At 44.6% G+C, this 51706-nt stretch overlaps 1 protein-coding gene and 1 long non-coding RNA gene across 3 annotated transcripts; both read right to left on the minus strand.

Moving 5' to 3' along the window:
* Nucleotides 1-12627: 12627 nt before the first annotated feature.
* On the minus strand, nucleotides 12628-47208 carry FBXO32 (F-box protein 32). 2 transcript variants are annotated; one of them, XM_059042802.2, is made up of 9 exons: nucleotides 45182-47208; nucleotides 39191-39303; nucleotides 38286-38335; nucleotides 37034-37126; nucleotides 24913-25006; nucleotides 23877-24061; nucleotides 17843-18025; nucleotides 16758-16901; nucleotides 12628-16325 (listed from the first exon to the last, which is right to left on the minus strand). In XM_059042802.2, the coding sequence occupies exons 1-9, from the start codon at nucleotides 45295-45297 to the stop codon at nucleotides 16236-16238; spliced, it is 1068 nt and encodes a 355-aa protein (XP_058898785.1). In that variant the 5' UTR covers nucleotides 45298-47208; the 3' UTR covers nucleotides 12628-16235. The 2 variants fall into 2 exon arrangements, with proteins under 2 accessions (XP_058898785.1, XP_066873552.1); XM_067017451.1 differs by lacking the exons at nucleotides 23877-24061; nucleotides 24913-25006.
* LOC136792899 (uncharacterized) lies at nucleotides 42235-45175 on the minus strand. Its single transcript, XR_010837491.1, has 2 exons — nucleotides 44486-45175; nucleotides 42235-43593 (listed from the first exon to the last, which is right to left on the minus strand). It is a non-coding gene; the product is annotated as an uncharacterized lncRNA (long non-coding RNA).
* Nucleotides 47209-51706: the final 4498 nt, after the last annotated feature.

A 51706-nucleotide genomic window follows, 5' to 3' on the forward strand; every position in this document is an offset into this window, starting at 1 on the left:
TTGGCCAGTCTTAACTCCTATGTTACACAGTGAGTGCGGGTTCTGGATTTAGACAGCCTAAGTTTGAATTCCAGCTCCACTGTGTGTCCTTGGGCAAGCTGCTCATCCTCCTTTGCCACCGTTCTCTCTATAAAATGGGAATAATAAGTAGTACCTGTTTCATAGAATTGTTGAGATTAATCAACCATTTAGCACGCTTAGAACAGGGCCTTGCTGTTCAGTATAAAAGTAACAATAATAACTACAATATTGACCACTAACAAGTGTTCAACTTACTCTGTGCCAGGCACTTTTCTACATACAATAGCTCGTTTAATCCAACCAACCATCCTATGAGGTAGGTGCTGTCACTGTTCCTGTTTTATAGATGAGGAAATTGAAACACAGAAAAGTCTATTCAATATAAATATTCTTGTGTCTCTGCTGAACCTCATGTATACCTGGTTGTAGAATATTTAAACTATTGGTTTATGTGCTGGCTCTCCCCCATAAGTATGTGGGCTCCTCAAGTACGATGACTCTAGCTGTCTTTTTTTTTTTTTTTTGTGGTACGCGGGCCTCTCACTGTTGTGGCCTCTCCCGCTGCGGAGCACAGGCTCCGGACGCGCAGGCTCAGCGGCCATGGCTCATGGGCCCAGCCACTCCACGGCATGTGGGATCTTCCCGGACCGGGGCACGAACCTGTGTCCCCTGCATCGGCAGGCGGATTCTCAACCACTGCGCCACCAGGGAAGCCCTAGCTGTCTTTTTTGACTCAATAGTACCAGGTATACAGTAGGCGATAATATTGAATACATTGAAAGTAGCTTAATGGGAAGTGTTACTTTGGGCCATCAACATGAAAATACATATTTTTTCAGTATTGGCTCCCAACTGTTTTATATGGCTATTTCTGAGGCTTCATGGGAACAGCTTCCTTGATGACCTTTAGGCCAAATTCTGCAGCTTTTCAGTTCCTGCTGGTTATTAGCAGTTTCAGTCCAGTCCTGAGCCTCAGCCTGGTGTATTTGATAACGTCTCTCTCAGACTCCCTCCGTAGCTCCCCTCCCCTCCCCGCCAGTGCAGGGGAGGCTGTGGCTGCAGTGGCTGCTTGTTTCCTCGTGGCTGTTTCTCCTCCTGGAGCTTAGGTGGCGGGTAGGAGGGTGGCAATGGGGAGTAGGCAGAGATTTCGCCTTACTTAGCGGTCCAAGATGAGGTTTCCATCCTCTCTACACGGGTTGTTGCTGTATCTCCAGCTGATTTGCGGCCGGTCCCCTCTGAGGCAGGTGCCCAAAGCTGGGGCTCCCGTGGCTTGTGAGAGCCAGTCCTTTGGAATTCCATTTGGGAGTCTGTTGCCCCACACTTCCCGGCATGGAGCGCTGCCTCCTGTGCAACCTCTTCCCCTGACCCCGCTTCCCACCCCGCCTCAGTGGCTGCTGCAGGCACTGACGTGGGAGACCCCCTCTTAACGAGATGCAGGGGAGATGGCTCAAGCCCAGCTACCTTCTTAGTGTCCACTCCACCCAGGGGAAGCTTGCACACCCTTGTATGCTGCTGGGGACATGGCAAGGTGCCTCGCTGCCCTTTCATCTCCCAGGCCAGTGTCCTCTCCAAGTCTCTCTTCCCCTTCCCAGTTAACAGTTGCAAGCCTGTTGCCCAAGCAGCCATCTGTAGGGGAATGAAATGCCAGTCTTCCAGATCACTGGAACTCCTGGGCTTTATGAATGATTCTCCTGGAGTCCCTGCTGTGATGTAGGGGAGGGGATAGGCTCTTTCCATGAACACTGTCCTCCCTTCTCTTTACTCCTCCTATTACACTGATTCAGAGGATGGAGGGAGTCAAGGTGATTTTGGCCTCTCCATAAGCCCTTCAGGTTGGTGGCTGGCTCCTGCTCTTGAACTTAGAATGTCAGGATACTCGGCACCATTTGTCCTCTGCGCTGGGTTTTATCCCAAGTTCTGGGACTTCATTGCAGGATTGTTCACAATAGCCAAGACACGGAAGCAGACTAAGTGTCCATCAACATATGAATGGATAAAGAATATGTGATGTATAAATATATACATATACACTACATATATTACATGTGAAATATACATTTTAATATATATTTTAAAATATGTAATGGAATATTATTCAGCCACAAAAAAGAAGGAAATCTTGCCATTGGTGACAACGTGGATGGACCTTGAGGGCGTTACGCTAAGTAAAATAAGTAGACAGAGAAAGACAAATGCTATGTGATCTCACTTATGTGGAATCTAAAAAAGCCAAACTCATAGAAACAGACAGGGGCTGGGAGGTGGAGGAAATGGGGAGCTGTTGGTCAAAGGGTACAAACTTTCAGTCATAAGATGAATAAGTTCTGGGGATCTAATGTACAGCCTGGTGACTCTAGTTAACAATGTATTATATACTTGAAGGTTGCTCGGAGAGTAGATCTTAAATGTTTTCACCACAGGCACCAAAAAATGGTAATTGAGTGAGATGATTAACTTAATTGTGGTATCATTTAGCAATATATGTGTGTATCAATTCATCATGTTGTTTTACCTTAACCTTACATGATGTTATATGTTAATTATATCTCAAAAGAGCTGGGAAAAAAAAACAAAACAAAAGTAGGGGCATTTCCAACTTAAAAAACATCTTCCAGGGATAATATAGGAGACACAACACTTTATGTCATAAGTGATTCTGTGAAATAGACCACAAAGTTTAATGTGTTTCTTTAACGTATGTCCCTTCACACCTGTATCTATGACTCTGTGAACTGTGTTCAGAAATTAGAGTGACTGGAGTTTTTTCCTCAATTATATGCCCAGGCAACTGCTCTTTGAGTTAAGGAATGTGGCCCCTGTGAGAAGTACTTGAAAAAAACAGTTGTCCCCTGAACTAGGAAGTGAGGTAATGTGATAGTTAAACTAGTTCAAATTAACTCATAATGGGAACAAAAAACCCACAACAAAGTTCTGGGACAAGAGATACTCAACATCCTGTTACTATAATTAGCAAATTACAGAGTAGGGTCCTGTTTTCAGCAGATAATTAGCATTTCTAACCCTTAATTGTCTCGTCTGTAAATGGGGGGATATGCCTTGGTAGAAGCAGGACCAGATCACATCTTGAGATCTCTGTTAGGTTTAATGTCCTTAAATCTATGAGGTTCATGCTTTTAGGGTTGCCTGAATTCAGAGTTTCTCTCGTCTTTGTTTTTTTCAAGTTAAAATTATATTAATTAGGCACAAAAAATAATGAAATATTGCCATTTACAGCAACACGGATGGACCTAGAGATTATCATACTAAGTGAAGTAAGTCAGAAAGAGAAAGACAAATATCATATAATATCACTTTTGATAATACAACTTAACTTATTTACAAAACAGAAGCAGACTCACAGACATAGAAAATAAGCTTATGGTTACCAAAGAAAAAGCAATGGGGAAGTATAAATTAGGAGTATGGGATTAACAGACGCACATCACTATACATAAAATAGATAAACCACAAGGATTTACTGTACAGCAGAGGGAACTATATATTCAATATCTTGTAATAACCTATAATAGAAAAGAACCTGAAAAAGAATATATATCTATTTATATGCATAACTGAATCACTTTGCTGTACACCTGAAACTAACACAATATTGTAAATCAATTATAGTTCAAAAATATTGCACTCATGTCGAAGCACTTCAGAGTTGTGAAATGCCTGACCTAGAAAGGGGTGCACCCTAACTGGGAGAGGGGAAGAGGGGCTGTGTTCGTATGTAGGAGGGAAATGGCTGCAGGGCTGTGCTCTGTATATAATCTCTTCCCGTCTGCTAGGGGCAGGGCTGTGAACACAAGCCAAGAAGTCTTTCAGTTATTTGCTGGCAAGTCTTCCTCTAAAAGAAAGACCATTTGGATGGCAAGGCTAATGAGGGTTTAGCCTGGACCCCCCGGGGCACCTGGTGCAGGAAATATGTATTTCACAATGACTCTTCACAAAATATCGTACTAGATGCTGTGTGGGAAAGACAGCTGCAGAGTCATAAAAGGACGCCAGGTTTAGGATCAGATCTGAGCTTAAAACCTACCTCTGTGGTTTAGTAACTGTGTGTAGAGAGTGTGTGATAGTAAATGTTTAAAAAATCAGCTCTCTCTCTCAAAAAAAAAAAAAGCTCTGATTTGTAGCTCTTGTTGATTTCTGAGGTAGAAATATCCCCACTATGGCTGATTTTAAGTTACCAATATGCCAGTGAACGTGAGGTTGGAAAAAGATGAATCCATTCAGCTCAGCTCTCACGAGCCAGCTCCAGCCTGCCGCACCGTGTGATATTGAACACATCATATAATTTCTCTGAGCATCCCCAGTTTCCACATTTGTAAAGTGAGGATAATACTCGTATCTACCTTACAGGGTTGCTATGGCAGTTAAAAATGTATTTGAAAGCATTTGGGAAAGAGTAGGATTCAATTTATTATTGATGCTGCATCTGGGCTTCCTTTATTTCTCATCACCTTGGAGTTTATAAAATTTAAAGGACTTTCACCCAAGAAAAATTCTAACCGATGGAGAGTGTATATGTGCCTGTTGTGGGAGTTGGGACGGGATGGAGAGAGTGTTGAAGAAAAAAAAAAAAACAAGAAATAAAACAAAAAGACAAAATAACATAGTTTCCTCTGAACTATTATATGATTTCCTAAAATCACAAAAGGCTATAGGAGCTAAAAGGAACCTAGAGACTAGCTAATCCAACCCACCTGCCCGTTAAAGATGAGGAAACTGAGTCAGAGAACAGAAGTGACTTCCCTGAGGTTCAGCCCTGCTGTGTCAGTCCTGAGCAGAAGCTGAGTCTGCTGACCAGCTGTCCGGGGCTCATCCTGTGAGCCCGCCTCTTTTCAGCCCACATTTGTTGGCTTGAGCAAAGAGTGATGGGAATCTAAGGCTTCCATTCACACTGGTCAGGAAAAGTGATTTGGCTCAATCATCAGAATAGCTCTTTAAACCAGTGGTCTCCAAAGTGAGCTGCTGGAAGGAAAAAAAAAAAAAGAAAACTTCCATTGATTTCTCTATTAAAGAGTAAGAAGTAAAGAAATTATCTGTGAGGCTTCTGGCAGGAAATAATCTTGTGTAGTTCCATTGAAGGGACTACCCAGACAGGTGTGGGCAGGGTTAAGGGAACACAAAAGGTGCTGAGGCCCCCCAGAGAAGAGCAACAAGGAAAATCACTTCTCCCGGGTTTGGGGAGGAGCCTCGTGATGGCTGGAGCCATCAGGAGGGTTTATGTGGAGGAGGGCTGCAGCTTCTGCCAGAGACCAGGGGCCAGTCAGGAGAGAGCAGGCAAGAAGGACCCTGAACTCTTTCTCTTTCTGCTCTGGTCTCGGCCAGCACCTGCCATTGGACAAACCCAAGCAGATGCCAATTGGCAAGAGAGTCTGGGGGCCGCAGACCTTTGTGGTCAGCCTGCTAGGGCGCTGAGCTAGGCAGCGGAGCGGAGAATGGATCTTCGGGGCCAAGCAGAGAACAACCAGCACAAAAGCTTTACAAGTGTTTAATGTCTGGATTGACAGTGGTCCTTTCTGTCCATCCATCAGCTGTCCGTCAGTACCCAAGGCACCTGGGCCTCAGTGGGGAGTGGAGGCCAGTGGTACGCAAAGTTGATCGTTTGTTTGCAGTGTACTGTGACATAGTGTAACTTCTGTATGCCTGACTAAATGGATTTATGGATTACAGTACCTAGTTTTAAATAAACAAAATCTCACAAAATGGACAGATGCTTTAAGAAGTTTCCTAGTTCCTCTCAAAGAAACAGCGGAATGACGATACTACTATTGCAGATGCAAAGGGACAGAAGAATGTGAGCCACGAATATGGCTCTTCACTGGCTGCATTAGCTTAATGATAAGCTAATGAGATCTGACTAAAAATTGGCCACAAAGTTCATAATGATCACAACTATTTGAAATATCGATTTATGTCCATTATTACTAATGATGACTGTCCTCCTATGTGTGCATTATGCTTTGAAATATTAGTTCATGATAGTAGTGCCTGCCAATACTTCATAGATAGATAAATAAATACACATATATTGGGTTTATGCTTAAAAAATGTTTATTGATGGGATGGTTGGAGACCACTGGTTTTAAACGATAAGCAAAGGCTAGAATTGTGGGGGTCATTGATTTAGTTATTATGTTTCTCTTTAGAGACAGTGAAGGCTACATGGTTTTTCTGCCTAGAGCACATAATGCAAAAAAAAAAAAAAAGATAGTGGGCTTGTGAATAATAATAACAAACGTTTATGTAAAGCTTATTATGTGTTAAGCATGGCTCTAACCACACAAAAAGTATTAATCGTGTAAAATGCAGCAACTCAATTACTCCTCAAAACAATTCCATGATGTAGGTACTGTCATTATCCCCATTTTACAGATAAGGAGACTGAGGCAGGTCAAGGTTTAGTACAGCCAGGAAGAAGCAGGGCAGGGTTCATACTCAGGCAGGTTGGCTTCAGATTCTTTGCTCGCTATGCCTTGCTGCCTCTCTGAAGGAAGTAGGGGCTCCTTGGAGTAATTTTGAAATTAAGAAAAAACGAAATTGCAAAGTAAAATTAAAACAATTGAATACAAGTTTAAAAAGTACAAAGAAAGGGGAGTCACTCAAGTACTCTTATGTGGGTTAAGAGTGACTGTTTCCTTGCACTCCTTGGCATCTGCCGAATGTTATTTCTCAGGATGTGGTAGCTGGCTAACTGCCTCTTGTAGCCACTAGATTCCACTCTTCCTCTGGTTTTTCTCCCTTGCCCTCTGAAGCCTTCTTCTAGACTTTTCTCGCCTTTGTTCTCTTTCTAGGAGCTTGTATTTATTAGTCAGGGTTCTCCAGAGGCATAGAACCAATAGGATGTCTCTCCCTCTCTCTCTCCATCTCTGTATAGATAAATATAGTACCCCCTCCCCCAGATATAGATATATAGATGTTGCAGGAAAGGGGACCCCTTCCAGGCCCCGAGAGTGGGCTCTTGTCTAACACTCAGAAATGAATTGTCCGAGGAGACACGTGTGCTGACAAAGCAAGAGACTTGATTGGGAAGGGGCGCCCGGGTGGAGAGCAGAGGGGTGAGGGAACCCAGGAGAACTGCTCTGCCATGTGGCGCGCAGTCTCGGGTTTTATGGGAATGGGGTTCGATTCTGGGTTGTCTCTGGCCAGTCATTCTGACTCAGGGTCCTTCCTGGTGGTGCGCGCAACCTCTCAGCCAAGATGGATTCCAGCGAGGAGGATTCTGGGAGGTTGGTAGGACATGTGGACTGGCGTCTCCTCTCTCCTTGAGACCTTTTCCATATTCTTCTGGTTGATGGTAGCTTGTTAGTTCTGCGTTCCTTACCAGGACCTCCTGTTGTAAAATGACTCACGCAAGTGGCTACTATCTTGCCTGGCCTGGGCGGGCGGCTTCGGTCAGTGTTTCCCCTAACATAGAGATAGATTTTATTCTTTAAAATAAAATACTTTGTTCTTTAAAATCTGTCTATCTATAGAATTTATGTATTTTAAGGAATTGGCTCATGCAATCGTGGTGGTGTTGGCAAGTCCACAGTCTGCAGGGCAGGCTGGGCGGCTGGAGACAGAGCGAAGAGCTGATGCTGCAGTTTCAAGTCTGGAGGCAGGATTCCTTCCTTGGGGGCGGAGGGGTGGGTGGGCGCAGGCTTTTCCTCTTGAGGCCTTCAGCTGATTGGATGAGGCCCATCCACATGGTGGAGTGTAATTTTCTTTACTCAGGGTCTACTGATTTAAATGTTAATCACATCTAAAAATTACCTTCACAGCAATATCTAGGTTGGTGTTTGACCAAACAAATGAGTACCATGGCCTTGCCAGGTGGACACATGAAATTCCCAGTACAGGGCTCCTTGAAGAGATCTGGGGTTCATTTGGGCTTCTGTTAGTTTTCTAGAACGCTGGTGAGGCTCAGGCACTGGGACCGCAGGGAATACAGAGAGCTTTAGTTGTCTCCAGAAGGGAAATCTGCCCAAACTTCAGTGTTTTGTTTTTTGTTTTCAAGAAGCCATTTGAAACCACCAAATGGGCTTGGGTGGTAAGTCTTGGTCTCTGGTTCTTAAGCCACGGTCCCTGGCTCCCAGATTTCAAATGAGGAGCCGCTGTTCATACTGATTCAGGAAGAGCATATAGTAGGCTTGTGTCTGATGCTGCACTGCTCTCTTTCTCGGAAGCACGAACTCAGTTCTCCCTCTCTGAATTCCTCTGGTACTTTGTCCCTCACTAGGGCGCTCGGAACTTTGGATCGTATGTTGTGGTTGGTGTCCACTCTCTTGCCCACCTGGGGACCAGCTCGGTAAAGTTCTCTGAGAGCAAGTGCTGAGTTCACACTTCTGAATGGCTGTTCCGGTGCCCAGGACATTGCTGCTTCATAAACATGGCTTAAACATTGGCGACAATTTGAAATGCTGCTTCTCTGTGATGCTTCTTGGGTACAAACCTGATTGGCGTCAGCCTCAATGAAGCCCATGTAGAATTGGGAGGGAGGCAGCTTTACCCCTGTCCCCGACAGGCAGAGCCCTCCTGTCCAGTTTTTTGCGGGTCCGCATATCAGGGCGGCCAAGATCACTGCTGCTGATTTAGGCTGTGCCTTTTATTTGCAGACACTCCTCACTCAGCGTGGGATGGGGGACATGCAGAGGAGGGATCGGTGGGCATTTCCCTGAAGGGGCGGAGCTAGAGGGTCTGCCTGATGCGCTCTCCCGGCCTCCTGTGTGGCCGTAACACATCCCCACAAACCTAGTGGCTGAATACAAATTCATTAGAAGGTCAGAAGTCTGGCATAGGTCTCACCGGGCCAAGGTCAGGCAGGGTGTCAGCAGGGCAGGGTTCCCTTCTGTAGGCTCTAGGGGCTGATGGTTTCCTTGCCTTTTCCAGATTATAGACTTGGATATCATTCCTCGTCTCTTCGGGGAAACATTATTCTACCCATCATAGCAGCCTTATGATTCCCATTGTAAAATAAGCTATTAGTGTAAGATATGATTTTTAATGGAAAGGTATAAAAATTTCACTAACTTTAATAATGCTAGATTTTTTAAGAGAATTTGAGATATGTTTACTAAATTTATAAGTTATTAATTTACTTGGGAATGCTTTGCTTATTAGGGTTGAAGCTTTGAGCAGGTATTTGAAGTGCTTATTTTTTTAAAAAAGCAAATGCATTAGAGTTACAATTGCAGTTTTAAAATGTTTAAAGGAATATTTATTGTTTGTAAAAGGGACTTGTTTAGTCTGTCCAATGTGACTTTATCAAGCAGTAATAAAAGGCCCTCTTATTTCCTATGAAAACTTACTAGACTTGTAAACGTTTAGTTGAACTTAAAAGAAAGTTTAATGAACACTAGGGTTCCACATTTGTTACTTTTTCAACTACCATTAATTTTTAACCAAGACACTATAAATAGTTGTATGCACGGAAGCTCACGCTGATTCTTACTCTAGTCCAGGGTAAGTTTGTGGTCCTGAGACTTTCAAAAGCATTTTATGAATCTGTGCATGGGTTTATTCATTGATTCAGCCCAGGCATTGTGCTAGGTACAAATAAGATTACAGTGTAACAAAGTCCATATGCAAAAAAGTGATACAGAAGGTGAGATTTTCTCAGTTGGAGGAAGCTTCAGCCAGGAGGTGGTCCTAAGGAGCAATAGATGCTTATCAGACAGAGGGGCTGGGAAAAGCATTCTAGGCAGGTGGAATGGCCTGAGCAAAGAATGCATGGGATATGTAGGGAATGGTGAGATTTTGTGATCCTGTTGGGAGTTAAAAAAAAAAAAATCTCCAATTATCCTCAGTTGCCTTTTTTTTTTTTTTTTTGTGGTACGCGGGCCTCTCACTGTTGTGGCCTCTCCCGTTGCGGAGCACAGGCTCCGGACGCGCAGGCTCAGTGGCCGTGGCTCACGGGCCCAGCCGCTCCGCGGCATGTGGGATCTTCCCGGACCGGGGCATGAACCCGTGTCCCCTGCATCGGTAAGCAGATTCTCAACCACTGCGCCACCAGGGAAGCCCCCTCAGGTGCCTTTTATGTCATTTTCTGATGGAGTGTTAGTGGCAGGATCAGGGCAGGTTCCAGAGTAAATGTGTCGAGGAAGTCTGTCATCCATGGGTTAGTCACTTGAGCATATTATACCCAACTAGGAATGCAGTGCAATTCCTAACCCGATTCTCTGGCTGCTCAGGACATCATAATTATTAACATTTACTGAGCTCATATTTTATGTGCCCGGCTCCTAGCACTTTACCTGTATTAGCTCACTTAACCCTCACAGCCATAGCAATAGATTTATTATCAACAGAGTTGAGGAAACTGACACAGAGAAGGGTGTTAAGGTGACAAAAGTCACACTGCAGGTAAGTGACAGGACCATGATCTGAACCTTGCACAAGCTGTTTCCTCTTTCTGGAATGCTCATGCCCTCATCTTCTGAGGCTGGCTCCTGCTCACCTTTCAACATCACTTCCTCAGAGAGCTCCCCCTGCCCCCAACTCACCTGGTTATTCTACATCTCAGTGCCTTGTTTATTCCCTTCATAGCACTTATTACAAATTAAATTCATCCCCTACTTGTATTTTTGTTTCCCACTAGAATCTAAATTCCATTAGGATAGAGACCCCATCTGTCTTGTTCACCATCCTATACCCAGTGCCTTGCACAGTGTAGCATATAGTAGCTGTTCAATAAATGTCTGTTGCTGAGTAAATTAATACTGACTTTAAAGTTCATTATTCCCAAAACATTCTATTATATGAAAAGTAAGTGGAAATACCCCCATTTGAGCATAATACTGTATTTCTGATTCAGGTTGGTACTCAGCAGCAAGCTTAGTTTTCTATGTATTCCTAGAAAATTTTACAACAATGATAAGTTTCTGGGAGAAGGAGTACAACTTTCACTCAGCAAAAGATAAACATACTCAGTTCGATAAAAAACCAACTTGAAGTGACATGCACCAAAAATGCACCAGTGTGTGTTGTTGGAAAAACCTTTATTGCAATTCAGTGTCAAAAAATTTTTACAAAAATACGCCACCGTCTGGTACAAACAACTATAAAAAAAGAAATCAGTTCATCATGCAAGAAAAGAGTGCAAATAATTTATACAGAAGGACTCAGCTCACACAATATTAAATAAACATCTTCGCATGTAATTGGTCTAACCTTAAACTTTTAGTTAAAATGTTCAATACCCTATTGTATTTTTAATTTAAAAAGTACTTTAAAGCTTCTAAAGCTTAGGATATGGACTTTAATATACACCCCCTCTGGCTAGGGTGATTGGCACTTGGTAGAATAAAGATGGCGCCAAGTGTTCTCAAGTGTAGAGCACTGCTTGGAGCCTTCTGTTTAACAGACTTGTGTATCATAATTAAACAAACATTTCTATACTCAAAGACAGAAAAAGTCATGTTCAAACTCCAGAAGTAATGTTGTAGCAGATGGAGTTTCAAGAAGTTCAGAGTTTTGAAGCAGCCATCCATTTTTGGCCAGACGGAGCAGGGCCTGAGTTTTGAGAGATCTCTCAGAAGGCTTTGTTTGCTGAGTTCAAGGACACTTTGAAAAATGTCTAGCAGACAAAGTCATGAATATCGTGGTCCCCTGCTCCTTGCTGCCTCATGGAACAACCCCCCTTCACTTGTGAGGTTTAGCAGAGAGTGATCTTCCACTGGGTAGAAGCTTATTGGATCTCACAGCAGGTACCAAGGAGATGGAAGGGATGGATTAAATGCACCTTTTAGTCTAAGGGGAGAGGAAATACCTGCTTGGTTACCATCAGAACCTCAGTTTCTAGAAAGCAAGCCAGCTGCTCAGCCATTATCTGTCTCAGGGGCCACCTTTATAATTAAAATCTAATTATCCAGGGAAAAATAAATTTGTCAAAATAGGCTGCTTACTTTGTGGCAAGCAGGTTGTACTCACTAGTGTGCGGTACTCACAGCAGAGTCAGAGGTCTGTAACGATGTTAAGCAACTCCTGAACTTCTCCAGGAAGAATCAGGGACTTAAAATGTCTTTAAAAGTTAACGGCCAGACACCGAACACTGGACATGAACTGCCTTCTGCAGCGAAGGTCTTGAGAAGAATCAGCTCAGGTGTCACATGTGTCCAGCTACAACAAAAGGTGCTGGGGCAGGGGTTACGAAGTTAAGGCCTCTGAAAGTCCCAAGTTTACGCTCAGGCCCACTGCTGAGTGCCAGGTGGGTCGAGGCATGTCACCTGAATATTCTGGACCCACTACCTCATTTCAAAAGGCAGAAGGAATGCCAGACCCCAGCGTTTCTAGCCTCCCTCCCAGCACTCAAGTCTGGGGCAGGAGTTTCCTTCCTTTGGAAAACCATGAGGGTTAACTCTCCTTAACAAAACCGAGAAGAAAGCGTCTACAGAAAACATTGAGTTTAAAGGAATTACGATCTTGTTTGTTGAAGACATCGAGGGCCCGAGATATATCAAAGAGCCCCATCTCTGCGTTTGCCTAGAGGTTCAGGGTGTTTCTGAGGTCTGTTTAAACACTAATAGGATTTTAGGCCAGCATCCAGTCAGAGGATGGTTCACAGACTCGGAGAGTTGGAAACAGATTAAAACAAAAAAACACAAAAAACAACAGATGTCGACATAGAAAATGATGATAGAGTTTAGTTTTAAAAAAAATTCACACATAAAATTATTACAGTTTAAAAAATTCACACATAAAATAGCGTGTTTGCATAGCAAGACATAATTGCCCTTCAGCCTGGCAGGAATATATAAACGCAGGTGCCTATTTTATGATAAACATTGTATTGAACACTAAGAATGATATACTTTTGAAATGATTGAACTTCTTGTAAATCTCACCACTTGCTTAGACAAATGAAATTCCAAGCCCTTTCTCTTCTCCCACATAAAAACAGCAGAAACAAGGAGCCTCTGTTAATTGCAAGCTCCCAAACAGTTTTTGGAGAGAGAACTGTGGCAATAAGGGAATACACACTCATTACCTTCCTTCACCATTGCCAAGTAAAGCCTGTTCTTTCCTTGACAGTTTTGCAGCCCATCTAAAATATCAATATCTCCGCTGAGCCACTTCAATATAAAATGGATCATCACTAAACACAGGTCATCTTACAGCTGACCCCTTTGATCTCAAAATTGGGGATGTTTTCACATTGTAGTTTCTGCCACAATCCTCCCACGTGACTGGTCCATCCACTAAAAGTAACAGTGTTGAGTAGTAACACCATCTAGTTTAAAATGTCTGGATCTTGTTATAAGTTGAGCCCTCCTAAGCTTCGCATAGTCTCCTTTCCTCAAATGCTGTGCCGTCTTCTCAAGAAACTCTAGGATCCTTGCTCAGAAACCTGTGTGTTGAACCAAAGCATAACATCCCTGTGGCTCGGCTTCCACTGTCCTGGACAAAACTCTTTCCTTCTCTGCAAGTCCAGATTGCTTTCATGTTTGACATCAATTTTAAATTCTCCTTTACAGAGTTGGGGTGGGGGTAGGTAGGTACAGCAAAGACAGTAGAGCATTCTATCTCTTCCAGCACTTTCCATTGTCATGTCCCTTCTGGCTTTTAGAACAGCAGTTCCGAGACAGAGATTCTTTGTTTTTGTTTTTTAGGTCACTTTGTCCTGGGAGGGTTTGCCAATAGAAATTCTATAGACGATCAGTGCCCAGGGAACAAGCATTTTCTTTTCAACTCGCTTTACTTATACGTGAGGCTCTGGCCATCCTTCACAGCCACCCAGTGGCACCAACACAGATGCTCACACTCGCTGGGCTTTTTTCCCCACTGCCCTCCCACAAACCACAGCATCAAAGACATGCCACTTCTCTTCCTTCCCCTCTCCCTCTCCACCTGCCATTTCCTTCCTTATTCTCCTCTTCCAATGAAAGGGAACCACAAATGTTGGTTTCTTCTTCTCTTTTCCTTGACTCTGTCACACACCACCTCCAATTATGCCAGAGGAGATGGGGAGAGCCCCGAGTCACCATCTGAGTAGACGTTTCAGAAAACCGCGAAGCCTGTCCCCTGTGGTAGGGCTGTTTTGCACAGATGCTCCTGCTGCCTGGGGCACGCTGTGCGGTCATGAGCGCCACGGACAGTCCAAGTGACACTGGTTCGCCAGTTTCGTGCGGACAGTCAAAGCAGGCGACATTTCTGGGTCTGCAAACCTGAAGGTGCCGAGGAGTCTCCATCTGCTCCATCAGCACGGAGGGGGTGGAGGTCATGAGTTGGGGGGAAGCTGTGGGAGGCCATGAACGCCAAAAAATGCCAGAGTCAAAGGTTCCAGAGCCCTCACAGCAACGACAGTCCAGCTCCACTCACATCTTTAAGGAAGCTGAGACCTTTGCGAGAACCTGCCTGAATTATGGAAGACAGAGCTTGACCTTGACTGAGGGGGAGAAGAAGTGTTAACAGTAGTTTGTGGCCCTCCAAAGCTCAATCATACCCAACAAGATCTTATGCTTCAGTATTTACTTTTGCTCAGAACTGAAATAAACAAGTTACTTTTTTCTTCTTTGGGGAGTGGTGATGAAAAAAGATATTAAGAAATCCTGGTGTAGGCACAGACCTTGCAAAGTGAGGAACATCAACTAGTGGTCAAGTTCCCTTCCGGATGCTGGTACTTGGGTTGTGCTTTGAGGGAAGGGCATGAAGGGGTCCTACATCACTAGTTGGTCCCTTGGCTTGTCTCTGTACATTCTTAACCATCTCTCCCCATTTCAGGTCACCCCAAATTCAACCCCTAAGAATACACCACTCCTCAACGTAAATGTGAACCAAGGTCCCATTTCTGCTTCACTCATGTGCCAGGGTCATGCTGGGTGGCCACTCCATTTACCCAAAAAACAAGGAAAGCAAATAAAATTGCAAAAATATGTACATTGTTGTAGAAAAGCAAAGTTCTATAAAAAGTAAAAAACAAAAACATCCCCCATTCCCTCCCAGGAATATTGACTCCTTAAGTCCTGAGATTTCCTCCGTCCACATGGTTACCTGCTGGTACTGGCCTAGCAAGTTCCCCTGGGGTTTGGAGCAAGTTTAGGATGAACTCATAGTACCTCTGCTCCCTATCTGGCTGGAACGCCAGGCTTTACTTTATCATCCTTACAAGAAGCCCTACCTCAGGTTGACTAAATTTTGGTGCTGCATGTAAAGAAAACTCCTCAACTATCAGCCACCAAGAAGAACAGCAGCGGATATGTAAAACCTCTTTTACAAGCCTTTATCAGTACTCTGGCTCCAAACAGCCCCCAGGGATAGGCTTATCCGTGAAGATACCCCAGGAAGCCCAGACAAGCCAAGAAGTTAAACAGGAATAAGAAAGTCTTCACAGCTATTGGGTGACTAATTCTATCTTTTCTGTGGCAGGATTTCCTCTTGAACTGTTTTTAATTGGCCTTATGATGTTGTCCCGAATGAGCTACAACATGGAAGGAAAAAAGGCATAGAATGCTTTGGGGTTGTTCTAGAAAAGAGGCAACCCCAAAGAGTGTCCCATTCGTCTAAAAAGGAAGCCTGAAGCATGATGAGGATTGCCTCCAATCTCTCTTCCTGTTTTAAATCACTTTTTATATGATGAAGAAACAAGAAAAACAGAGACTGCCTACTGGACCACGCGCTTTGTCAGAGCGAGTATTGTAGCTTTCCGAGGTAGACTATTGTGTGGTATCTTCAGAAGATAAGGCCCTATACCCATGCGGGTTTAAGATGACTGGTGCTTCCTTTGCCTTTTCAAAACAAACCCCAGATCAAAACCCAAAGCCCAGGGATTTCTCATATGTAGTTTTTCTTCTTTTTTTTTTTTTTTTTCAACACATTTTCACATTGTAAACAAAGAGCATTCATTCTATCTTGTATTTGAGTTTTGCCCCTTTCTCCCAACATCTCTAGGGAACTATAAAGGAGTCTCAGTGAATGTCAAGAGAATTCCATTTTCACCGATGAAACAGAATTCCTGCCTTATAGTCTTGCTGGCAAATCATTGGGAAAAATAGTTTATTTACAGTATTTCTGCTTTTCCATACCAATTCTAGTGAGAAGTCCATATGCTTAAATTCCCAGCCAGCAACTGCATCTCTCCCCTCCAACGTCCTCTCAATGGCTTATCTCAGAAGTTTTGAGCCAATGTCTAAAATGTACACTATTTACAAATGAAGCGTCCAAACTCTGTATTTCCAACCATCCAATCAGCAGGGGGACCCTTCTGAAGTGTTGTCATGTGCTGGCATTCAGAACTTGAACAAGTTGATAAAGTCCTGGGGTGAAAGTGAAACGGAGCAGCTCTCTGGGTTATTGGCTGTGCACGGGTGATCGGTGCCCTAGGAAGGAACATCATGGTTAGGTGGGCATTCTCGGCAGCATCTCATTGGCTTGTAGCACCCTAAGTAAGGCATGGCCCAACCTCAAAACAACATTCGTCTGTCAAGAATGAATGCCCTGTGTTATGGAAAAACTAAAGAGCTGCGTGTGTGTGTGTGTGTGTGTGTGTGTGTGTGTGTGTGTGCACGTGCGCACACCTGTGCACAGAGCGATGGGGGAGTTTTGGGGGGGGGGGCTTGCAGAACACGGGGGTGAAGGAAACGAAGGTCTTTGAAAGTTTCTCTCCCCAGGGGCTGAATCAGTTTTACCTTCACCTCAGCTGGGGGCTACAACAGTGAAGAGCAGGAAAGCATTTGGGGACACAGTGCTGGTGCCATTGGCTCTTAGGCGCTGGGCTGGGGATGTGTGGCAACGACCTCCAAGACAGATACCTTCCAGGAAAGAATATGGCAGTGTCTGCAAAGCTGAAGGGTGTCTCCATACTGCTCTTTCCGTGGGTAACAGCGCACAAGTTTAAAATACATCTTCTTCCAATCCAGCTGTCCTTTATCTGACAGAATTAATCGCTTGCGGATCTAAATATCAAACAGAGAAAAGTAGTTCTGAAAAGTTCTGCTCCTGCCTCCTTTCCACCTTTTTCATCTATACCCTGGCAACAGCTAGGGGACAAGTAGCAAAGATATAAAGAAGTAGCTTCTGAGCTCTACCTAGTGAAGGAAACAACAGGTTTTAACCAGTCTTTAAGTGGCTGGTGACGCCTGGCTGGTGACCTGTGTACTACATTGCATTCGGATGGTCTTGAAAGTTTAGGTGATCTCAATAAACCACTTCAACCTTTTCCTTGCTGTAGACTTGAGTGATTATTTCCAGGGAGGTGCAGTGACTGCTCGGGCACAATGGCTCTATTTTATATCGAAATATTAGTGGTTTCGTGAACAGAACTTGTTGAGCTCACACTTCTACGTAAAGAAGTTGGAAAAAAAAATCTGAGATAATGTGCGGAGGGGAAAGACGCCTAGAGCTGGTGTCAGAAGGCCCACATTCAAATCCAAGGCCAGTTTCCCCACCTAGAGAGTGCTCCACTAATTTGGATATGTCACTTAGCCACTTGTGGCCTTAGTCCCTTAGTCCCTCCATCCGTTTGAAGTGGGCATAATATCTACCTTTCCCTGGGTCATTAAGACAAAATGAAATAACATCAGTAAAAGCCCTTTAGCTGAAAAATCTCATAAAATGTAAGTTATTTTGTCAGAGAAAAGAAGGACTGGTGCCAATTTATGAATTTTTTTTCGGAGCAAGTTGTAACATGGGACTAGGTTAAGAATATAAGGTGGTATTTTTTTCCCTATTGAAACACATAAACAAAATCTCACAGATATTGTTTAGAAACTCCTTGAACTGTCTTCTAGTCAAACCAGGGAGCCCTGGAGAGTGGGTTTGAGAAGGATGCCAAGGCAGCTTGCGGGTGGCGGGCAGAGAGGAAGGGAAGGAAGAACGGCCACTGGGCTGCACCGACCTGCCGCTCGGAGAAGTGGTACTGGCAGAGCTTCTTCCATAAGAGCCGGTCCTCGCTGAGCACATGCAGGTCAGGGGCTGCCTGGCCCAGGCTGACCAGGTCTCGCCCGTCGCTCAGCCTTTGCATGATGTTCAGTTGTAAGCACAAAGGCAGGTCAGTGAAGGTGAGGCCTTTGAAGGCAGGCTGTGGGGAGAAGGGTTACACTAAGTTGCAGGGCAGAGAGTAGCTATGCACCAGGTGACATCAAGGATGCAGCTGTCCCCTCATCCTCCAGCCTCAAGGTGGTTTATTGATCAGAGATCAAAGCAGCAGTTCTCTCTACTCTAAGTACAGACACAGGACCCATGACCGAGACCCGCAAAGAACAGCCTGGAGCGGCTCCAGCAGATGGTACCAGAGGGATTTTCCTAAGTTGCACAAGGCTGTACGCTTTTTAAAAAATGGAAGTGTAGTTGACATACAATATTATATTAGTTTCAGGTGTACTGAATAGTGATTTGACATTTGCGTGCATTATGAAATGATCACCACGATAAGTCTAGAAACCATGTATCCCCACATAAAGTGATTACAGTTTTATTGACCATATTCTTTTTTTTTTTTTTTTGCGGTACACGGGCCTCTCACTGTTGTGGCCTCTCCTGTTGCGGAGCACAGGCTCCAGACGCGCAGGCTCAGCGGCCATGGCTCACGGGCCCAGCCGCTCCGCGGCATGTGGGATCCTCCCTGACCGGGGCACGAACCCGCGTCCTCTGCACTGGCAGGCGAACCCTCAACCACTGCGCCACCAGGGAAGCCCCGACCATATTCTTTATATTGTATATTACAGCCCCAATGGCTCATTTATTTTATACCTGGAGGTCTGTACCTCTGAGTCCCCTTCATCTACTTACACTTTTGCTCTGAAAGATTCCCCCAATAGCACACGTTGGATTCCTGTGCTTCACTCAGTTACAATATTCGCCACCTTCCCAAAGGACTCACTACCCTGGACAGAGCACCTCCGGCCTCGGGTCTCACTGCCCTCCTCCTTGTGACCATTGATCTCCCCACGTAGGTTTTCTCCCCGGCCCCCAAACACGCTGCCCACAAGGCCCTCACTCTGCCCGGGCCTCTGCTTGTCCACATGGGACTCTTCTTCACATCCAGTTCAAACTCACTTCCTCTGAAAGTGGAAGTGGCCTTTTCTGCTTTGGTGACTCCCTCAAGCCTTAGCCACTGCATCTTCCTAGAATTCCTAGGATCTCTTTCAGGCGCCTTCTGCAACAACTTCCTTATTGTCATGTCACGTAACCCATGTGCAGAAGGAAGCTTGAATGGAACACTCCTGTTTGGATCTAAACTCCACGGAGGTAGAAATTTTTGTGTTTTTTCGTTGCTATGTCTAGAAGAGTCTCGAAGTGTGCTAGCATACAGTAGGCACTCAATAAATATTTGTGGAATGATGAAAGTCAAATAATTCAATAGGTACAAACAGCAACAACAGAAAGACTCTATACTGGTGTGTGTGTGTGTGTGTACACACGTGTATGCACGCTTTGGGAATGGCTGGTCAAGAACCTTTCAGCCTAAGATCCACCATCCATTGAGGCATCTCTATTCAAACCTAGGGCTGCACGGATCATTTTGATAACTATTGGTCTGTGGAGAACACACTGGCAGTTAATCATGAGCTTCTGCAGAAGTTGCTTCTACGTATCCTTGAATTTATATTTAAGCCCTTTAATGTTTAAATTCTGATGAGCTCGTGTTATTCCACCCAGACCCAGATCCTCAAAGGCAAGGTCTAAGCTTGTATCCCTTGCAGACTAGCCCAGCACAAAACCCCTCTCCTGTGTACCTATTATGCCTGGCACCGGAGCTGCTGCAATGGGCGAGAGACCCAGAAATATAAGCAAGTCATTAGAGAACAAAGGTTAAATGCCATCAAGGATGTAAGCGCCAAGTGCTATGGGAACAATCTGTACAGAAGGTCCTCAGTAGTATTTGTTGCTATTTCTTGAACAGCAACTGGCTGCTGCCATCTGGATAAGAAGTCAGCACAAATCGCTCGAGACCATGGTTCTTTGTCCTTCCCATGTTCATAGTCCTGGGTGAGCTCTTGAATTTGAACTACTGACATTTTTAGCTCAGTGTTCTATCACCTCTGGAGGTCACACAGAAAAAAAAAAAAAAAACAACAAAACAGGATGAAGAAACCCTTCCTTAGCTGAGGGGAAAATATCCTGGGAATGAGTACTGAGTTCCCTCCTCGAAATTTTAGGGAACTAAACTCTGTACGAGGCACATCAAGGCTGGAACACACAGTATTCCAGGGGGACACACAGTCAGCAATCCCCTCCCGTGTCTCCACAGAGCAGCACAGGCGTGGAGAAGAATGGGAGGTGGCATGGGAGGGACACAGGATAGACAAGCAGCAGATCCGGACCCCAAGTGCCCTTGGGAAGTCTGGGTCTCAGTTTCCCTGTGTCCAAAACGAACTGGCTTAGTAGAAGTCTCTGAAGATCCCGTCCAGCTCCAACAATCTCAGACTTGGAGTAGCTTCAGCCTCCTGATTCGTGAGAAGTGTCTGTGACTTGACAATTTATACTGTTCAGGCTGCTGGGCTGAACTTTCAATTGTTTGCAAAATTCATGACTTTGCCGGACTGCAGAAGGTCCTAGACCTATTTGTCATTTATCATCTGCTGCTGATCGTATGAGCCTATAAAACTGCCATGAGATTTTCTTTTTGTTTCCAGCACTTCAAAGCATCTACTTTTTTGGTTAAAACTCCCAGGCCAATTATTACATGAACTCCTATTAAAGTCCACTTGGCAGAATTCACTCTCAAATTTTCAAACCTGAACTTTTCCAGAATCCTTGCCCAGACCCCATGCTGAGTCCTTACTCCTGATAAATGATTAACTGCTTGCATGCCTTCTTCTATTTGAATATAAACATATAAAAGAAAAAGAAGTTACTCTTGCTCCCCCGTCAGGGTTTTGCTGAAAATCTTTTTATATTCATCCTGACCACCCCCCATGCTTCCAAACTCTCTCCGCCTTGCTCACAGGACACTATGATTCTATTTGATTTTTTTCACCTACAAGCCAGGTCTCTTAGTTTTTTTCCCCCTTCATTCTTTATTATATAAATTATTTTTGCCAATAAAAATTGGCTCCATAGAATTAGATAGGAAATTTTGAAGGAAAACAAGATTATCTGCTGGGAAAATACTGATAGAACTTTGGCAAATAGAAAGCAATTACTGTAAATGTCACCTTAACATTTTCACATAATAACATACATCTCTTTGGTCCAAACTGTTAAAAAGTAAGTTTTAAAATACAGTCCAGACTGAAGTAATTAAGTTCCTTCTCTCGCTCTCAATCTTTCCTTCCAGCACTTCTCTCAAAATATTGTAGCTCAGAGCCAAGGAGGGTTGGGAAGGAGGGTATGAGGGAGTAGAGTGTCATGGGTAAAAGTATAGCCTCTGCAGACAGGCCTGGGTTCAACCCACATCGTATTGGTGGGGAGGGCCGGGCCAGATTGTTCTTAACCACTCAGTGTGATTTTTCTCATGAGACGATGCCTGGAAGTACTGAGCACAGTGGCCAGTAAATATTAGCTATTATGATGACTCCTACTTACAATTAGTCACTAGATGAGTCAATGAATACATTAGAGGACTTAGAAGAGTGTCTGCCACAGAGTGAGCCCTTCATAATAATAAGGGCGGACGCATTTACAATACTTACTATGTGTCAGGCACTGTTCTCAGTGCTTTCTGTATATTACCTGATTAAATCTCACACCAGGGCATTGGGATAGGCATGACTGCCCCCATTTTCCAGATGAGGAAATTGAGGCACAGAGAATTTGAATCACTAGTCCCAGATCCTGCAATTGGTAAATCTTCATGCTCATCTGTAAATACAGGGCAATATTTTCCAACTGTATTCCTCTGAACATTGAACAAGTTCTAAGGTAGGTGGTGGGAGGAGCGTCCCCTTCACTCATGTATTTATTCAACTAAAACTTATTGACTGCCATCTGCTCTGGTCCAGGGACAAGGAAGAGAGCAGGGAACAAGATGGTGATGTCCTTTCTTTGTGGCGTTTATAAGCCAGTGGAGGAGACAGGAAGTGAATATACATATGAGATGATTTCAGATCATAATAGCGGCTCTGAAGAAGGTGAGATGATAGTGGCTTCAGTAGATTGGATGGTCAGGGAGGGAGGTGGCTTAAAAATCCCGAGGCAGGCCCAAGCTTATAGAGTGTGCAGAGAATAGCTTGGCCTGGCTGGGGTGCCGTGAGCAGAGGGGAGGGTGAGATGAACTTCAGCGTTTGATCTGTTCTGCATAGGATTTCACTGGATTTAAAAGGTTTGCAAAAGGCTGGGTCATTGAATAAATAGTTGGAAGAGAGCTAGATTGAAAAAAAGTTTGGAAACCACTGATGTTAAAAGCTTTGCCGTTTTAGGAATAAGAAGCCCAGGGTTCTGGCCTCAGCTCTGGCCCCGATTGCTGTGTCACTTGGGGAGAGTCACTGGGCTTCTCTGATCCCCCTTTACCCTCACTCCATGAAGAGTTATAGCAACTACAATGGGTACCTCCCAAGAGAGTCTGTAGATCAATAGAGGGGGGCTTTGGGGAAGTAAGCCCATGGAAGTGCAAGGTATGTGGGCAGATGTGGCCAAGGGGGGGCTCCTGTGAGGTGGACAGAGAGAACAGAGGCAAGTTCTGGGCAAGTGTGACCATCTAAATGGGTGTTCCAAGTTGCTGGAGGGAAGATGCCCTTGGGACTAATGGGACTTGCTCATTTATATCGCTGGTTGGGTATCAGAGAGTGTGTGTGTGTGTGTGTGTGTGTGTGTGTGTGTGTGTGTGTGTGTGTGTGTGTGTGTGTGTGTGTGTGTGTGTGTGTGTGTGTACTGTAGCGTAAGTGATTCTAAGGAAGTCACAGAACTCTGAGACTTCCAATTATTCCCTGTGTGTGTGTGTGTGTGTGTGTGTGTGTGTACTGTAGCCTAAGTGATTCTAAGGAAGTCACAGAACTCTGAGACTTCCAATTATTCCCTGTTTCAGAGTTAAGGAAAAAAACAACTAAGGCACAGAGAGGTTATTAACAGTAAAGTCAAGGACACTGCATTTTGCAAACTTCATATAGTGAAATATTTAAAAGAGGTCAAAGAAGTTTTTTCATGTTTCTTTCTCGAGAGACGGGGCAGACCCAAACTTTATCAGCCTGGGTCCCGGAACCACTTAAAACAGCCATGGTCAGTGATTAGATAAGTCAGCCAAGTGCTACGTGAGCTGCCTAAGTGTGTCTGTCCATTAGGGAGCCTTGAGAGATGACACCAACGTCTTTCTCACATTTTTTGTGTGCCTTAGTCCTCCTGATCGCTCTTAAGAGGCCAAGAGCTGGGGGCCAACTTATGTTTTAAAAGCCAAAAGAAACTGCTGGTAGTAGTTTAGCTGGTAATGTGTGGTTTTTTTTGGTTTGTTTGTTTGCTTTGAGTGAGAATTGCTCATGTCTTTTCCTACCTGTATGTTTACAGCCTTTACTCAAAGCCTTCCTTTATCATAACTATTAATAATTGGAACTTGAGTTTTCAAAGGCTGGTGCCAGCTCTCCAAGCCACTGCCATCACAGCTCTGTCGTATACAAGGCAGCATCCTAAAGCTATAAACAGACTCGTACTTTAAGAGGGAATGGGCAGAGATCTCCAGATCCCACTAAAGATTTCAGTGCAATAGCCTACATCGGCCCCAAGGTCAAGTTGCTAGTTTACGCACCACGTTTCCATTGGCTGTCATCGTTCCTATACTCTGATCCCGCTCTGCCAAGTTCTTCTTCTAACCACCCTCCCCTTATCGGAAAGTCCCCCAGCCCACCCTCAGCACCCAAAGGAAAGCATCCAATCAGAACTGTCCAGACTCTGCCATCACCAGAGAGGATCGAAAGCCCTGGCGAGGCTGCCCAGCGTCCCAGCAGAGGAACCAACTGCAGCCGTTCCTGCTAGGAGGCGGCTGGGGTGCTCCAGCTTACCCTGGTGATTTGGATGTTGTTCAGCTGCTGCTGCCAGTGTAGAATTGTCTCCATTCGATACACCCACATGTTAATGTTCCCGACCAGCACAGACTTGCCGACTCTTTGGACCAGTGTACATAAGGACGTGTAGAGGGTCTGGAGTAGTTCCCTTATTAGTCTAATGTTTTGTTGGTCTTCCAGGACTTGAGTGGGGAAGAAAAAAAGTAGTAACGTTCATGAGACTAGAACACTCCATAGTTTACAAGTGGTTCTTTCTTCTTCTCTACTCTGCTAGTGTTACCTGGGTACACCCACTGGGGATATGGTTTTCTTTCTCACTGGTGTTTATTCTACACTTGGCCAAGCTTCTGCACTCGAGGTTATTGGGTAGAGTTTCCATTATCTAGGTCCCTCTTTGTTCTCTTCTCCCCGTTTTCTACAAAGACTCTTTCTCTTTTCATTGTCCCACCAGCACCAATAGCTCACCTGATCTGAAAGCAGCTTCTTTTGCCCAGCAGTGATGTCTCTTTTAGATGATCAGTGTCAGAAGCACAGGTCTGGGGCTCAGGAGCTTGGATTCTCATCCAGTCTGGCTGACTCTTTGTGTGATTATGGATAAATCACTCTTTCTCCCGTATTTCTCAACAATGAGACAGTTGAGCCAGAGACGTAAAGTTCTTTCTAGCTCAGAGAGTCTATGGATCTATTCTGCCTTGTACACAGCTCAATTTTCTAGGAATTTGGAATCTAGAGGTTCGGTAGCCAAGGTTGGGACACGTGCCTACACCAAGAAGCTTGAGAGGCTTAGAGCAGGACAAATGGATGATCCCAGCACAAGGACAGGAGGGTGATGGCCTCACCCTTTGTCATGAGCATGAATGGCCCTCCTTTCTAAACTGGAATCCAGCACCCCTGAAATGCATCTGGAGTCATTCATTTCCATCTGCTTACATTCCCTTAAATCCCTTAAACGACATGTCCACTGCATTGGAAAATTCATCTGCCCAGCCCCAGGCCTATAAAAGGGGGCGAGAGAGTGAGAGAGAAAGCTCACCTTTCAGTACCACTTTTTCCAAAATGTTCATGAAGTTCTTTTGGGCAATGCCACTCAGGGATGTGAGCTGTGACTTTGCTATCAGTTCCAACAGCTGTGGATAAAAATAGAAGTTGCCAGGCTTAGACTACAGAGATATTTTTCTCCTCTAATCTTCACTTTTGAGTCACATGACACGTAGATACAGACTAACGGGGAGAGATAAATGGCAGGCAGGGCCACAATGCAATAAAAAGCAGATGCTCTGAGTAAAAGACAAATGGGGGTAATTCAAAACCTAGGCATCAGGCTGAATATTTAATTGCTTTTTTTCTTTTAAATATAAAGAGGTTGGCTTCAGCCAGGGCTACTTCATTCTACTTGTCCTACTTCAGCAAGTGAAGCTGAGGTTCTCCAAAGGGAACAAAACCTCCTATGACCTGTGATGTTGGAGTTGTACATAATCACTCCCAGCGGGAATTCTTTTACCCCTACTTGAACTTCTCCCCACTGGCTGGGACTGCTCTCAAGGCACCTAAAAGCTCAAGTTCAGCAACCATGGGCACTTTTCAAGGAAGTGGCAGTTCTTATCCAGATAGCTCCTGCTTATGTAGCATTCACTAAAAATGTCTGTTAATTAGAATCTTTCACTGCGCTTAACTTTCTGTAGAAAGAAGCCAATACCAGGAAGAAAGAGACATTCAGGGATGTACAGAGAGACATTCAGGGATGTACAGTGTATACTCATATACTTAGAGGCTAGGGACCTTGTAGCTCTTAGACTTATGTGCAAGTTTTGCTTTGACCACTTATTAGCTCTGTGACTCTGGGTAAATTCCTGCATTTCTTGGTGCCCCAGTTTCTTCATCTCTACTTGTAATACTTAGAGTCTCCAAGATTGGTGAGAGCATTAAATGAGGGAATGCACATAAAGCTCTTAGCACAGTGCCTGGCATAAATTAGGTAGAAAATAAAGGTTGGTTGGTTTACTGAAGGAGTATGTCCCATTCCCACCACCCACGTTATCACCAAACAAAAAGAAATAAAGATAATAATTTAAGTTTGTGCACCCTCAGCATAATCTTTCTTCCCTTCAAAAGCAAAATTCTTTATAAATGTGGCAAGATTTAAAAAAAAAGATTCTATTATTGAAAAAAATGAAACTTTAGACTGGAATGGGCTCTTAGAGATCATGTAGTTCAACCCAGTTAACAGAAGAGCAAAGTGAGGCTCAAGAAACTAAGCTTTACCAACTATGCCACAAGGAGTGAGAGGGCTCAGCGGGATCCTTCTTAACACACTTCATGCTTTCACAGTTATCGAACAAAAGAGGTTGATATAAAGTGAAAATAATTAATTGCACCAGAACCCACCAGGCTAAGTAAAACTCACTAGCCTCAGAGCCAGTAAACTAGATTTAGAGACCCAGGACCTCCCTTTTATGTTAAAGCTTCTATCTCTGCTCCTAGGAAACCTTCCAAGGGAGTTTCATCTCCTGGCCAGGCCCCAGCCCAACTTCACTTCAGGTCAGTAAACACCAAGTATGACACTGTGCTGGGTGCTGGAATCAAGGCTGAGGGAACTAGCAAAGTGACATTTTAAAAACTGGGCTGCAGAGAAGAACTGAAACTTTTGGATCAAAGCCCCAGGCAATTTAAAGAACCTCTGCTTCTAAGGCATTTGTTTATTTGTCCCCATGGAGCCCCTTAGGAGCCTGTCAAACCACGGACAGACTTTTAATTTCCTGAACATAATTTTACTCTGAGTTAAAAAAAAAAAAAAAAAAGACCCCAAATCTTTTCCTGCCTGGCTTATGTATCTCTCTCACACACAGGGAGAGATGCTGTCATCAGGCTGGGGGAAGGTGGCAAAGAAAGACTGAGGCTGGTTTTTAAGATTAGTACTGGTGATCCAAGGCTGGACGTCAGGAACTGACCAAATGCCCACAAAGAGAGGCAAGAAGTCAAAACATCAGCAGAGGCCACGTCCACAGGCGGTGACCAGACGGGTTGTCCTCTGCCTTTCCAGTTCAGCTCTGTCACCAACCAGCGCGTGACAGTCAAGAGAGGAGTGAAAAATGGCACAAAGGGACTGGCCAAACCGTTCATTTATCTCCTTGACCAACAACAAGATTCAGAAGGCCAAGCCCAGGGTCTATTAATACCCTGAGCCTCACATGACCAGCACAAAGCAAGATGAAAGAAAACAAAAGTCTTGAGTCTGCTCTGGGAAGGGCAGTGACTCATCATGGGGTGGGAGGAGGGCGGGCAGAGCTCTGCCTGAAATCCATCCAAAACCCCCATTTCATGTGACTACCATCTCATGAGGGCGTCAGTTTCAATCTTGTCTAAAAATGCACCAATCACAAGGACACAAAAACTCTCAAGGCTGTGACTATGCATTTGAGGGGAAACAAAAAAGCCCTTTGGTCTGACTGAGATGATTTTTGACTAAGGAAGAGAAAGATACAGAAGCAAAAATCGATCAACTGTCAGGAGAATGACACGTCAACCACCTTCTGTTTATTCCGGTGTCAAGAGAAAGTCCTTCTTTTCACTGTCTGGCAGCCTTGGGGTGAGGAGAGAGAACCCCAGAATAGGAGGAGACCTGGATGCTCTAGCTGGGTGACCTTTACAGTTGTCATTCACTTAGCAAGTATTTTCTGCATGCCCATTCTATCCTAGTGTTGTGGTAGGTGATGCGGATAAAGACACACGATCCCTAGACTCACGGAGTTTACCATCTAGTCTGTGGTGTAAGTCATTTAACCTCCCAGAACCCCAGTTTCTTCATTTCTAAAGTGGAAATTAAAAAAGACTACCTACTTCACAGGGTGGTTATGAGAATTAAATGAGATCAGTATGTAAAAACCCACTGTAAGTACCAAATACAAGGCATGATTATTATAAGGTATTATTTCTTCCCCTTCCAAACCACAATCTTTTAGTGAAGTTTAAAGTGGATAGCAAGGGTTATCTTTTCTGTAAAGCTTTTTCTGTAAAGGGCTAGATAGTAAATATTTTAACCTTTGGAGGTCATAAGGTCTCTGTTGCAACTAATTAACTCAGCAACTGTAGTACAAAAGCAGCCTTGGACAGTATGTAAATGAATAAGTGTGGCTGTGTTCCAATAAAACTTTATTTACAAAAACAGGCATGGGGGGCAGATTTGGCCCTTGGTCCATAATTTGTCAATTTCTGATTTTGTGTGTGTGTGTGTGTGTGTGTGTGTGTGTGTGTGTGTGTGTATGATAGGGTTCAAGAGTGAGGGCTCCAGAGCCAAGCTGCCTGCCTCAGTTTCCCCATCTGTAAAACATACATGCTAATAGTACCTGCTTTGCTGTGAAGATTAAATGCATTCATAAAGTACTCAGAACAGTGCCTGATAGCAAGAATATACTCAATAAATTATTATCATTCATTTTTATCATAGTACAGAGACTATTACTAGGTAGAAGTACTGCCAGGGAAGGCATGGTGAATAGTAGGGTAAAGTACAGCTGGTTTAGAGACCTTTAGAATCCCTGTATTTCAGTTTTATGTATTGTCAAGCAAATGCTTAAATGCTTTCAAATTTTCATATTCCTCTCTGTCATTTTTATTACGTTTCTGATATATTTAGTAGCTCCCTGTCTGCTGATAAAAGTTAATGTTGATACATTATGTGGCTTACATAGTTGCATCTACCATGAAGTCTTATTTTGCTAACAATAATGGGTGTTTACTACATGCTACGCATTTTACATGTGTCATCTTGTTCAATCTTCAGAGGCAACCCACTGAAGTGGGTTCTCCACTAGTCAAAAGAGGATTTTGTGGCTCAGAGAAGTTAAGCAGCTCACCTGAAGACATAGAGCAGTAGCAAGTGGTGGAGCCAGGACTTGGACCCAGATATGTCTAACGGAGAACATGTATTTTGACAGTTTAAGGACTTCAGTTTGTCAAGGCCAATCAAATTTGCATCTAGGTTGAAACTTTACTCTAAAAATAGTAGCAATACCATGTAGTGTGTTATGTTCTAGGAAAGAGTCTGATATAAGAGTCCACACTCTTATATCAGTACTACACTGGGACCGGTAATCAGCTTTTCACATTAAGGGAGAAATAATACCCAGACAGGGTTAATAACGCATTTAGGATGAGGCAATTGCTTTGGGTAAATCATTTAGGTCTACTTTCCACATCACAATAACTCTACAGACCCAGAACCAGTATCGTGTGGAACTAGTGGTAAAGAAGACAGAATTTATTAATTTTTCTTCTGTGTCAAGAGAGCTGTGTGCCTAGGGGGAGTAGGGCTGTATTTAGCAATTTATTTACCAAGATGACTGAGCCAGTTGGATTCTTTGCCTCTAGCCACACGAGAAAAAGCAGAGGAAAATGGATTGTTTGACAATGGCTGTTTTCTGCTGGGCAAATTTTAGCCCAGGTGCCAGTAATTTGTGTCTGTGTTTAAGGAGAGGCGGGGTGGGGGACTGGGCTAGGCGTTGGAGAAGAGGGTTCTCAGCTCCTCCTGGATTCCAGGCTATCATTACCGTGGGGGCCGCCTGGGGATCCAGCAGGACCCGATCCACAGTGACTAGCTGTGCCGTAACAGGACCGGTTCTGGGCCACGGGAGGAAGGGCTGGTGGTTGCCGCATGCTGAAACCACATCCTGCCCTTCAGCTTTGGCTTGTGCTAGCCTTAGACATACTGAGTAGAAGAAAAGTCTCGTTGCAATATCCTATAGTCAGTCTCGGAGGCATATCAACCTCAGCTTAAGGTGGTGTGCGGAAGATGAACGGGGAGAGGAGATTGCCCTCCTATCTCACTTCGCCCGCAGAAAATGAGCGTTTCGTGTCATCTCTTCCCTTCGGTTCATCACAGCATTCAGACTTTTAAAAATAAATTAGCTCACGTCACTTCTCTGCTTGAAACCCTCAAATGGCTTCCCTTTGCCCTTAGAAAAAAAATCCGGACTCCTTACCGTAACTGGCAAGGTCCTCCCTGACCTGGCCTTCGCCCCTCGTCCAGCTTCACCTTGCCCAGCGCTTCCCTCGCTCTGCTCTGTCCACACAGCCCGCCTTTGGTTCCCTGAGCAGGCTCAGCTCATTCCCACCTCCCAGCCTTGGTCCTGCCACGTCTTCACATGCCAGCTCCATCCCACCCCTCAGGCCTCAGTTCACATGTCACCTGTTCAGAGCTCAGAGAGCCCTTTGCGGACCATCCTAGATCTTACCATGGTTTCAGTGTCCTTCACTGTTTCATTTATACATGTCTGAAATGGTCTTGTTTACTTGCTTGCTGACTGTATAATTGGGATAGAAACCTCAAGACAGAAGGGGTCATCTTGTTTACCACTCTGCCGTAACCTGGCACACGGCAGGCACTTAACAAATACATATATTTATATCTATCTATATATATGTAGATATATATACACACATCCACACACACACATATTTAAAGAGATTTAAAGGGACACGAAGCAATTGGGGCTTCAGAAGCATCAACAAAAACAGCAGCTACTCTCCCTGTTAGTTCAAGGTTACCCATGCAGCTGTTGCCCAAGCATACTCTATCTTGCATAGAATATTGTTAAGAATGTAACTTATCCCTAATTCTTCTGTCTCCTATGAGAGTGAGCTCTGCAGTTTAAGGTATATGTCTGATTAGAAAACAAACCATAGGATTATCAAAGGTAGGAAAAAACTTCAAGAAGCCCCTACCATTTCTCACACGCTCGGTATGCCAGACGGGTGCCCATAGGAAAATTATGTCTTTTGCAATAAACCTTTGGTTACATCAGACAGTGCTTCTGCCTGCACTGAGTGCCACATACTTCCAAGACCCTTATTTACTCAATGGATAACACAGATTAAAACCTGGAAAGTTTTGTCCTGTCTTTGAGCCTGAACACTGACAGGCTGGAAGAGGGAACATTTCTGCTACATTAATAACCTCCAGGCATGTCAAGATTGGGTAAATATTATTTGAGAGTGAAACATCCCTCTAACTGTGGGCCAAGTTTACACAGATTAATTGTATTCTTAGCCGAGAACAACTTGCCTCTGTCTTCCATCCATCCCAGAAAATTCTGAACTTAGAATGATGCCCTGTTCCCTGTCGCATTGATCTGAGCAGGTCTGTCTGCCTCAAGGAGGCTGCTTAAATTGGGCTCCCTGTCTGCTGTAGCCTCCTTACCCCCACCCTACGCTTCTACAAGGCTGGATGTCACATTGCCCTTGGCCCCTGGCCCACCGTCACTCCCCTCCACTTCTCTTCTTTCCAGCTGCAGGTTTCTGCTCACGCCATTTGTCCCTGCAAAGCCTTCTACCTGCCTCTCCACCTGGCCAAATCCTGGCCATCCTTCAAGGAAGGAGAATCTCAGGTTCTCCCTCTTCCAAGAAGCTGCCTCCAGTGCTGCTGCTTCCATTTTCCTAGACAGGACCAAACCCAATTTGCTACTGCAGTACCTTGTACCTTGTCTCCCAGAGTAGCCCAGAAACTCCTGACCAGCAGAGGCCAGGTCTTAGTTGATTCTCAAGTGACTGTGGCAACACTAGGTATATGGTATGGACTTAATATAGAAAACACCTGCTTAGGGATTTGAACACATTCACCTGAAGCAGTATTGATGAATGGGGACCTAGCAGAGGATGTTGTCTCCTCCTTGCCTTTGGAAAGCCCTTCTTTTAGAAGACTCGAGGGGCCTTCGGGTCCTAGCTCACAGATACTTAAACCTCTGTCTCACCCTCAACCACAGCAACTTACAGCAATGTCACATGCTCTCAGGACCATCCCTCCTTGGATGGGAAAAAAGTCTGCTGAATTGGCAATTAAAACGCAGCTCACCTATCCAATTTAGCATATCCCCTGTATAATAAGCACCTGACTTAGCCTGGAAACTAGCTAGAGTTTTAGTATACAATATATTTCTGGGCTCATGGTGGGATATATTTAAATTCTGAATCCTCAAGAAAAAAATGTATACAAAATGGGCACATTTTTGATCTTCTGGTCTCCGAAGTCAGATGGGAAAGAAAATCAGGTAGAAAAGTCGTAAAATAATCAATCTCTATATTTTATTTCATCTTTAATGTCTATTTTCATATATTTTCTAATTCCTGTAATTAGGACCCTAAAGATGACAATAGTTACAGCAACAACTGATGCTCACCATATACCAGGCACTGTCTAAAAGCATTTCATGTGCTTAAACTCAGTTTAATTCTATAGCAACACGATGGGGTAGGTACCATTATTAGCACTTTTTATAGGTATATGATTTACAAATGACTTTATGAATATACATAAATTGAGAATACATGCTTGAACTATTAATGTACTGTCAGGTGTCCGTGGTCAAAAATACCACTATTCTGGTCTCTCAGCCTTCCTCCGTTTTTGGGGGGGTACCCCCTACTTCTGCATGCACTCCCCTAATCCTGTGGTCATACCCTCAAGGTCTGTGAGTGTCCCCCACTTCTGTGGGCACCCAGAAGTTGCAGGATCTGCTGCTTGCCTAAAGGCTTAGTGTGACCGGGAAGGCTCGGAATTCCAAGAGCTGCAGCGTTTCTTCGGTAAAATCACTAGCAGCCTAAGCAGCATTCATTTTAGGGCCCTGCTTGGGGCCCTCACCGTTAATACCCCACAGTGAGTTCTCACAATTCCCCACCATTGCTGCCAATCACTTTCAAACGGGCGTGCGCCCTGTTCTTTTGATTTTGTTGCCATTGGAATGGCTGGCAGCCTTCCCTCCACCCCAACTTCTTAGTCTCTATGGAAGAAGATATCCACCAGTTTTAAGACCGAGGTGGCAGGGGCCGCCGTCCATCAGAGGAAGGCTGTGCAGCACCAAATTAATCCCAGGTCACTGCAGCAGAGGGACCTGGTGAAGGGGCCAGGCTGCCCATACACATCACAACCCACCAGGGGCTTGGCAACAGCACGCCCTTAATTTAAGGCATTGGGTTTGAATTTGAGTCATCATGCCATATTTCAGCCTCTCATTTGCCAAACCACCAGTCAACTTAAACTAAAACATGTTTTTGGAAAAGACTTTTAGGGGCGGTAGGAATGCAGTAACTTGCTGGAAACATTCAAATGGACTTAGGGTGGCAATGCAGAAAAACATAAAAATGCGCACTACTGGTTGAGGTTGTGGATGTTCTTCTTTGCTGCAGAGGGACAGAGAGAGTGGGGTTGCAAACGTCTGTTTGTCCTTCCTGATCTGACGCGCACAGGGGTCACTTCATTCAGGTCAGGAAACCGCTATTCAAGGTTCTTCCTGGTCTGAAGACAGCATCTGCAGTTACCATGTACTTGGCCACATTCTCATCCCATAGAGAGAGCTGGGAGGACCAGATCAAAGAGCATTCTGGCATTAAAGCGTTAAAGCCCTCTCTTGCACTTGTGCCTCCGTGTGCCTTGTTTAAAAACTCATTATGCGGGACTTCCCTGTTGGCACAGAGGTTGGGAGTCTGCCTGCCAATGCAGGGGACACAGGTTCAATCCCTGGTCCAGGAAGATCCCACATGCTGCAGAGCAACTAAACCCGTGTGCCACAACTACTGAGCCCGTGTGCCACAACTGCTGAGCCCACACGCCTAGAGCCCGTGCTCCACAACAAGAGAAGCCACCGCAATGAGAAGCCCGTGCACCGCAATGAAGAGTAGCCCCCGCTCGCCGCAACTAGAGAAAGCCCGAGCGCAGCAACGAGGACAAATAAATAAATTAATTAAAAAAAAAAAAACTCATTATGCAAAATCTAACATTTGGGCTCCCAAGTAGTTTCTGAGCTGGTTTACAAACTTGAAAACACACTGGGATCACCTGGTGGATAAATTTAAGTAGCAGTGCCTGGGCACCACCTTCAACTAATGAACTTGGGTGCTCTAGAGGTGGGCTTCCTTAGAGGAGCAAGCTTCACAGGTGATTCTCATGTGCAGATGTGATTCTGATGTGTTTACTGGAGACCCACTCTCTCCACTGGCCTCTCTGTGCCCTGGGTGGGTTAGTCAGCACTTGCTTTCTTGTGGCTACGGTTCTAACCCCACCACTGGCCCAGCCCCTGGAATCCTCGCTGGCTCCCCAGGGAACTTTCCAAAATGTGCTGGTCCTGAGGCACGGTGTAAACCCATTTTTTAAAAATGGCCTTTCACAAGTTACTGCTTTTAGCTTTTTTTTTTTTTAATTTATTTATTTTGGCTGCATCAGGTCTTTGTTGTGGTGCGCGGGCTGTACATCACATTGCAGGCTTCTCTCTAGTTGTGGCGCAAAGGCTTAGTTGCCCCGCGGCATGTGGGATTCTAGTTCCCCAACCAGGGATCGAACCCACATCCCCTGCATTGGAAGGCGGATTCTTAACCACTGGACCACCAGGGAAGCCCCAAGTTACTGCTTTTAAAGATTTAAAATCATCTTTAAAACCCAGTTAAAACTATGTTTAAGCCATTGGAAGTGTGTAGAGAAGCAGGTAGAGGCAATGAGTGTAGCCTGAAGCCAATTTTAAAAAGGTACAAATGCTGTATAAAAACCTCTCCAATTTATATTCAAATTTTGATTCCAAAAGTTCCACAAAATTTTCATGCTGATAAAACATCATAACACTGAGATAGGAGTGTTGGCTATCCCTTTTATTCCCTCTACATGTCTTTTTTATTAACATTGACAGCTAGCATGAACATGACACCTTTTTTAAAAATGTACTTTGTCTTTAAAGAGGTTAAACAGATTTTAAGGCTTCAAAGTTGGTTCGGTTTCTTACTGGGACTGAGGAATAATTGTAGTATTAAAAAACCATTAAGCTGAAGTAGTAAGATGAGGATAACATACTGGCAAGCTACTTTGCAAAGTTGGTTTAAGGATAAAAAGAATATTTGAGAAGTGTCTTAAGTTCCTTAGAAGAAAACCCTCAAAACGTGGTGCCTATCATTAAAATGTTTTAAGCTCTTTATAAAAATGACATTTCTCAAATTACAGAGGACTCTTAACAGTGAAGGGGAAAAAAAGATTGTTCTTTCCAAAATGGAAATATTCCCCCCTCTTTCTGAACCTAATAACTGAAAGCATTCAGTAGTTTAACTTAAAGGTTAGGAGAATGTGCTCAGGATGTATTTTACAGTCAGACACTGTCAGACTCAAGTCCTCTATGCTGAGTTTTAATCAAGGGCAAAGGGCATGATTCCCCCCAGGTAGTTTTTCTTTTTTTTAAGTAGAAAAACATTTTTTATCAACCAAATTGAAAAGACTTTTCAGGGAGAATAAACAATAATTTTGATAAGTAGGTAATAATAAGTATTAGTAGCTGACTTTGAATAACATATTCTGGTCTGCAGAGTATTTCCATATATGTTACCGAGTTTCACAGATAACCTGTGAAGTTAGGTTATTTTAAGTCCTTCTTACTACACCCGGGATCGTTGAGTGTTGGAGAGGCTGAAACAGCGTGAAAGCCGTGGAGCTGGGATCTGACCTCAGGCCATTTTACTTTCAATCCTCTGCTTGTATGGAACTCATTGTAGCAGCTCAAAAGTGTGGACTTTAGACTGCCCAGGTTTCAGATCCGGCTTTCTTCCCTTCTGTAGCTTCGTGACCTCGGACAGGTCATTTTTACCTCACTGTACCTCTGTTTATGTAAACAGCGATGATAAAAGTACCTACAGTTTACAGGGTTAATGGAAGGCTAAAAAGTGTTAGTGCACATAATTGCAGGAAACAGATTTTCACTATTTGAATCCTTATTCCTTTGGTTTATTTCTCGTGAGAAGGAGAACAGGTAGGAAGGAGAACCGTCTTAAAACTGACCACATGCTGATCAGTTTGGAATCAAGACATCAGATCTGGGTGTCTTCCTCTAACACCTAGAGGATGGAAACTATTCATAGTCTTAGCAACAAGTTTCCAGATCTTCCCGGGCTCGACTCCAACCAGCCCGCACTGGGTTGCCGGCCACAGTGACCTCCCAGAAGCGGCAGAGTCTTGATGAAATGACATGAACATTTCATCAAGAAGGTCTCTTACTTTCATCCCTTTTGGACTGGAATAAGGGCTCAGCTAAAGACTAGACAGGTCTGGTCATGGGTTCAGCTCAGAGCTTCTAACCTACAAGATGCCTGGGTTTTTTATCAGGTCAGTTGGGACGGCCAGCCCTGCATCTGCCCAGATGACAGGTGAATGATCCAGGCCTCAGGGGGGCTTGAATGTCATTGCTCTGGCTGAGCCTTTGCAATCATCTGACTCAATGACACGGCACCGAGAAGCACGACGCAGGAAAAAGAAAATAAAAACCCAACCAACTAATACCCACAGTGGGTAAATTCCCTCCTACTTCTGATCCTAAAACCCAAACAGCTGCTACCCCCCCACCCCAGGTGGAACCACTGACAAAAACATACAAGGGAGCTTAGGGGGAAAAACAACCACCAACCAACTAAAAAGAATCAGTGACTTGAAGGTCATGGTTAGACTTCCTTGCTTTACTACCTTCATCATTAATATTTTGCTAAAGCTCATTAAAAATTTATTTTTTTCCAACATAGGGTTTAAAATGGGAAGCAACTGAGCCAAACAGGTAGTTTCAAGCTTTAAGTGAACCTGGGACTGAATATTGTTACTACATGGGGGTGGGGGAAGGGAGTCAGGAGGAAGAAGTTCTGGGGTGCTTTGAACTCATCCAGTTTTGAGGCTTAAACCAAGAATGCCTTAGGGTCACCTAGAGTCAGCTAAAGCCGGGCAAGAAGGACAGGGAGAGCAATGAGAGGTGCACAAAGTTTTTAAAACAAGCCAAGGTGCTTTACAACTTGCTTTCTGCTGAATTCTCTGTTGCTGATCTTACTGCCAGAGCCTGTGCTGCCTGCACTGTGGCTCACGTGAGGTATTACGGCAGCCCCTGTCTGAGGGGGCCAATCTCAGGGACATCCATACGGATGGATCCATCCTATGTGGATCTCAGTATCCATAAAGGAACCTGAAGTACATCGGGGGAAGGAGGGGTTGAGGAATCCATTTTCTGCTTTCCTTAAAATCCCCACAGTCCTAAAAAGTGGGGTTTTTTTGTTTTGTTTTTTGGTTTTTCTTTTTTGGTGGGCTGGGGAACTACTTCAAGACAACCTGAAAAGACAATTCAACTTGAGAGTCTGGATAATTTACAGAGACTTACCCGTACGACGTAGTTAAATCTTCTGGAATCCAGAATGGCAGTCGAGAAGTCCAGCCTGTTGAAGGCTTCCCCCAGAGTGCAATATCCATGGCGCTGAATGTGAAAACAGGGGGTGCAGAGATCATTTTCCAGAAAAATCTGCCTGGACTCTGCTGACAAGCTTGGTGGCTGTGTTAGGTAACCTATGGCCATCTGCTGCTTTCCTGTGCCATGATCAGCCCTTTCTGGGCCCCCGGGCCCCTGGTGCCCTGCCCCACCATGAGCCACAAAGATGGGTAAGTACATCCGGCAGCTGCTTTAGTCAGTGACTAAAGTCGTGACGTGTACCATTTGGGCCCTTGTTCTCTGCACGCGCTTGTACTTGCCTGTCAAGGAAAGGCTGGGAGCTGGGTATGTGATGTGTGTTGGTGACTGTAACGTACTCCTGGGGGAAGAATTAGCCCCATGTGTGTCAACTCTGTCTGCCACATCTCTGGTGCTTTTCTCTCTGTGATCATCAGAAGCGTTTTTAAGGCTTCATGAAGAAGCCGAAGAAGTTTTGGTCTTTTCTCTGTGAACACACAAGGCACTGGGTGTGGAGAGTCCCAGCTCTGCTTCTAGTACCTGGGTGGTCTCGGGTGTATCCCTGGCCCTCTCAGGGCCTCAAGTCACAGGGCGGACTAGATGTTCTCCAAGGTCCCTGACAGCAATAGAAATTCTATCAATCTGTCATACTGCCTGTATCCTAGTTATCTGAGCAAATGCCTGCGCAGAGGGAAAATGTACATAAAAGGGTTTTACAAAGTGCCATGCAAAGTTAGATATTACAGTGTCTTCTTCTCTTCTGCATCTAGCTCGTGCAGCCTCACACTGGGTGGGCACGAAAACGTCTCCGGTATTTAGTGATTAACCCTTCCAGGGCTAAAATGAATTGAGTTGAAGTCTAAAAGAGATCTTAGAACAAAAGGGAGGCACTGTCCTGAGGGAAAGGCTAGAGCTTTATAATAGTGTGTTTGAGATGGGAATATTAATGTTTATAAAGCATTTCTACATACATCATCTCACTGAATGACTGGGGAGCCCACCTAGTGACTTTTGCAGCTCTCTCTGTAGCCCCAAACTCTGATGGCTGGCTAGGTAGTGGGCTGCAGGCCTCCGCCACCCACATCCAAGAAGACAGTCGTGATGTGAAGTACTGTCCCGGGCTCGCCCCTCCCCTGTCAGGGGAGGCAGAAAGCTGAGCCCGCTCCTTAATAAACAGATGGGTGCTCACCTCTTTAGTACTTCCTTTGTGAACATAGATCCATTTCTCTTGGTGGAAATCTACAAAGACAAAATAAAAACAACCCCAGACCCCACAGCTTTAAAATTTATAACATGCCCAAGATTTTAAACGTGTTTCGTTTTCATTTATTCCAAAGTGTAAAAAAGTTTTGACAAAAAAGTACAAAGACTCTACTGACAATCTAAGGGGAGGCAAATGCCTAACTTCTGCAGTGTATAAATACTGGAGTTGTAATTTACTTTGTCAGAAGCATTTCGTCTTTGATACTCAGATTGAGTATACCAGAGCTTCAAATTCAAGAAAAAAATCTAATACCCAAGTACGAGTCTGTGTTAAATGCCAAGCTTACAAGTTAAACAAGTCCATAAAAAGTAGAAATAAAACAGATAATATGAAGAAACCATGCAGTACGGATGGAATAAACTAAAGATCCGTAATTCCTGCTTATTAATAGAACTTTATACTCTCTGTTCACACTTACATCCAGCATCTAGAAATGTTATTAGTATTTATACAAGGGAAGAGGGAGAAACAAATCTATGTTCAAAGCCTCAAAACACAGTTCTAAATGAAAGCACACACTGGCACTGGTTCAGCTGACCATACCACTGAATTATAACTAAATTAACCTTGTCAAATATAAGTGACAAGCAGGGAAAAAACACCCCAACTAGCAACTGACTTATAAACATGACTGTAAAGAATACATTAATCTCACGCATAAAATGCACAGCCAGGTTTCTGAGTGCAAAGATCCGGGTAACCTCTGTGAATGACACAGTCAACATGGAAGCGGATGCCAAACATGTGAGGTGTGATTTGTTCCCCTGCCAAAACCCAATCATAATGATCTTCAAACAGCTTTCTTCTCAAGTTCACAACAAACGGCTTACATTGAGTTTTGGTTTTGCTATTCAGCATGTCCTTCTTTCTCTTCTTGGCTGCAACATCATAGTTCAGGCTGTTGAAAAGATTCTCCTTATTGTATACTTCCTTGCTGCAGTAACTAGGAATAACAGACAAGAGGGGATGAGCTGTAACAACTATACTTTAACATGAGCTGTTTCTATAAATAGCTTACTGTGTTATAAAACACAAACATACATGCTCCTCAAACAAAACAATAAAATAATCACTCAAAAGAAGTCTGTACGGGCCCAGTCTTCCCTCTTCGGGGATGAAATAGTGCCACATCTCTGTGGAAGGCAGGGACGGGGGCTTCTGCTTCTTTTGAATTCCCAACAGTGTCTGCCATTGTATTTGACACACAGCCCTGCACTCTTTAGGAGCCATGCAGGGTACAACAACATTATTTTAAGCAAAAATGATGAATGGATGGGGAGGGAGGGAGGGAGGGAGGGAGAGGAATGGTTACTGGTATCACTATAATACACAATACTTTCATTTTGCAAAAACATCCACCCCAAGCTGCTTTTTAAAAAACACTCTTTATGGAGATACAATTCACATACCACACAATTCACTTATTTAAAGTGTACCCAAGCTGCTTTCAACTAGCATGCTCCCCTTGTGTCTTTAAAACATTTACAAAAATCTGACTTACAGACTGCATTTCTAGGAGACGTTTAGTGTATAGTACTGGTTGTTTAGGCTTTATATAATTCCTTGACTAACACTAGGCATCATGCTGTGAGGTGAAGACCTTGAGTCCTAAATGAAACAAGCTGTATTTACAACTCAGACATTTATAAGAGCTGAAAAGACAGAACTGGCCAATCCATAGGTCATTAAAGATGTGTAGGTTCAGCTTGGGTCACGGGCATATTTCCTTCAGTAAGCTGAGCTGAGCTGTCATTTGGGGGGCTGACTGAGTTCTATTCTATTATGCAATGGGATTTCAGAGTAAATCTCTGAAGAGCTTCCACAGAAGGAACGCAGGAGAAATACTGAGGTACGATGAGAAGATAGGTTCCCCGATCCCCCCAACCCTCGTGGGGCATGCGTGCGCCAGGCAGGATTTATAATGCCAACCAGTGAAAACATCAATTAGGGTTTGTTTCCCCTTACATCAGCCATATATTAGAGGCCCTTAATTTTCTGAGTTCTTCTGCTGAATTTAAAATATGATTTAATTTAATTAATGTAGGTCTTTTTTGGACCTACATCTGTTGGATAAGATGAGGTACACCTGCACTTCTCCATTGTATGGATATTATAGCAAAGAGAAAAGAGGGGTTGAAACAATTTCCAGTATCCTGTTGCTACAGTGGTCTCTCCAGTAGCACTTCAATAAGTACAATAAGTATCTTACTAACATGCTTACACGTGACATTACCAACAATATACTCAGTGTTTCTGGACCCATAGGGATAGGCCTGATAGATAATCAGTCATTTGTTCATCTTCCCTCAGAAGGCCATGCTTAATATCATTTAATGAGTTTCCTAATATCACTAGCCTTCTCCTTTTCATTGAGGGAAACAGGATATTTTTAGGTTTCAGAGCGATGACTCCGGAAATGCGCTCTCTTAGAGGCACTTTCTTAAGTGAGCCCCGGGTGAACGTTTTGGGTCCAGCTTTGTGTCACACGTGAGTGTGTGTGTGTCTGCTTGCACAGCTACAGAGGCACAAAACCACCGACCAGTCAGTTGACTTGCACCACGGTCAGCAGGAAAAGAGGGGCAGAAGAAAGGGAGGGCGGAACTCTGAACCCTTAGAGCTAATTTAAGAAATTTCAATCAATGCTGAGGAGAAGGGAGAAAGATGGAAAGTCACTTGGTTGGTCCATGATGTACCAAAGCTGAGAACAGCTTTAGAAAACAAAGTGAGGCCATGTTGTGTAAAAATACCACACGAAGCCTTATTTTTCAAGGAAACTCGCACATGCACCGTGAACAAATGCCTACAGCCCGAGTTCCACACAGAGAGAACCATAAAATGAAGCTGCCTTACTCTCAACCACACATTTAAGGTTTAGCAGAACGTTTTCGGAGCCTGGGCCATAGATTGTGACCATTCCTTAGCAATGTTAAATATTTATATTTCATCTTATTCTTTTCTAACTAAAAACATTCCTCAAAGGAATTTGAGCACTTGCTTTCCTCACAGAAACAACAATAACCTGCTTTAAGCCCAAGTGACTCATTCCCAAAGCTAGTTTAAGAAGAATTTGACATAATTGATGATGCTCTCCCACTGGAGAATGTAGGAAAGCTTTAACCAAAGAGAAACCCTTGCACTTTTCACTTAGACAACAGGTTTTGGACTTCAGAGGTAGGGCCTGGAAGGAAGGGCTATGGGGTTTATTTGTGTTGCCTGCTTATATGTTTCTTTTAAGCAATAATATATTTCAGTTAGAGGCTATTTTGAGAGCTCAATTATGTCCATTTCAAGGAAATGCAAAGCCAATGGAAAATTACAACTGAAATTTTGAACAAGAAAAGCCACCACCATTTAGGAACCACCATATATATATTTTTTTTTCAAATAAGCAAAACCATTTAAAGAGGCTGCTTTCTTCATTAAATTCAATGATAACCAGAAAGTCGCTATATTTTGGTCAGTTCTTACTAATCTTGATTTTTATAGGCACAGGCCTAGAATAAGAAAAAGACCTCATCCAGCCCTGTACTGTCATCACACACGTACGAAGATACTTAAAGACAACTTTAGAAAAAGTGAAAGATTTCAAAATAAGCCCATTGGCAGCAGAGATAAAGGGAGGGAAGGAAAAAAAAAAAAAAAGCCCTATTTCTCATTTCATTTGTAATAACAGGCCATTTAAGAAAGCTGTGGCCTACCCCAAAGGGCTTAGTTGTAGATTAAGGCCAATGAGTTTCTATGCTAATTTGCTCCAATACAAACCCAATTTGTCAAGCTCACATGGCTAGTAACCGGATTGTTCTGGCAAAACAAACAGCCTAGTGTATGTAGCTCTTAGAACAGTGCCTTGCACACAGTAAACACTCATAAAATCTTAACTATTATTTTTATTTGCTTATGCACTAACTCATCCAGCGCACTGAAGTAAACTTCCTGCTTCCTGGTTCAGCCTTAGCTGTACTGGAAAGCAACATTGGAGTTTTCAACTGCAGGCTTGCGGAGGAATGGCCCAGGCTCAGGGAGCTTAGATTACTCATCCTGGAGGTGGCCTGGGGCAGGGTTGGGGGTTGTTGGTGAGGCAGACTGCACAGGAGGTGGCTTAAGCATCACTTCCTTGAAACCTTGCTGGATCACTCCAATTCATGCCGAACTCTTCCCTCAAATGTAACACTTGCCATTGCCCTTCCATCTTATGTAGCTTCAACTTTTTCACAAGGGGCCCCGCTTGAAGCTTATCTGAAATCCTCCCATGATCTCAGTTCAGGGCACTTAGCTGTGATGGGGTTTTGTAACATTCTGCTGCTGGAGGAGGACAGGGCCCTGGACCACAGAGAGAATGGCCAGCAGAGTCCAGAGAAGGTGCACTAGGCAGACAAACTGTGGTCAACACAAAAACACGGTCCCCGGGCTGCAGTACCCTCATCCCTCTCTCCTGTTCAGGCAGCTCACAGAATGGTAGGTGGAGTCAGAGTAAGTGCATGAGGCCCCTGCAGGCCTCTGTTTTACATCCACCCGCTGCCTCCCTTTCAAAAGGGCCTGCCTTGTTTGCTCCTAACAGGGGAGGCATTCAACTTCACCTGAGTAGGCAGGCTCTCAGCCCAAACCTGACATCACAGCGAAACATCACCAAGACTGAAAACAGTGGGGATATTTGAGACTACAAACCCAGGTCTCAGAAGGCCAACTGCTTTTAAGAAGTTGGCAGACTTCTCATGCTAAGTAGGGAAGGGATTGTTTACAATTGCTGGGGGAAGAAAAACACTCTGCAAACAAACAGCCAGCTGCTTTGCTAGGAGCTACCAAATGATTCCTCAAATGACTCATCAAAGAGCCACAGGTGGTCACTATATCGATCCCCCTTTGTGATGATGCTGGTGGTGACAGTTCTAGCTCAGAAAGCCTGAAAATGGAGGAGAGAAAGGAGGTTCAAGAAGGGGAGAGGGGGTGGGAAGCTACCTGATTCCAGCCTGGGTTAAACTTTTGTGGTAAGGTAAAACCTTCTCCAGGTCTCCCCTACTGTGGAGGGAGAGGCACCACTATTTACTTGGAAATAAGAGTGATACCCACTTATCTCCTGAAGCAGACACAGTGTGAATGTTTATTGGAACCAGAGGCTCTGCATTTTGAACCCCTCCTGCCGAACCCAATGGTCTGTTTCCCGCTGAGGAGCACCCTACAGTTACAGCTGGGTGGGCTGCTGTGACACAGCTCCGCAGATCATGACTGCACCTCCCTAGAAAGAATCCAAACTGTTACACAAAAATAAAGCACTAAAATATTAGGTCCTCATTTCTTAGGAATGAGGAGGAAGGAAGGAAGGAAGGAAGTTTCTACTCTACTAAAATAAAAAGAAACTTTCAGTCTAGGGATAATAATGTAGGCCCAATTGGTAACTGGAGACCCTTAAAAGAGTCTAGTGACAGCAGTTGGTCTTTTTATTTTCCTGTAAATTATCTGGTTTTCCGTAAGTAAGATTTCTTTATAGTGCTCCCCAAACTCCCCAGGGACTGCTTCAAAGTGTCTTTAACATAAAGGTCAATGTGCTCTTGTCTCTCCTGGCAGACCCACAAGATTAAATATTTTTTCCCCATTGGAAGACAAAAGGTGATGCTTTACAAATCACAAACAGGTGTGGGGCTCTGGAGGTCAGGACGTGGCAATAATGATTTTTCCTTGATAGTTTTCGTGAAATTGAGTGCCAGGGGCTCAGCCAAACAACCACTGGTAAATCTGAGTAGGAAACTGGCCCAGGTACAGAACTCGCCGCTGAAGTCAATTTAAGGGCCGGGGGTGTGGAGTAGTGGTTTTCAGCAAAGGTCCGGGAAAAAGGCACCCAAGGGTAAGCGGTCTGCACTGATCCCCTCCGGGCCAAATGGCAGCGATCCGGCAGCCATCTGTGGAGATCGTGACCGAGGGACTCCAGACCACCTCACTCATTAGTCTCTGCTTCCCTGTGTTATTAACGAAGCGGGGCATCAGGCACGGTGGACCTCGGATTCTCCACCAGACTGACAGAGCTCAGGGGGAACTTGAGGCCAGAGGCTCACCCAAGCCAGGTGGGCTTTCTGCAGGTGATTAGGCATCACTTGAAATGGGGACGCACTCACTATACAAAGAAAACTCACCGAAAGGGCCACCGAGGAAACAGGTGCAAAGACGCCGTCCTCCCAGAAGTAGGCTTGTGGGATCTATACCCCGCCTCCCTTCCCTCCTCCACAGCTCTGTCTCTGAGTCCTTACCATGGCTCCGCAAGTCCGCCCGCAAGCGCTGGTGCCCCAGGGACCATCTGGCCGTCCCTTCCTGGTTACTCATCCTCTCTGCCCACTCTGTGGTCGCCTGTGCGTGGGAAGAGCCTGGAGGTGCTCCGGACGGGACCCGTGTGCAATCCCGTCTCCAGACTTGTGCTCGGAGCCCCGCCACCCCAGGGTGAAAGCTGTGCAGCCCACTCGCCGGCGCCCCGACCCGCAAACCGCGCGACACCGGTGTCCTTTTAAGTCAGGGGACCCCTGAAGTGTGTTTTAAGTTTTAGCGTTTGGGGACTAGATCCGCGTTTGTCGTTAGATTCTCATAGGGACACGGGGTTCTGTAAAGAGTCGTGCCCACTCGGAGACGCTGACCTTGAACCATAAGAGAAACCGAATACCCCGAATCCCGTGCTCTGGCGACCTCTGCAGAAACCCGGGCAATTCACTTCCATCCTTCTGGTCAGGGGCTCCCTCCTCACCCTGTTGCAGCCCGGCCTGCGTCCCAGTCACCCGACTCGCTCCCGGAGACCAACCGGGTCCGTTCTGCGCAGCTGAAATTAGTGGCGATCCCCTCACCTGCTGAGGTCGCTCACGAAGCTGCCGCTCTTTTCATCCAGGAAGCGCTTCCAGCCATCGGCCGTCTTCACCCAGCTCTGCCCGGGGGACCGCCAGTCCTGCCCGAGGAATGGCATGGCACTGCCAACGGACGCGACGGACTGCTGGACGGGACTGGCCCGGCGGCCTCGGGGACGCGCCGCCCTGGGCGGATGCTCGGGGTGCCGGGGCCGGTGAGGGAGCGGCTGCAGGGAACCCGAGTGGAGGGCTGCGGGATCGGGGGTGCGGAGCGGGGTACCTAAGCTCGCGGGGGGCGCTGTGGAGGGTCGCCGGGCGCGCGGGGCTCGCTGGAGTGCTGCGCTGCTGTCCCGGCCGCCGTATTTATCGCGGGCCGCTGGCCGCGGCTCTTTGTTGCCGGAAGAGGCGCCTGCTCTTAGCCCGGCCCCCCCGGCCCGGAGGCCACGTGGCTTTGTTTATAGGCTCGGCTTGTTTTCCGAGGCGCGCTCGGCTCCTGCTCTTCTGGCTGTTGCACAACCGCTCGCTGGTGGAAACTTGAAGCCGCGCCGCGGGGCCGGGGCTCGCGCTGCCCCTTCGCCCCCGGCCCTTCTGCGCTCCCACCCCGCCCCCAGGGCGCAGCTTCTGCAGCCGCGAGAGCGGGGCCGGGCACTCGGGAAACTAACTGCGCCCCGTCCTCCTGCAGCTCCAGGCCTGGCGAGGTGCAGGGAGGAGGAGGCCCGAGTGGCGTCTGGATCGCTGCGGGGCGGTGGGTGGGAAGAAAGGACGGCACCCTTCCCATCCCCGAGTTGTCACAATAGAGCCCCGCGATCCAGAGCTCCCCTGGAGGAGCCGAGGCCCGGCACAGCGCGGCCCGGAGCCGGGTAGAGGCAGCCTCCTTGGCCTCTCCCGCTGCCTAGACCCGCTCTTGGGCGAAGGAGGGGACCCACCGCAAGGCGGGAGTGAGGCGGGGGGACAGCCCCCCACCTCACCCTGCCCCAGAACTGTTAAAAGAGTCTGCTGTCAGGCTTGTCTCCGAGGTGGCAAAGGAAGGAGAAGGAGGCGAGGCGGCAGCTGGTCCCCGCGCGGTGGGAGTGGAGAGCAGGGACAGTCCTCCACCCCACTCTGGGCACCCTAAGCGAGCAGCGCTGGCGCCTGGCCCGGGTCTAGGGCGCCGGGGAATGGGATTTTATTACGAAGAACCGCGAAGCCCCTTTCCCCTTCCTGCTGTTCGGCATCCTCTGGGCTATTAGGCTCTCCTGGGAAAATAATCAAGCCAGGAGTTTTGTTCTAGTTTTGGTGATCATTGAGGGAGAGGGGCCCAGAATGAGCCTCCTCCCGACTGATGGGGACTTCAGGAAGTTCGGTAAAAATCCACAGTGAGGAGGCGATGCCCGGGAGTCCGAGGCCCTCACAGACCTCAGTTTATTAACCTAATCCTTGAAACCGCGGGGGTGGGGGGCTGGGAGGGGGGGCCCAGTGTGGCAGCCATGGTTTTCCAGATGAGGGCACCGAGGGCCCCTGAGAAGGGTTAAACCAGTGACTTACTCAGGGTCACAAGGCTAGTTTCTTCACAGTCCGCAGTACAGTCTGAAATTATCCTGTTTGCTTTTTGGTAACAAGCTACCACCCTCTGCAGAATGTAATCTCCAGGAGAGATCAACCGTCTTGTTTTGGGGGTATCCCAGCTCCAGCACCTTGCAAGGCCTAAAGTAGGCCTTAGATAACTATTTGTCCAATGAGTAGGTGAATACATACGGGAAGCTGCTGACATCAGGGTATCTTCTTGTTCTTCATGACGTCTAGTTATGATGCTTTACAGTCTGCTCCATGTGTCAATCAGATTGCAAAGAGTGGTCACAGCAGAGTAAAATCTGCATGCTCAATCATTAGCTTCCACTTGATTCCTTGATTCTTCCACACCCCTTCCTCTGCAGCCATCAGCATTGTCCCACCGACTCTTTAAGGCTCAGAGTAGACAAAGAAACTGTGTGTACCTTGGGAGGAGGGTACATGTTGGAGGGGAAAGGAGGTGTTTTTAATAAAGTCTGTTTTCAAGTAGCCAGAGTTTTCTGATTCAGGTTTTCCACCATAAATAATTTATTAGCGTAGTAATAGTAAAAATATCTTGTGAAAACACCGCAGAAGGTCCCAGATAAATGATAGTCACTATGATCATGCTGACAGATGAGGCAGTGTTGGGTCTGGCCTTCGTTGGAGAGAATTGATACCTGTAAGGGAGCATAATTAAGAGATGTGATTATTAAAGATGCATGCTAGTTACATGTCCGCAAACTACATCTCTGTAGAAACTATAGAAGTCAGAAGATTTGAATTCTATTTCTGCTAGAGCAACATACTGTCTGTCTGACCTGCATGAATGACAAATTCTGGAGGCACAATTTCCTCAGCTGTCAAGAAAGAGTAGAGCCTATAAATGCCTACCTTTCAGGATTGTTTAGAAAGTGTGTTAAATGGGATTATTGTTACCAGTTCTTTCCTCGTTGGTAGTGTAGTGCACTCACACGGCCCATGGCCTCTTAGTAATATGTAACTCCCTGATTCTTTTTTTAAAATGGAAGTATAGTTGACTTACAATATTATATTAGTTTCAGTGTAATGATTCAGTGTTTTCATAGATTATACTCCATTTAAAGTTATTATAAAATAATGACTGTAATTCCCTGTGCTGTACAATATATCGTTGTTGCATATCTATTTTGTATATAGTAGTTTCTGCCTCTTAATCCCCTACCCCTAACTTGCCCCTCCCTCCCACTGATATCTATTATTTTGTTCTCTGAGTCTGTTTCTGTTTTGCTATATACTGTATATTCATTTTTATTTTTTAGATTACACATATAAGTGATAACATAAAATATTTGTCTGACTTATTTCACTAAGCATACTACTTTCTAGGTCTATCCACGTTTTTGCAAATGGCAGAATTTTATTCTTTTTTATGGCTGAGTAACATTCCAGTGTGTGTGTGTGTGTGTGTGTGTGTGTGTGTGTGTGTGTGTATCACATCTTCTTTATCCATTTGCTGCTGATGGACACTTGGGTTGCTTCCATATCTTGGCTATCGTAAATAGTGCTGCTATGAACATTGGGGTGCATGTATCTTTTCAAATTAGTGTTTTCATTTTTTTGGATATATTGCCAGGAGTGGGATTGCTGGATCATATGGTAACTATTTTTTAGTTGTTTGAGGAACCTCCATACTATTTTCCACAGTGGCTGCACCAGTTTACATTTCCCACTAACAGTGTACATCCACAACTGTAGACTTTCAGATAATAGCCATTCTGACAGCTGTGAGTGATATCTTATTGTTGTTTTGACTTACATGTCTCTAATAGTTAGTGATGTTGAGCATCTTTTCATGTTAGCCATCTGTATGTCTTCTTTGGAAAAATGTCTACTCAGGTCTGCCCATTTTTTAATCAGGTTGTTTGTTTTTTTGATATTGAGTTGTATAAACTGTTTATATATATATTTTGGATATTAACCCCTTGTCGATTGTATCATTTGCAAATATTTTCTCCCACTCACTAGGTTGTCTTTTCATTTTGTTGATGGTTTCCTTTGCTGTGAAAAAGCTTTTAAGTTTAATTAGGTCCCATTTATTTATTTTTACTTTTATTTCTTTTGCCTTAGGAGATAGATATGAAAAATATTGTTACCATTTGTGTCAAAGAGTGTTCTGCCTATGTTCTCTTCTAGAAGTTTTATGGTTTCAGGTCTTATATCTTTAATTTTGAGCTCATTTTTGTATATGACATGAGGAAATGTTCTTCTCTCATTCTTTTACATGTAGCTATCCAGTTTTCCCAGCACCACTTATTATTGAAGAGACTGTCTTTTCTCCATTGTATATTCTTGCCTCCTTTGTTGTACATTAATTGACCGTAGGTGCATAGGCTTATTTCTGGGCTCTCTATTCTGTTCCATTGATCTATGTGTCTGTTTTTTTTTTTTTTGCCAGTACCATGCTGTTTTGATTACTGTAGCTTTGTACTATAGTCCAAAGTTGGTACTTCCCTGATTCTTAACATTAGACTTGGCCGTGTAACTTGCTTTGACCAATGGGATGCTAGTGGATATGATGTGAGCAGAGAATATAGAGGATATGATGTGTGTGCTTGTCTGATTGGGCTAGTCCTCTTGTACTTCTACCAGCACCCTGGCAAGAGCATACCTGGGGTAGCCACTGCTCCTCAGGCTTTGGTCCTAGGATGTGACACATGGAGCAGACACCCCAGTTATCCTACAGTTATGTTAGCAAGAAATAAATGTTTATTATCAAATGCTACTGAGATTATTGTCATCTTTTATTACACAGAATTATTGTCTCAATAGCTGACTACTACAAAGGGTTGAGTAGATAAGAGTTTGTGAAAGTTTTAACTTGAAAGATTCAAGCACAAGTAGGAAATCACAGTTTTTGGGTCCTTGTCTTTTTGGGTAAGAACTAATCTCAGGAAGCCTCAGTGTTTGTCTCTAGTCCTTTGGCTTTCTCCTCTTTCTCAAAAAAAAAAAAAAAATGTGGCTATCATATCTTAGCTCAGCCTTTACTGAAGTATGAGTGACTGCTTTAGATTTCCCACACCATTAAAAATCCAACTTGACACTTCTTCCAACACATGGTTTCTAACTAGGCAGCCTTGTAATGATGAGCCCTTCAAGATAAAGAATGTGCTAGGCCATGTCTAGACCAGTTACCTTCACATTAGATGTTGACTTGACTTTGCAAAGCCTCTGGAATTGGAATCCTTATCATGGCTGAGCATTTGAGAACCACAAAGACAAAATATCAGTGTAATGGCTTTGGACTCAAGATATAGAGGCAGAAGGATACTCTGAGAATTTCACAAGGCACAGACTAGGGAGGACAAGCGTGGCCTGATGGTTTGAGCAATGCACAGGATAGTTTGGCCATGAGTTCCATTGCACAGATACCAAGCCTCTGCCACTCCTGAACAACTTTGTGCAACAGATTGACCAGATCACATGCTGGGTATTTGATTATTTACATGTGCTTCTCCCCTATGGGACTGTGAGCTCCTTGTTGTCAGGGCTGTGTCTTAGTGATTTAGTCATCACAGTGCCTAGCATGGTGCCTGGTACATGACAGATAGACCAGAAGTAACACAATAAATGTTAAACTACTGTGGGATGCTGTTAGTCCCATGCCTTTACCTATTGACATATTATTTCTAAGGACATAGCAGAATAGGGAGGTGGGAGAGTTCAGATACGCAGTCCTGCCCTGCTTATCTGAATTCTCCAACAATGGTGCCTTACCAGTTGGTGAGACAAATAGAGAAGGTGATCAGAATCCTAGAAAAAGATGTTTTAATGTGCTTGTTACCTTGATGGCAGATATTAGCCATGCTAAAGATAGTGTGCCAAGCACTTTGCAAACATAATCCTGTCTAACACTCCTCACAAAAGCCTGTGAGCTAAGTATCATTATTCCCATTTTATAGATGAGGAGACTGAGGTTCAGAAAAGTTAAATAGCTTGCTTAGGATAACTCAGCTAGTATGTGGTGGAACTCAGGCTGGTACCCAAGTCTATCTTCAACCCCAACTGGAGCCAGATTGACTGGGTTCAAATCATAGTTCCCTACTTAAATAGCTGTGTGACCTTCGGCAAGTTACTTAACCTTTCTGAGCTACTTTTTTCTCATTTGTGCAATGGGAATGATGACAGTACCTACCTCAGAGGGTATTGTGAGATTGAAGCAATATGTATAAAGGTACCTATAACAGTGCTAACATCAGTAGTAGTTATTATTATTTATCCTTATGCAAAACTTGCTTAAGTCCATTTATGTCTTCCCCACCAAATTTTAAGTTTTGAGGGCATGGAGCCCAGCTCACTTAGCTAATTTCCAGATATGGGAAAATGTGTCTGTTGGAACAAATTGTACAATGAAATGATAGTTTACATATTATTAGTTATTATTTGTTGCACTTGAACTACGGAAGTGGGCTTTCTTCTGTTCCAAAGACTACATTTTCAAAGGTAAAGCTGACAAAATTTTAGCCTGGCTACTACCTCATAAGGCTGTTTAGAGAAATTGTTTGTAGAAAGGACTGTGAAAAACTTGGTAATATAATAAATATGATAAATACGTTTCTAATCCAAAACGACGTTTGTTTATAGCTTTGGCTGAGGGACTGACTACTCACTGAAATGTAATAATATTTTGTTTTTTCCTAGTTTCTCTTTCTAAAAAGGTATTTTTTGGTGTGAAAAATACTTAACAGCAGTAGTTGTAAGTTAAAAATAACCTTAGGGGCTTCCCTGGTGGCTCAGTGGTTGAGAGTCCGCCTGCCGATGCAGAGCACACGGGTTCGTGCCCCGGTCCGGGAAGATCCCACATGCCGCGGAGTGGCTGGGCTCGTGAGCCATGGCCGCTGAGCCTGTGCGTCCGGAGCCTGTGCTCCGCAACGGGAGAGGCCACAGTAGTGAGAGGCCCGCGTACCGCAAAAAAAATAATAATAATAACTTTAGCTTGTTGGGTTGGGTGGGGACTGGAAT

This window comes from Kogia breviceps, chromosome 17 (genome assembly GCF_026419965.1).
Source record: "Kogia breviceps isolate mKogBre1 chromosome 17, mKogBre1 haplotype 1, whole genome shotgun sequence".
Lineage (NCBI taxonomy): Eukaryota > Metazoa > Chordata > Mammalia > Artiodactyla > Physeteridae > Kogia > Kogia breviceps.

Coding starts and splice junctions, on each gene's coding strand:
- FBXO32 (XM_059042802.2), bottom strand. CDS start 45,297: ATGCCATTCCTCGGGCAGGACTGGCGGTCCCCCGGGCAGAGCTGGGTG. Junction 37,127..38,285: donor ACAAAGGAAGTACTAAAGAG/GTGAGCACCCAT, acceptor TTTCACATTCAG/CGCCATGGATATTGCACTCT. Junction 25,007..37,033: donor GATTTAACTACGTCGTACGG/GTAAGTCTCTGT, acceptor TTTTATCCACAG/CTGTTGGAACTGATAGCAAA.